The sequence below is a fragment of the Coregonus lavaretus genome (genome assembly GCF_964263955.1).
Source record: "Coregonus lavaretus genome assembly, chromosome: 23".
In the NCBI taxonomy this organism is placed as follows: Eukaryota; Metazoa; Chordata; class Actinopteri; order Salmoniformes; family Salmonidae; genus Coregonus; species Coregonus lavaretus.
Window position 1 is genome coordinate 13724751 of NC_140010.1, and position 72089 is coordinate 13796839.

The window sequence follows — 72089 nt, forward strand, 5'->3', positions numbered from 1 at the left end:
ACAATATGATCAACTTTGAAGCTTGTTGTGCCCTTTGAAAGACACACATTGTCATTTATTCCAGTTGGATGACCTATATTTTTGATAAATCCACACTATGACATTTTCCATAGTTTAATCTTTGTCTAAACAATAAGAGACAAAAAGGTTCCATTAGTCTGTATTCTACCTTTGATAAGGCATACATTTGATTTAATATTAACAGATTGTCTTATGGCCAAAGTACTTTTATTTTTTTATTTTTAACCTTTATTTAACCAGGTATAAGCCAGTTGAGAACAAGTTCTCATTTACAACTGCGACCAGGCCAAGATCAAGCAAAGCAGTGCGATAAAAACAACAACACAGAGTTACATATGTGGTAAACAAAACAAAGTCAAAAATACAACAGAAAATATAAATACAGTGTGTTCAAATGTAGCAAGTTATGGAGGTAAGGTAATAAATAGGCCAGTGCAAAATAGTTACAATTTCGTATAATACTGGAATGATAGATGTGCAAAAGATGATGTGCAAATAGAGATACTGGGGTGCAAATTAGCAAAATAAATAACAAAATGGGGATGAGGTAGTTGGGTGGGCTAATTTCAGAAAGGCTATGTACAGGTGCAGTGATCGGTAAGCTGCTCTGACAACTGACGCTTAAAGTTAGTGATGGAGATAAGAGTCTCCAGCTTCAGAGATTTTCGCAGTTCGTTCCAGTCATTGACAGCAGAGAACTGGAAGGAAAGGCGGCCAAAGGAGGTGTTGGCTTTGGGAATGACCAGTGAGATATACCTGCTGGAGCGCAGACTACGGGTGGGTGTTGCTATGGTGACCAGTGAGCTAAGATAAGACAGGGATTTGCCTAGCAGTGATTTATAGATGACCTGGAGCCAGTGGGTTTGGCGACGAATATGTAGTGAGGGCCAGCCAACAAGAGTGTACAGGTCACAATGGTGGGTAGTATATGGGGCTTTGGTGACAAAACGGATGGCACTGTGATAGACTACATCCAATTTGCTGAGTAGGGTGTTGGAGGCTATTTTGTAAATGACATCGCCGAAGTCAAGGATCGGTAGGATAGTTCGTTTTACGAGAGCATGTGTTGTTTATAAAGAATAATGCTAATCTTTGCTGTGAGACCAAGGAGTCCGCTTACACTGTACTTTGATTATAAAGGTTTATTTATATCACAAGATTTCAGCATAAGTTTACAGACATCTGCAGGCATCTGGAGAACAGCGACCCAAAATAATATGTTGTTCTGACCTCCTTTGTCTCAACCAAGTATTTATCATCTTTACCATGATATGGGTGTTTTCCCATACAGACCAATCCCATGACTCCACACAACAGACTTCCTCTGTTTTATGGGGTGCCCCTATAAAACTGCTCCCCAGATGCTTCCCTAAGCTGAATCAACATCCTCCAAGATACCATTTGAAAACGTTAGCAAAGTCATAAATTCCTGATACCACACATGTTTGGCAGCATGAGTGAAGGAGGCTTTGTTGCGAAATAGGAAGCCAATTCTAGATCTAACTTTTGATTGGAGATGCTTAATGTGAGTCTGGAAGGAGAGTTTACAGTCTAACCAGACACCTAGGTATTTGTAGTTGTCCACATACTCTAGGTCAGACCCGCCAAGAGTAGTGATTCTAGTCGGGTGGGCGGGTGCAAGCAGCGTTCGGTTGAAGAGCATGCATTTAGTTTTACTAGTGTTTAAGAGCAGTTGGAGGCTACGGAAGGAGTGTTGTATGGCATTGAAGCTCGTTTGGAGGTTGCATTATGCACTAGTGTTAAGTTTATCATGTACATTAATAATTATAGAAAATGTAGAAACTGTACATTGGAAAGAAAGAGGAAAATTACTGTTCATATAATTGAAATAGGACTTCTTCATTTGTATTTGACAATGGGTGTAAATTCACCTTTTATATTTCTCCACATTAATAAACATTAAGACATAATTTTACTGTACATATTTAGAGAAGCGTCAGTTGTCAGAGCAGCTTACCGATCACTGCACCTGTACACAGCCCATCTGAAATTAGCCCACCCAAATACCTCATCCCCATATTGTTATTTATTTTGCTAATTTGCACCCCAGTATCTCTATTTGCACATCATCTTTTGCACATCTATCATTCCAGTGTTAATACGAAATTGTAACTATTTTGCACTATGGCCTATTTATTGCCTTACCTCCATAACTTACTACATTCGCACACACTGTATATATATTTTCTGTTGTGTTATTGACTGTATGTTATGTTTATGTTTTGTTTACCCCATATGTAACTATGTGTTGTTGTTTTTATCGCACTGCTTTGCTTTATCTTGGCCAGGTCGCAGTTGTAAATGAGAACTTGTTCTCAACTGGCTTACCTGGTTTAATAAAGGTGGGAAGAAAAAAAAAAGAGAAAAATGTAGTGGTTTCTCTCTCCATCTGAGTTGCTGCTGTGAAACACACACATACACACACTGTTAGTTCAGTCACAAGGCTCTGTAGCTTTGGAGGTTCATAGCAGCATCAGTGAAAACTTTCTGGGTGAATGAATGGCTTTAACAGGACAGAAGTCATCCTGGATTAAATAAACAAATAGTATAACTACAGTAGTAGAGCAAGAGCGCCAGTCATGGAGGCGACCGACTGACCAAGCCAGGGAACAATGGGGCCATTGGCAGGAGTCCTGAGTGTCTTGCCTGTACTTGGTGGTGAGGGGTTTTGAAGAAAAATGAGCCATTGTCTCTCTCTCTCTCATCCTGCTTCCGAATCTCAGCAGAGCTGAGCAACGTCTCTGGAAGCCGTCCCAGGATGCTCCACCGTGAAGAATACTAGTCTGGTCAAACCTAGCTGGCCCCATGGAGAGGTAGGTGTGCCTTCTTTATTTGTTATCAATTTGTGATGCTCTTGTTTTACCTCAGGGCTCTTGTGATGTATTTTTATGTAATGCTATGTACTGTAGTTAGGTATGATATGTATTCTAATTATGAGGGCACAAGGCTGATCAGGCAGCTGCACTCTGGGCAGCGGTCACACCGGTTAATTTTTGCATGTGTGGAAAAACATGTTATTTCCAAAGAAGCTTTCTTGGATTCTTCTAGACCATATCATTTACAGTATTTACAATCGAAGGAGAAGAACAGCTGATTGTTGTTACTGTTTCTGTAGGTCAGTTACCTTCGAACTGCAGACTACAATCAATCAATGTAGCCCTGGAGGCTGCCTTGCAGAGTGGTCACTAGCTGGCACAGCCATAAAATCTATATTTAAACCTAACCCTAACTTTAACCTTAACCACAATGCTAACCCTAATGCCTAAGACCAAAAAACACATTTTTGTTTTCATGAATTTTTAACATATTGACAATTTTTACTTTGCAGCTGGCCCATCTAGCGGAAACCGCTAAAATCACATTTTATTTGTCACATGCTTTGTAAACAACAGGTGTAGACTAACAGTGAAATGCTTACTTACGGGCCCTTCCCAACAATGCATTAGGTAATAAGATTGTTATTTGTATACAGCACAGGGTGTATTCTCTCCCTTCCTGTGAGTACACCAGAATAAATTGGATTTTTGTACCCTATCAAATGTAATAACCAACAATTCAATATTAGTAATTGGATGTCAATGAATTTATACACCACATATCTTCCTTGAGTTATTGTATTATCATTATTGCATTGTGTTATCATGTCTTTTCTGGCCTCTTATCTGTATCAAAGTGATACTTTTTTAATGAAATCAGCATTATCTTTTTAGAACTGAGTATTATCTTATTATCAAACATACTCTACATAAAACCATAAATCAGCACTAACGAGCTGACGTAAACACCTTGATCTCGTTATTACAGTTTGTTCTGCCTCTAGGGCAAGGCTCTTGACAATAAACGTCAACCTGTGTTAAAGGGTGCCTTGGGTCATCAGCCTGTTAAAGGGTACCTCAGGTCATCCTCCAGTTATCTGTTGGCACACTACAAAAGTAGATTAGCAAAGCAACAAGGTAACTGACCTGACACCCTGAATCACACTTGAACCAGAAAGAAAGTTCAAATAAATGTTATTTTCATTGTAAAGACACTACTATCCAAATACTTTTCAGCCGGACAGTGCTGCTATACTGGGGCATTTCAATAATATTATGCTCATGTTCAATGACTTCATTGATAGTCGGTATGTAATACACATTCTCAGTTTGGCCAACCCCAGACATCAACCACCCAAGCCACTGCCTGTTCACCCCGCTATCATCCAGAAGGCGAGGTCAGTACAGGTGCATCAAAGCTGGGAAAGAAACTGAAAAACAGCTTCTATCTCAAGGTCATCGGACTGCTAAAAAGCCATCACTAGCACTTTAGAGGATGCTGCCTATAGATATAGACTAGAAATCACTGGCCACTTTAAGAAATGGAACACTAGTCACTTTAATAATGTTTACATATCTTGCATTACTCATCTCATATGTATATACTGTATTCTATAATATTCTACTGTATCTTAGTCCATGCCGCTCTGTCATTGCTCGTCCATATATGTATATATTCTTAATTCCATTCCTTACTTAGATTGTGTGTATTGGGTATATGCTGTGAAATTGTTAGATATTACTTGTTATATATTACTGCACTGTCGGAGCTAGAAGCACAAGCATTTCGCTACACCCACCATAACATCTGCTAAACACGTGTATGTGTCAAATAAAACTTGATTTGATTTGTGTTGACAGAGTAATATTTACTCAATGGCAACAAAACCTATTGAGATTCATATTTGTTATTCTGCTGGCATTCCTACAATGGCTATTGCATGTTACTCGGCCACCACCCTTGCTCACAGTATTGCATGCGGTGTCATACTGTACAGCCTGGGCTGAAGATGATCAGTGTAGGCTCACCTCAAGCCAAACACCTGATGCCTTCTGTAAGTCTTAACCAACAAGTCATAAAATACTGATCCCATTAAAAAGGAATGGACTGCTATACAGAGGGGTCATGCACCTACTTTCTTTTGGGGGGGCACTGATGGCCAAATTTGATATCTTTTAAATTAATTATGCATAAAATATACAATATATTTTATATGCTCAGCTTACAAATGGGAATAAGGTGGCTTCTGCTATGTAAGAACAAAGGAGTCTCTGACTGTATGATAGATGCACCATAGGCTAAGCTATCAGATTCAATACATTATTTAAGTATAGCTAATGTGTTGCCCTGTCTGTTTGCATCCACTTCTGATGTAACTGTGTAATTAGTGAACAGTTTTTTATTGTGTCCCATGAATCTCAACGACAAGTATGTGTGAAACCCTACAGTGTTGCTACAGTCCTAGCAGAACAAAAGCTTGTTAATTCTCTTACAAAGTAGGCTGGATCTGATCTGATTACCTAATTCTGACCACACGTTTACTGAAGCATTTGTTACAGGCTAGGCTAAGGGTTGTGTTGTGATACAATAGAGAGCCTTTTGTCATGTTGTTGCAGTGGCCTACTACCCTGAGATGGCATTTGCATGCATAACCATTCCAATACATGGATGCCACCTAGTGGTTCAAAACATCCATTGGCGAAACCAGATGTGATGGGGAAATTACATTCTGCTTACACACTTTTGTATAGAAATTACATACTGTATCAGTAACAATTAATATGACCTCTTTCATTAATAAATAAGATTATATTATTTGCATACAGAACAGGGCATATTCTCTCCCTTCCTGTGAATACACCAGAAAAAATAGGATTTTTGTACCCTATCAAATGTAATAACCAGCAATTCAATATTTGTAATTGGATGTCAATGTAATACACCACATATCTTCTTTGAGTTGTTGTATTACCATTATTTTGTTGCATTATCATGTCTTTTCTGGCCTTTTATCTGTGTCAAAGTGATATTTTTTTATGAAATCAGCATTATCTTTTTAGAAGTGAGTATTATCTTATTATCAAACATAAATCAGCACTAATGAGCTGACTTCAACACCTTGATCTCGTTATTACAGCATTAGTCATGAAATATCACTTAGACGGTGGCAGGAACAAGAGCCATAGATATACGGTTCTGGTGTCGGCTATTGTTGCATGAGACAACACTGCATGGCAAAGCTACAGCTAGGAAGTGTTGGCTGATATGATTTTAGGCCTGCAGCAGTGCTGCCAGTGGCTGAAGTTCACTGAGTTGCTGGTTCTGCCTCTTACGCTGCAGAAAGGGCTGTTAGAGTCCTAAGAGCTCTGGGGGTGGTGCTTTATTAAGCATTTCCCTGCTACTGAAATCCAAATGACCCTGAATAGGTCTGCTGCTCTTCGGGCCTGGCCTGGGTCCACCCCATGACATGGTCAGTTATGACAAGATAATGTCAAAGATTAAGGACCTCCAGCACTCCAAAGAAGCTTTGTTATTTGTTGCTTGGTTTGGTTTAAGGGGAAGTTGTGTAGAGTGATTCTTCTGTTGACCTGATAATCATGCATTCTATTTAAGAGTACATTGATGAAATATATCAGGGATTATTTAAAGTCTATACAATCTACTTTTTTTCCCACAAAATGTTTTCTTAATCTTTTTTTTATTTTGTATATACATTTCGATAGACCAAAGTATCAGCTAACACTTTTTTCTTTCTTCATAAAATGCTAATAAATTGATTTATGTCAACTCTGTCAGACACCATAAAAGGCTTTTCATTTTTACATTTATTGTCCAACAAGTGTTTGAAGGCCTTGATTGTTTAATTCTAACATTAGATTATTCAAATATGGAATACAAATCTCCAAACGTCTTTTTATTTTGTTTTATAGCACTTTTTTTCTCCAGAATATTAGCCATCAGTGATGGAGTTGACAAGCCACTGATGGAGTTGACAACAAATACTCAAAACAGACATATTTTTACATCTTAAAATAAAACAGTTTGTAAAATATAGAAAATGATTAATTAGAAAATCCCCAATGAAAACATAACCATTCTATAAGCTCTTTTCAGCACTCTGACAGAGTTGACATTAGACAAAACTCTGACATAGTTTATGTTTTACGGAGTTGACAAAAAGGGCATTTTTCAAAGTAGCAATTTAGTTTTTCCTCAGTTGCTTTGACTCTAAAAACCGCAAAGGTTGTGATGTGTACCATATGGCTCACATAAAGATGACTGATGGTCGGCTAGTAATGTTGCAAACGTCTCTAATCATCTAATCATATATTCTAAACAGATCACATCTTAATGGTGAGATTAAATATCAAGCTGAAGGGATAAAAACTTTTTTTCAAATGCAAAAATATTGCTTAATCAATTTAGATATTAGCAAAGCATTTCTCTTGCTGCCTCATTGAAACTATACTAGAATGTCTCAGAATAAATTGACTGGTGCTTTCATCTCAGAACCCTGGTGAATGGAAAATTGGGTGCTCTTCTGGCATTTTTCATGGATTTTTACATGAAGCGGCTTAGAACGTCTTTGATATGAGCCAGAGACATGGTCCATACCAAGCAGACAGTACTAAGCACTTGTTAGAACATATTTGGTTGAGGAATTAGGTAATAAATGCTTTCTAGATACTCCATACCAAACGTGCAGAAAAAAACTCCACCTAAGGATTGGTGTAGCTCAGGTAATACTGATTACATTTTTGGGCTCATCAATTTAATGAACAAACAAATCACTTTTAATCTGCATCAACTGGATTTAAGACCGAATCCTTAGTCTTACATCTAACTCATCCCAAGTGCAACATCTGCCTGAAAGACAGAGCACTGATACATCACTTCCTCCTGACCCCAGAATAGACACAGCAGCATATGCTTTTCATTAAATGTCCACTATTTCTCTCAACTTGCATAAACATTAATGGGACATGGATGTCTGCTCATCATGTCAGCCCTACAGGCAATGCCAGTCTTCAGCCGAGAGGTGCTGTCTCAATATACATTAGTACAGAATGTCTGCGTAGAGAAGACTTCATTCTTAGTGTGTTTATACTATCTGAACACAGTACAACCAAAACCTCCAGTTAGATAGTTAGCAGGCCCAATGTTCATTTTTGTCTGTAGCTGTAGAAATGTCATTTTTGTCCGTGTTTGTTCTAAGAAATTGTATGGAGTTACAGCGTATGCATAGTCCTTACGTAATGACAAGCAAGGGCTTCATTGGAGGAAGAGTACTTCAATCATTCCAATTCATTCTGAAATTGTTTGGGGCAGTCAAAGTTTACAGGCAATTTATGTTCTACATCAGATGTACATTATTATATGATATAAATGTATAGCAAAATGTCAGAGATCTTGTGCAGTATGTTACCACGTCCTACACAACTATACTGCAATGCCTTGTTGACTAAGAGTAGACATCCAAGCTCAGCTGAAGGAAGTTTGTCTGGGGTAATGTTGGCATCCACCTCTAGGCTCTTTATCCCCAGTCGCTTCAGTGGACTGGAGCCTCCGTCAAACTGGCACGGGACGCACAGAGCCAGGGGGTAGGATAGGATAGGCTTGGATGAAAAACTGAAAGAAAAGTGAACAAATGAGAGAGGACTGCCACCACTTTCAGGCAGCCTATAGGATATATCCCACTCTGCTCTGCACTGCCTGGTAAGAGCAGTTGGATGGTGTGGGGGAGAGGAGAAGGGGGCAAGCACCGGCAGAGTTGCATGCTTTTCTCTGGTGTCTTGTGTCACTCTTTTCTCTGGGGGGACCCGTCCAAGTCACATGGCTGTGCTTGATCTGTTACATAAACACAGACCTCCGTGGCCCCCAGTCGGCTCCCATTAACTTAGTTCTGCAGAGAGAAAAAACTCTCTGGGTCTGGGTGACATTGGCAAGGGGCTGAGGAGAGGAAAGCTGTCGAGATGTTCACTTCTTGTTGTCCTTGTTGTTGCATCATTTTATCTCCACTGCAGAGAGACGACAGAACTCTCAATGACCTCTTGAAGGTGATAACTGATTGACTTTGAGCAGTAGGGTCTCACAAATACATTGTATATTTGTGCGCTTATCAAATGCTTGTGTAAAGGGTTGTTTGAACAGGATGCACCATTTTGTGCAGCAAAAGATGACGCATTGAAATGAATCTGTTTGACAAACCAACAAATAATTTTGTACTTTTGTTTTGTGTAGATACAATTCTTGGATGGGATAGCCTACACACACTTCAATTTTCTGTCAGTTTACCGTCACACCCTTGTTAAATTGAGTGGCATTTTTTCAATTGGAGATTACATTAAGTACCAAGCTTGAACAGAAAGTTTGATACACCATCTTAGTTATTAACTGAGTGAGCACCACTTAATATATAATGACTAACTTATAATAACCAGAACATGTATATAAATAGAGTAGGCTAGTTATTGGACCATCTGTGTCTTTTGGATGGCAGCAAGATTTTGGAGCTGTGCATGTGATCCGACTTGGAGAAGAAGCCACGTGATGGTCTGACTGTGTTGCTTCCCCCTAGGGACAGCACATCACATGGCTGGCTAGATGAACACCTAATGCTCCAGTCGTTCCAGCAGCATCCCTTTTCCTCCTCCAGATCTCCTCAGTCAGATTGGGGGAGGGAGGGATGGGTGGAGGAGGGGATGTTTGGAAGCAAGCCCTCTGGAGGATGGGTCCTTCAGGCCCAGCTGGCTTGGTTTCAGAGCCAGCACCCACTCTGTCCATTCACTCACACAGCCTCACGTCTCAACCACTAAGAAGGCCAAGATTCTGTTCTTGCACACTCTCAAACAGCTCTCCACACTCTCAAACAGCTCTCCACACTCTCACACAGCTCTCCACACTCTCACAAAGTTCTCCACACTCTCACAAAGTTATCCACTCTCTCACCCAGCTCTCCACACTCACCCAGCTCTCCACACTCTCAAACAGCTCTCCACACTCTCAAACAGCTCTCCACACTCTCACACAGCTCTCCACACTATCACAAAGTTCTCCACACTCTCACCCAGCTCTCCACACTCTCACAAAGTTCTCCACACTCACCCAGCTCTCCACACTCACCCAGCTCTCCACACTCTCAAACAGCTCTCCACACTCTCAAACAGCTCTCCACACAACTCTCCACACTCTCACACAACTCTACACACTCTCACAAAGTTCTCAAACAGCTCTCCACACTCTCACAAAGCTCTCCACACTATCACAAAGTTATCCACACTCTCACACAGCTCTCCACACTCTCACACAGCTCTCCACACTCTCACACAGCTCTCCACACTCTCTCCCAGCTCTCCACACTCTCACAAAGTTCTCCACACTCTCACACAGCTCTCCACACTCACCCAGCTCTCCACAATCTCAAACAACTTTCCACACTCTCAAACAGCTCTCCACACTCTCAAACAGCTCTCCACACTCTCACACAGCTCTCCACACTATCACAAAGTTCTCCACACTCTTACACAGCTCTCCACACTCTCACACAGCTCTCCACACTCTCACACAGCTCTCCACACTCTCACACAGCTCTCCACACTGTCTCCCAGCTCTCTACACTCTCACAAAGTTCTCCACACTCTCACACAGCTCTCCACACTCACCCAGCTCGCCACACTCTCAAACAGCTCTCCACACTCTCAAACAGCTCTCCACACTCTCAAACAGCTCTCCACACTCTCACACAGCTCTCCACACTCTCACCCAGCTCTCCACACTCTCACAAAGTTCTCCACACTCTCACCCAGCTCTCCACACTCACCCAGCTCTCCACACTCTCAAACAGCTCTCCACACTCTCAAACAGCTCTCCACACTCTCACACAGCTCTCCACACTATCACAAAGTTCTCCACACTCTCACCCAGCTCTCCACACTCTCACAAAGTTCTCCACACTCTCACCCAGCTCTCCACACTCACCCAGCTCTCCACACTCTCAAACAGCTCTCCACACTCTCAAACAGTTCTCCACACTCTCAAACAGCTCTCCACACAACTCTCCACACAACTCTACACACTCTCACAAAGTTCTCCACACTCTCACACAGCTCTCCACACTCTCAAACAGCTCTCCACACTCTCAAACAGCTCTCCACACTCTCAAACAGCTCTCCACACTCTCACAAAGCTCTCCACACTATCACACAGTTCTCCACACTCTCACACAGCTCTCCACACTCTCACACAGCTCTCCACACTCTCACACAGCTCTCCACACTCTCTCCCAGCTCTCCACACTCTCACAAAGTTCTCCACACTCTCACACAGCTCTCCACACTCACCCAGCTCGCCACACTCTCAAACAGCTCCCCACACTCTCAAACAGCTCTCCACACTCTCAAACAGCTCTCCACACTCTCACACAACTCTACACACTCTCACACAGCTCTCCACACTCTCTTAAGTCAGATCACTTTTCACTGGACTCCCATATCATACTCCCATGCTTCATTTTTTGGGAAAATGTATATTTCAAGTGGGCCTCTTTTGTCTTTGTCTTGTCCAGGGGGAGGCTGATGACATCACATCAACTCCTTGAATAGCCTTCTCCTTGAAGTTTGCAGTTGTGTAAAACAAAACAAAAACTATTTAGCTTTAAACATATGTTGTTCCCCTTAAGTGTGTGTACATTACTGGGGATATTGTTTTTCAATAGGAAGTTCAAAAACAGAGTGCGTCTTTAAGAAAATCCTTGTCCTCAGATGAAAAATTATAAGTAAAATATGACCAGTAACCCTAATCCTGCGTCAGAGGTTTCCAGTGATGTCTGAGCAGAAATAAAACATTGATGTATTATCGAGTGAAACACCAAATTACAGGTGATACAAATGACAAATCTGGTACCCACACACCCCAGTTTACTAATGAAAGAGATGGATAAGGCTGGTATCTGCTTTGTATCCAGATATATTTCATTTCATTATGATTCTTGGCTTCATTGAGGTATCTTTCTGAGGAAGACTGTAAGTCACTGCACACCACAGCAATATGTTCATTGTAACACTAGCCAGATACATTTATTTTAACATTAGCCAGATACTGTTTTCTTTATACTGTTGTGCACCAAAGGTATTTGAGTTTAGCTCTAGGTCCCTTCCAGTATTAAATAGCATACAGTACAATGGCTGGCTCATTGGGGAATGATTTTTCCAATTACAAATTATGTATATGAACTATGATTTCTCCTTGGATACATATATTTCAGCATGGCCTCAAAGACTGGACGTAACAGTAAATGTAAATCTGTGACGCTCAAATTATACTTAAAAGTATGATATGTTACATTTGGCATGGTTACATAACACAGAAGGTTACTTAAGCCAAAAACGAAAGGAAGGAGGTTCGTTGGGGAGGATGGGTGGGCATATAACGAGAATGTCTAGCAAGCCCGTATAACGCAAATGTCTAGCAACCTAAAGGTTGCTTGTTCGAATCACATCACAGACAACTTTAACATTTTAGCTAATTATCAACTTTGCAACTACTTACTTATTTTTAGCTACTTTGCAACTACTTAGCATGTTAGCTAACCCTAACCCCTAACCTAAACCCCTAACCCTAACCCCTAGCCTAGCTAACGTTAGCCATCTAGCTAACGTTAGCCACAACAAATTGTAATTCGTAACACATCATACAAATTACAATTCATAACATATCGTACGAATTGTAATTCGTAACATATCATGTGAAATGGATGATGGACATCCACAAATTAATACATACCATATGAAACATAACATATCATAATAAATGGAGGGAGAGAGATTTAGGTTTATATATGATAGGTCTACCCCAGATTCCAGGTTGAATAGTTATGAAGTAGGGGTATAGAATATGGGCAGAGAACCATACGATATGAATAAGGCATGGTTTGCCTCCACTGTACACATAGATGCTATTTTAGTCATGTGAAAAAAGCTGGCACATGCACTAAGTAACATTCTGTGCTATTGCATTCCAGTTCTATGCCCTGACAAAAAGCCTTTAGTGTAAACACCATGTCGGAAAAGACGCGGAGCGTAGCGCAGATTGGGACCTGTCCACCAGTCCCATCTTTGGCCATGCGCCTGGATGGAACGTCTAAATATTTGAACATTTGATATGACTGAGCGTACCTGTTGGATACATTCAAGCGAATCTGGTTTAAGGCAATGTGGTTTTTATCTCTGTGTGGCACTTTGGAGAGTGGATATCCCAGCAGGCGCTCCCTCTCTCTCTCTTTCTCCATTGTTGATTGTTACAATCGAGGACACCTGTTATAATTATGACATTTAAGTAGAAGTGCAGTTGTTCCGTGTGTGTGTGTGTGTGAATGAGAGAGAGAGAGAGAGAGAGAGAGAGAGAGAGAGAGAGAGAGAGAGAGAGAGAGAGAGAGAGAGAGAGAGAGCACTCACATGCATGCCCATCCATATGCCAACTACTATGCCGATGCGTCTACTTTACACATTGTGCATTTTCAAGGCAAGCTATCACATACACAACTATAGCTGTATAGGTAGCCTAGGCACGGGGAGGTGAGGAGAGGAGAGGCAGTTGTGTGGAATTAACCATGTGTTGCTGATATCAGAGAAGTGGCAGAGAGAGGGAGAGCTGTCATGTTTGTTACTTACTGAGTGTTGAACTATAGGGGGTGGGTGTTGAGCAGTGTTGAGCTATAGGGGGTGGGTGTTGAGCAGTGTTGAGCTATAGGGGGTGGGTGTAGAGCAGTGTTGAGCTATAGGGGGTGGGTGGGGAAGGGAAGGGTGGGAGTGTTGCCACTAACAAGCCTCCCTCAGCTGGGTGGGTGTTAATTTCAAACTGCAGTCAGATGTCCTTAAGTTTGACCCCTCTGATGAGGGTCACTTGCCAGGGGAGGGAGGGAAATATTTTTTTCTTCTCTTTTTTATACTTCCTTCTTGGGCAGAAGGCTGGCGTAATAGAAACCAGACACAAGTCAGAATGTGAGGCATTCACAGGAGAAAGAGTTCAGTTCCGTCCTCACTGAGTGGATAAACAGAAAAGAGAGAGGATAGACAGAAAGTGCTGTAATAACGTGTAGTCTTATTATAAGATGTTTGTTGTTTTTACTATGTGGGGAAGATCATGTTGTTGTTAGCTAGTGGGGGTCACAGCATCAGATCAGGATCAGGATCAGGATGGACCCTCCATGCCATTGCTGTTGTGGAGACTTGGCACGGGAGCTCTAGAGACGGCCGTGGAAATATGGACAAAGTTATGTCTGAACAGAGTGTGCGGTGCAACTTCTTCTCCAGGTGGGTTTTGTCAGTTCTCTGTCAACATTTTCCGCAAACCCTAGGATGCCTATCTCTGCAGAGTTACTGTATTTTCTCCTGTCATACTGTAGGTGTTGTTTTTGGGAAATAGAAAGTTGACTTCAACCCATAAAGTACTTGTCTCTGATTGCCAATTATTGAATTTGAATGGTAGGATTTTTTATAGACTGAAAATGTAATATGAAATTCCAAGAAATGTGTCTGGGTAAAACTGCAAGATGCAGATGTAGAATGTAAAATGAAAATGTTATGCCAGGTGTAGCATGGTTTTAAATCCACAGGGTAACATTATAGTTTAGATAAGTGTCTATTAAAAATACTCAAGGATTTTGACCCATATGCTCAACTAGGGCTGGGAATTGCCAGGGACCTCACGATACGATATTATCATGATACTTAGGTGCCGACACGATATGTGTTGCGATTCTCACGATTCTATATGTATTGCAATTCGATACTGTGATTTTATTGCGATTCAATGTTCCAAACATATTGCTCATCATATGTCTGCTGCAGAGGGACAAGAGAGAGCTATGTCAATGTCAACAGCGAAGAGGCGACTCCGGGATGCTGACCTTCTAGGCAGAGTTGCAAAGAAAAAGCCATATCTCAGACTGGCCAATAAAAATAAAAGATTAAGATGGGCAGTCTGAGATATGGCTTTTTCTTTGCAACTCTGCCTAGAAGGTCAGCATCCCGGAGTCGCCTCTTCACTGTTGACGTTGAGATTGGTGTTTTGCGGGTACTATTTGATGAAGCTGCCAGTTGAGGACCTGTGAGGTGCCTGTTTCTCAAACTAGACACTCTAATGTATTTGTCCTCTTGCTCAGTTGTACACCGGGGCCTCCCACTCCTCTTTCTATTCTGGTTAGAGCCAGTTTGCGCTACTCTGTGAATGGAGTAGTACACAGCGTTGTACGAGATCTTCAGTTTCTTGGCAATTTCTCGCATGGAATAGCCTTCATTTCTCAGAACAAGAATAGACTGACGAGTTTCAGAAGAAAGTTCTTTGTTTCTGACCATTTTGAGCCAGTAATCGAACCCACAATTGCCGATGCTCCAGATATTCAACTAGTCTCAAGAAGGCCAGTTTTATTGTTTCTTTAATCAGCACAACAGTTTTCAGCTGTGCTAACATAATTGCAAAAGGGTTTGCTAATGATCAATTAGCCTTTTAAAATGATAAACTTGGATTAGCAAACACAACGTCCCATTGGAACACAGGACTGATGGTTGCTGATAATGGGCCTCTGTACGCCTATGTAGACATTCCATTAAAAATCAGCTGTTTCCAGCTACAATAGCCATTTACAACATTAACAATGTCTACACTGTATTTCGGATCAATTTGATGTTATTTTAATGGACCAAAAAATAGCCTTTCTTTCAAAAACAAGGACATTTCTAAGTGACCCCAAACTTTTGAACGGTAGTGTATATGTCCCCCCCACTTCTAAAACCAAAGTTGCGCCCCTGCCTCTGACACCAGGTCATTTGCAATTCTTTATCATGTATATTCTCTCAGGCAGCTAAAACCTCAACATTTGTTCATTTCTAATATTGGTGGTTCTCAGTTGGCGAGACAGATGGTGATGCAGCCTGTGCAACAACGGGGATAGAGATGAAATCCAGAGAAGAAATTCCACGCAATTACAGCAACATTGTGTTACTATGTTACTGCAACTTGTTTACACCAGACTTGTAAATGCTTGTTCTATTGTTGTAAGATATATATAGATATATATAGAGGTATAGTTCTCATTTTGTCATTATACAGATTTCTACCATTTGGGATATATTTGACATGTTCAAAATATTAGTTTAGATCGTGTTCAATGATGAATAAAAGTGATAGACTATAACTTTTCATTAGTTATTCATAATACAACACAGGTCAAAGGTCAAGGTCAAGATCCTGAGTGCAAGTCAAGTCAAATTGGGTGCACTCCTCATGTGGGATCACCTTCAATGGGAGAACAGGGCTGGGATCAATTCAAATTGAAGGCAGTCAGTTCAGGAAGTAAACTTAAATAACAATTCAGAATTTTCAATTACTTCTTAAACTGAGGAGTAGAAGCTATTTATTTAAAAGGTTTTTCCATTTTTTTAATGTGATATTAAAATCACTTCCTGAATTGAATGCCTTCAATTCGAAGACCAAAGCTTATGTTGTAATACAGAAATGGAAAGATAGCCTACATAGTAACAGTGCATATTTTTTGTCATATCACTCTGTTGTTTTTTCCTTCAGCTAAGTCCAGATACTGACATCAATATTTACAAGATTTATTTATATTATGAAAGGGAATAAAATAAGACATGCCTACAATGTGGTCCTCTGTAGCTCAGCTGGTAGAGCACGGCGCTTGTAACACCAAGGTAGTGGGTTTGATCCCCGGGACCACCCATACACAAAAAAATGTATGCACGCATGACTGTAAGTTGCTTTGGATAAAAGCGTCTGCTAAATGGCATATTATTATTAATTAAAACTCACACATGAAGATAGTAATTGTGTTGATTTTTCCAATATTATTGTTGAGACATGTTGTTTACAGAAATTAAATATCTTTATTCCCCAAAGGCACTGTTATCAGGCTTGTGAGCATGAAAACATGTTTATTGCTTTCTTGCATGGGTAACTTGCTCTTTCTGACATTAAGCATGGAATATACAGTACATGTTAGAGATCCCAAAATAAAACAGTACAATATCACACAGTGGAAGAGTAGTGTTAACAAGCTACACATAAACCTATTCCCTTTTCAAGTTCAACTGTATGAAATACCATCTGAATAAAATAATGTTGCAAACTACCCACAAACCACTGAATTGCTGTATACAGTACCACCTCCAAAGCATGCCCTCATTGGGGCACCCTTCATAATAAAGCCAAGACATAATCCTTGATTGGGCTTCAATTAAACAAACCTGCCTATCCTCAAGATCGGGGCAGTGATATACTTTAGTGAAGTGTAATTTTACAGATACGGTTTACTAACTTATTACACTAGGTAAGTGTTTCACATCAGGGTTCACCCACCTATTGTTTTACACCCCTGGTCCTGGGGCAAATGAAGAGTTACCCACAGTAGCTGCCATCTGCGGCCTGGCCATGTGGTGCTAGCTGATCCTCCCTCCCTCCTCAGTGTGAGACCGAAGCAGCAGCACTGGGTCTGGAGGGCAGGCCTCTTGGCAGCTAGACAGACGAACAAGACTCTCTTGTTCACTGTGTTCACTCAGATCGCAGCTAGGGGAGATCAGGGGAGATGGCACGTCCCACGCCACGGAACACAGTGCTGCTATACAGTCATGATGCTATCAACTCACGAAGCGGGCAGTCGGTCTGCTCTGTGTGTGAGGGGAGTAGTAACACTAGTGGGACAACATCCTGGCTATAGATGGTTTACTTTTGTTCTTCTAGAATTTGAATTTTTATTATGATCCCCATTAACTGACGCCGTAGCGTCAGCTAGTCTTCCTGGGGTCCACAGAACTTAAAAGACATTACTAACAATTACATTTACATTAAGACATTACAAACATTTAACAGGTAGACGTCTCTAGACTAAGATTAAACAGTCGATCTGAGAGACCCAGGTCAACTTTCAAGGGAACCTTTTAGGGATTCTCTCTCAGAATACAGAGTACAGCACACAGAGACACCTCCACATCTGTGTTCTCTCTCTCCTCCTCAATATGCCTCCTATCCTCATATCACCCAGCTGTGTCACTCAGTACACTCCTTTAATCTGGAGAGAATTGATCTAGTTATCCCTTCATTCAGTCATCGGAAGCTGCATTATTAAATAATATGAGAATAGTAGAAGCTTTTGAGTAATCTTTACAGTAGGTTATGTACAGATCCCTTCACTATGTATGTATATGTGTGACTAGTCTAAGGTATAGCCTATGCAATGGATTACAATTGGAGTGAGTTATATCATTGTCACACTGGTAGGAATTTGTGTGATGTGTCACAAAACATTTTTGTGGCTTTAGCTAAATTTAATTGATCATTACAATTATTTAAAAAATAATCCACTCCAATAGTTTTATGTACGTTTGATAATTATAGTGTATAAGAAAGGACATACAAGAAAGCTAAATTAGGACATCATTTTTTGCACATGGAAGTGAGTGGGAACAGTATGTTAATCATTTGATTAATTTCAAATGGGGCCCAGGGATTATCTTCATAGTTGTTGCTTTTAATTAACATTAGTCTGTTGTGTTGTGTCCCTCTGAGGTCTTGCATGTCCAAAGTCTTGGTTGAAAGTCTACTGTGAATTGAATTGGATTATCTTGACTGCTGACGGGCTGAGGATCATTAAATGCCTCAGCTTGCCTTACAAAACAAATTTGGCATCATGTACTATTTATTAGAGCAAAAGCATTATTTCAATGCATTTATTTTGTCTTCATGTTGGGATTATCTCAATATCAAATACTTTCTGGGTAACCATTAATTACCTTAGTATGATTGTTTTCAATTAAAATGCTTAAAAATAAACAACAATAGCCTCTTTGCAAAGAGCAATTTCTCAAGCAGAATTTAGCTAGGACTGTCGGAGTAGACTGAGTGGGGAGGGGGAAACTAAAAACTAGCTGTTATTGGCAGAGAGCTTTGGAACCCTTTTTCTTATTGGTCTGTTAACTAATTTACCGCCTGTGATTTAACAGTATTATTCCAACTTCAGTGTGAAAACATATATAAAACACAGGAAAATCAAGTTTTTGACTGCACTGGGCCTTTAAAAGAAAAGCAAAAGTTTTAATGAACCAAACCCCTAATTATACTTATTCTATGTTCCCAGATTCTAGTTGAAAAGCCTCTATGACCACCATGAGCTGGAGCTTTCTAACTCGTCTTCTGGAAGAGATCCACAACCATTCCACCTTTGTGGGGAAAGTGTGGCTCACAGTGCTCATCATCTTCCGCATCGTGCTGACTGCCGTGGGGGGCGAGTCCATCTACTCGGACGAGCAGACCAAGTTTACCTGTAACACCAAGCAGCCCGGCTGTGACAACGTGTGCTATGATGCCTTCGCCCCGCTTTCGCACGTCCGCTTCTGGGTCTTCCAGATCATCATGATCTCCACCCCTTCGGTCATGTACCTGGGCTACGCCATCCACAAGATAGCCCGCACCTCCGAGGTGGAGCGCCGGAAGTTCCACCACCGGAAGAAGCCCATTCAGGCCCACAGGTGGAGGGAGAGCCACCCGCTTGAGGAGGTGCTGGAGGATGAGGATGACGATGCAGAGCCCATGATCTACCAGGAGGAGGTGGTGGAAGTCCAGGAGGTCACGCCGGAGCCGGCCAAGCCTCAGAAACATGACGGCCGCCGGCGGATCATGCAAGAGGGCCTGATGAAGATCTACGTCCTGCAGCTCCTGTCCCGGGCTGTGTTTGAGATCGGCTTCCTGGCGGGCCAGTATCTTCTCTATGGCTTCCGTGTTAATCCGTCATATGTGTGCAATAAGGTGCCCTGTCCCCACAAGGTAGACTGCTTCATCTCTCGGCCCACGGAGAAGACCATCTTCTTGCTCATCATGTACGTGGTCAGCTGCCTCTGCCTGCTCCTTAACGTTTGCGAGATGTTCCACTTGGGCATCGGAAAGTTCCGGGACACTCTCCGCAAGAGGAAGAACCAGGGGGGGCGACGGCCCTCGTACAGCTACCCATACTCCCGTAACATCCCCACCTCTCCCCCTGGGTACAACCTGGTCATGAAGTCAGACAAGCCCAACAGGATCATCCCCAACAGTCTTATCACCCACCATGAGCAGAACATGACCAACGATGCCCAGGAACATCACCAAGAGTGCACCAGTCCAGACGAGAACATCCCCTCGGACCTGGCCAGCCTGCACCGCCACCTACGGGTGGCCCAAGAGCAGCTTGACATGGCTTTCCAGACCTACAACACCAACAAGAACCAGCCCACCTCCAGGACAAGTAGTCCAGTGTCTGGGGGCACCATGGCAGAGCAGAACAGGGTCAACACAGCCCAGGAGAACCAAGGAGCCAGGCCGAAATCAGCCACTACAGAGAAAGCTGGGACCATTGTAAAAAACGGAAAGACTTCTGTATGGATTTAGGAATTATTAACGTCACTAATCATACTGAAAAGCCATTTTGCAATCTCCAGGACCATATTCTGTGGATACTGGAAGATGTGTGAGATGAGACAAGATTGTGTGAATCGATTGCACTGCCTGAATACACTGTAAACAATATAATAATTTCATTCAACATACAATTGTAAGGCAACCAGCTGCAATAGGATTGTGAGTTTGCTCAACAACATTTTCACACACAAACGTTTTGTTGTGAGTTTGCTCAACAACATGTTTGTTGAGCAAACTCACAATCCTATTGTACGTTGAATCAACATATATCTATTTTTTTACAGTGTAGATGTAACTTTGTCACGAGCAGAAACCAGCAGTGTGACATGTAGGATCAGGAGCACACAAAATAGGCACATTGTGACATCAGAACAATAGTAAACTTTTTTTTTTTTAACAAACAAAGAAATACAGTAGTATGGATCCTATTATTAGTAAGTATTTTTGTGCTTTAAATGCCATAGCTTGAACATAATTAATATATGCATATGTTGCTTAGTCAAACTTTTCTAATTTTAGTGATTTATAGGTAGATATAAAATAATAAAATTTTACCCTAGCTATTGAACTGGATTAATTTGACAAAATATATTTATAATGGCTTTAACTATAACAATTGTGGACTAGTTAAAAGCAATGCAGTGTTAAGCACTGTTTAATGGTACTATGCTTGAATCATGATGTTCGAGAAATGGACAGTCAACCAAATGTGATGAAAAAAAATCTAGAAATTCAGAACTGTTCAGATTTGCACTTGAAACTTTGTAACTCATTTTGAGTTGTATTAAAACATTTCGAGAAATGATGCATGAATAATTTATTTGTTTAAGAAGTTTTGGAAGGAGTATGTATAGGTTTTGTTGAAAGAAGAGATGTGAAATGTTATACGACAAATGGTGTTCCATCAGCAGCAGAAGTTTGAGCTACACTGTTCTCCATAAAGTCCTATTTTAATTCACTCCACTTCTCAAAGCTTTGTCATGTTAGGCAGTGTCGGAATAAATGAGTTAAAGAAGAAGGCAAAGAAAAAGGTAAGTTCATGTATCATTTCTGCTGTTTTTGTGGGACATATAATGCATGCTTTTACTTTAAAAACATTGCTAAATTTTTACACACATGACATATACAATACAATGTACATAGTCGAAAATCTGTCCTCATAAAGTTGACTCCATATTTTCCTATATTTAGGAATCTGTCTTGAATCAAGTAGTTTTCTGCATTGTTTTCATAGTAGACACTTAATTCTGCCTTTAGCATTATGATACTCCAGTCCAAAGTGCCTCAAACAGTTAAGATTGTTCCTGTATTTTATTCAGAAATAAATAAACCTAGATTATAATGCTTGGTGTGTCTCTAATTATATGTCACTGTATATTGTATGTGAAAGGGGATCACCTAGTCAGTTGCACAACTGAATGCATTCAACCTAAATGTTTCTTCTGCATTTAACCCAACCCCTCTGAATCAGAGAGGTGCAGGGGACTGCCTTAATTAATTGACGTCCATGTCATCGGTGCCCGGGGAGCAGTTGTTGTTGGGGGTTAACTGTCTTGCTCAAGGGCACAACTGCAGATTCTTCCACCTTGCCGGCTCGGGGATTCAAACCAGCGACCTTTCGTTTACTGGCCCAACGCTCTTAACCGCTAGGCTACCTTCCGCCCCATGTAGTAATGTAACTGTAGAGGAATGTTGAAACACACACGCACACACTCACACTCACACACTCACACTCACACTCACACTCACACTCACACTCACACTCACACTCACACTCACACTCACACTCACACTCACAGTATGGAGCGCAGAATAACATGAGGACCAAACTGCAATCACAGTTGAGCAGTTTTAGAAGATATCCTTGGAGAAATGAACCGTTATGGTTACTGCCAATGAAAAGAAGGAACAAGTCAATAATTTTGGTGTGATCACATGTTCATGACCTTGCACTCAGGAGGATAACAAATGAAATTGAAAATAATGTGTAAATTATCCATAAAACTGTCATTCAGTATCTCATGATTCAGTATGTAACAAAGTTTGTAATGATGAATAAGAGTACTCAGGTTATGATTTCCTAATATAAATGTCTAAAGCATTTCTGTTTGCTAATGCTAGCCCAGAAACAATGTTTTTGTAGCTGGCAATATTTGCAAGTCAAGCTCATAAAGGAGTGCATACACAATAAGTAAGTATTACTTCCCATAAATCATTACTAAAATATCAATGCCAAAGGAACGTGTACCATAAGGCTGAAAATTAAACATGTTCAGTCATCAGACATGTATGCCAAAACAATTAGGCCTACTTCAGAAGCCTTTTAAAGGCACTGCATGGTCAATCCGTCTTATGCATTGGCCGTGCAGCATTTACGGTGATATGGCCTCTGCAGAAGTCAGGGCATTCACACTTCTTACTCTTCGCCGAGCAGCGCAGAGATGTGTCAATTGTATCCCCTGAACTATTATCTACAGTGTATCTTCAGCACCTAACTATGTTAGCTAGCTAACAGGCTAAAAAGTTGAATCACACAAATGACTGTGGTCATTTCTAGATACAGTAGCTGCAGTACAATATAACCAAAGCCAAAACCATTGTTTTCTAAACACATCAATCTATGCATATACAGTGGGGGAAAAAAGTATTTAGTCAGCCACCAATTGTGCAAGTTCTCCCACTTAAAAAGATGAGAGAGGCCTGTAATTTTCATCATAGGTACACGTCAACTATGACAGACAAAATGAGGGAAAAAAATCCAGAAAATCACATTGTAGGATTTTTAATGAATTTATTTGCAAATTATGGTGGAAAATAAGTATTTGGTCAATAACAAAAGTTTCTCAATACTGCTATATACCTTTTGTTGGCAATGACACAGGTCAAACGTTTTCTGTAAGTCTTCACAAGGTTTTTACACACTGTTGCTGGTATTTTGGCCCATTCCTCCATGCAGATCTCCTCTAGAGCAGTGATGTTTTGGGGCTGTCGCTGGGCAACACGGACTTTCAACTCCCTCCAAAGATTTTCTATGGGGTTGAGATCTGGAGACTGGCTAGGCCACTCCAGGACCTTGAAATGCTTCTTACGAAGCCACTCCTGGTAATCCTTCTGGCCTTAAGAATGTTAACCTGTTTAAAGGTCTTACTCACATCGGCTACGGAGAGCGTGATCACACAGTCATCCGGAACAGCTGGTGCTCTCATGCATGGTTCAGTGTTGCTTGCCTCGAAGCGAGCATATAAGGCGTTTAGCTCGTCTGGTAGGCTCGCATCACTGGGCAGCTCGCGGCTGGGTTTCCCTTTATAATCCGTGATAGTTTGCATGCCCTGACACATCTGACGAGCATCAGAGCTGGTCTAGTAGAATTCAGTTTTAGTCCTGTATTGATGCTTTTCCTGTTTGATGGTTCATCGGAGGGCATAGCGCGATTTCTCATAAGCATCCTGATTAGTGTCCCGCTCCTTGAAAGCGGCAGCTCTAACCATTAGCTCAGTGCGGATGTTTCTTGTAATCCATGGCTTCTGGTTGGGATATCTATGTATGGTCACTGTGGGGACGACGTCGTTGATGCACTTTTTAATGAAGCCTGTGACTGATGTGGTATACTCCTCAATGACATTGGATGAGCGCGTCACTGGTACTTCCTGTTTGAGTTTTTCCTTGTTAGCAGGAATCAGGAGGATAGAGTTATGGTCAGATTTGCTAAATTTGTGTGTGTGGTGATCTTGAGTTTTTCACCTCTAGTTGCACAGGTAAAAAGCATAAGATGGTAGCGCAGAGTAGGGTGCGCATCTTGCCAGTTCCTGCTCAACTTTGCTTTTTTATTGCTATTTTTGCGTTATTACTTTGTTAGCTCAGAATGTTCGTGCAATCATTTCCTACAACCGACAAACCCTTCTGGATTTGTTCCCCGCACAGCGGGCATACCTGTTGCTCCTGGCCGAGATGACCTAAGGCAACGCCGGCGACAAAGAAGAGGAAGGAAAGGGGGACTCCAAGCTAGGCTACATGGCCTCCTCTTCTTAGTATCCTGATGGCTAATGTCCAATCGCTGGAAAATAAACATTGTGAACTCAGAGCAAAGCTTCAATCGCAGAGGGACATTAGGGAATGATGTGTCTTTGTTTTTACTGAGACGTGGCTTACGGACAATACACTTGACTCTGCTATTCAACCAGACGGCTTCTCCCTATTCCGAATGGATCGATCGGCGGCTTCTGGTATGTTTCCTCATAAACAATTCCTGGTGTACTGAAGTTGAAAACATCGCAAGCTCCTGTTTACCTGACCTGGAGTTTCTGATGTTAAAATGCCGACCCCACTATATGCCGAGGGAATTGTGTTATTATCACAGCTTATACCGCTACAAGCAAACACCAAGGCGGCACTCAGCGAACTGTACAAGATCATTAGCCAGCAAGAATCCTCTCACCCGGAAGCAGTCTTTATTGTCGTGGGTGGCTTTAACCAAGCCTGTCTAAAACACATTTTCCCAAAATATCACCAACATGTATCCTTCCCCACAAGAGGATCTGCTGTGCTTGACCATGGATACACAAACATCCGTGACTCGTACAAAGCCATCCCCCGCCCCCACTTTGGCCAATCAGATTACGTCTCTCTGTTCCTACTCCCCGCCTACAAGGAGCAACTCAAGAGGGAGCCACCAACACAGAGAATAGTGAGGCGCTGGACAGAGGCTCAATGCTACAGGATCGTTTTGAGAATACTGATTGGAATATGTTCAAAGATTCATCCACCCTGGACTCATCCATCAACATTGAGGAATGAATTTCAAGCAATTGTTACATACCAAAAGACCAGTAGGCCTATGCTAGTAAATGTTGCCCCATTGCTGGTGAGCTTGCAAAGTAAACAGTTAATATTATTGATCACCAAACAATACAGTGCCTTCAGAAAGCATTCACACCCCTTGACTTATTCCACATTTTGTTGTGTTACAGCCTGAATTTAAAATGGATTGAATTGTGATTTTTGTCACTGGCCTACACACAATACCCCATAATGTCAAAGTGGAATTATGTTTATTTTTTATTTTTACAAATTCATGAAAAGCTGAAATGTTTTGAGTCAATAACTATTCAACCCCTTTTGTTATGGCAAGACTAAATAAGCTCAGGAGTAAAAATGTGCTTAACAAGTCACATAATAAGTTGCATGGACAACAATAGTGTTTAACATTATTTTTGAATGACTACTTCACAGAGTTGTGGACTCGAGTCACATGACTTGGACTCGAGTCTCAAATTTGATGACTTGAAACTCGACTTGAAAATAAAATAAACTTAAGACTCGGGACTCAACTTTGACTTGAAATTATCTGGCCAGGTTTTGTAATGTTTTGTCGCTCATTTTGTGGCACAGATTCTCAGTGGATTACTCTACACGCAGCCAAAGACAGTAGCCGCAGCATCGCCCTTGCAAAAAAGGGTGAGAGAGTGCTTTTTTTTTGATAGGCCTACGATACATTTTCATTTAGCCAACCATTTCTTACCCTGCTCTGAGTATGTTTATAGTGAACATGAACATTAGCAAAATTCACGAGGTAGAAGTTCTGTTTGTTTAATTCAATGTATGGTTTCCTTTGTTCATATTTCCCGGGTTATGTAAGAGTTCAGTGTGTCTGTGTCCTATGTCTCTGTCATTTTTGTTGTGCGTAATAGGAGCGCCCACGCCTCAGTGCGAATAGAAATAGGCTACGTGGCCTGCGCTCCACGCTTTGGAGTCAGAAAGTAGAATAAGAAAAATGGATTGTTCCATGTATGCATGGTGTTGAAATATCATTAATAATCATTAAATCTGATTAATACAAATGTACCAATGTAACAATGGATGTGGAAATTGCCTTTTATATTGTAGAACCAGTTTATTGGTTGTAATTGTATGGTCCTGGGGGCCAAGCGCCTACATTATGTAGGCCTACCTGTTTGAGCTCCTGTTAGACAGATTCGATTTGGTTTCTCAAGGGGAGGCTGTACAGTCTTGCCCTCTAACTGTGTCCGTTCAGATTGTATCAGGCTTAACCTGTCCTGAGGCAATTTCTTTTGGGCATTGCCTGTGTATATTTGGTATATCTACTTGTATATTTTGTATGACATGGAGCTTTCACCATTGGATCACCGACCTGTAAATAAATCTACACTGAGCATGTCAACCTGCCTTGCAATACACCCAGTCACTACAAAGATATAGGCGTCCTTCCTAACTCAGTTGCCGGAGAGGAAGGAAACCGCTCAGGGATTTTACTATGAGGCCAATGATTACTTTAAAACAGTTGCAGAGTTTAATGGCTGTGATAGGTGAAAACTGAGGATGGATGAACAACATTGTAGTTACTCCACAATACTAACCTAATTGACAGAGTGAAAAGAAGAAAGCTTGTACAGATTAAACATATTTAAAATCATGCATCCTGTTTGCAACAAGGCACTAAAGTAATACTGCATAAACAAAGTTGTGTTTGGGGCAAATCCAATACAACACATTATTGAGCACCACTCCATATTTTCAAGCATAGTGGTGGCTGCATCATGTTAAGTGTATGCTTGTAATCATTAAGGACTGGGGAGTTTTTCAGGATAAAAATAAACGGAATGGAGCTAAGCACTGGCAAAACCTAGAGGAAAACCTGTTTCAGTCTGCTTTCCACCAGATACTGGGAGATGAATTCACCTTTCAGCAGGACAAGAACCTAAAACACAAGGCCAAATCTACACTGGAGTTGCTTACCAAAAAGACAGTGAGTGGCCGAGTTACAGTTTTGACTTAAATTTACTTGAAAATCTATGACAAGACCTGAAAATGTTTGTCTAGCAATGATCAACAACAAATTGGACAGAGCTTGAAACATTTTGAAAAGAATAATGGGCAAATGTTGCACAATCCAGGTGTGAAAAGCTCTTAGAGACTTACCCAGAAAGAATCACAGCTGTAACCGCTGCCAAAGGTACTTCTACAACGTATTGACTCAGGAGTGTGAATAATTATGTAAATGAGATATTTCTGTATTTCATTTTCAATACATTTACAAACATTTCTAAAAACATGTTTTCACTTTGTCATTATGGGGTATTGTGTGTAGATGGGTGAGAATTTTTTTTGCCGCGGCATGGACTCTACAAGGTATCGAAAGCGTTCTACAGGGATGCTGGCCCATATTGACTCCAATGCTTCCCACAGCTGTGTCAAGCTGGCTGGATGTCCTTTGGGTGGTGGACCATTCTTGATACACACAGGAAACTATTGAGCGTGAACAATCCAGCAGAGTTGCAGTTCTTGACACAAACTGGTGCGCCTGGCACCTACTACAATACCCCGTTCAAAGGCACTTCGATCTTTTGTCTTGCCAATTCACCCTCTGAATGGCACACATACACAATCCATGTCTCTATTGTCTCAATGCATATCATTTAAACTGTCTCCTCCCCTTCATCTACACTGATTGAAGTGGATTTAACAAGTGACATCAATAAGGGATTATAGCTTTCACCTGGTCAGTCTGTCATGGAAAGAGCAGGTGTTCTTAATGTTTTGTACACTCAGTGTACATCATCAGTCACAGGCTTCTTTTGGAAATGTGTTGATAACGTTGTACCCACAATAACAATCCGGACATACCGCAATCAAAAACCCTGGATAAACTGAGATATCTGCACAATGCTGAGAGCCCGTACTGCAGCATTCAATGTCAGCAGAATGAACCCCAATGACTCAGTGGCACGTGACGTGTACAAGGCAAGCAGGTACGAGCTCCGCAAAACCATTAGGGACGCAAGAAGACAATACAGACTCAAACTTGAATTGATGTTTGACAACTCAGACATGCATATGATAAGGACTACATACTATCACAGACTACAAAGGAAAATCCAGCTGTGTGGTGCCCACCGAAGCCTCCCTCCTAGACAAGCGCAACACATTCTATGATCGCTTCAAGGCAGATAATACTGAGCCATCCAGGAACACTGTCACTGCTCCAGACGACCTTGTGCTTTCGCTCTCCGAGGCTGACGTGAGAAAAACTCAAAAGCATGAATACTCCCAAAGCCGCTGGCACAGATGGCATCCCTGGCGCGTCCTCAGAGTGTGTGCTGACCAGCTGGCAGGCGTCTTCGCAGACATTTTCAACCTGTCCCTGTCCCAGGCTGTAGCCCCCACCTGCTTTAAGGAGAACACCATCGTCCCAGTGCCCAAGAAAAACAAGGTGACATGCCCAAATGATTATTGCCCCGTCGCACTTACCTCGGTCATCATGAAGTGCTTCGAGAGGCTGGTTTTAGCTCACATCAAGGCCAGCATGCCAGGCACACTAGGCCCATTCCAATTTGCCTAAAGCTCCAACAGATCCACGGAAGATGCCATTTCCATCGCTATCCACACGACCGTAACACATCTGGACAAGAGGAACACCTATGTGAGAATGTTGTTCGTTGACTACAATTCAGCATTCAACACTATTGTTCCCTCCAAACTCGACACTAAGCTCAGGGCCCTGGGTCTGGACACCACCCTCTGCAACTGGATCCTGGACTTCCTGAAGGGCAGACCACAGGCTGTGAGGATTGGCAACAACACCTCATCCACACTGACTCTTAACACAGGGCCCCCCCAGAGGTGTTTCCTCAGGCCTCTGCTGTACTCCCTGTTCACCAATGACTGCGTGGCTTTGCTTGACACCAACTCCTTCATCAAGTTTGCTGATGACACTACGGTTGTAGGCCTGATAACATATAGGGAGGAGGTAAGTGAACTGGCATTGTGGTATCACAATAACAACCTCTCCCTAAACGTCAGCAAAACAGTTGATTGTTCACTTCAGGAAGCAGAGGAGGGAACATGCCCCGACCCACATCAATGGGACTGTAGAAGACAGATTCACAAGTTTTAAGTTCCTCTGCATCCACATCACTGAGGACTTGTCATGGACCACTCGTCAAAAGGGCGCAACAGCGTCTCTACTTCCTAAGGCGGCTGAAGAAATTTGGCATGCGGCCCTGGGTCCTCTTCAAATACTACCACTGCACCATTGAGAGCGTCCTGACCGGTTGCATCACAGCCTGGTATGGGAATTGCTCTGTCCACGACCGCAAGGCCCTCCAGCGGGTGGTGAAGACAGCCCAGTACATCACTGGGGCCGTGTTAACACCCATCCAGGACATCTACTCAAAACGGTACCTGAGGAAGGCACGCAGCAACATCAAGGACCCCACACACCCCAGTCACGGGCTGTTGTCTCCCTTACCGTCGGGGCAGACGGTATCGGAGCATGAGCTCTGATACCAACAGGCTCAAAGACAGTTTCTAGCTACAAGCCATCAGACTGCTGAACACTTGAACTGGATTGACCATCTGCTCTGATTCTCCACACCTTAGCACACATCACAACTGCTGCTATCAGACTCTTATTATACTGCTCAATTTATACACTTGCCACCAACCCCCCTTCCCAAATACAAGTGTAAATATTGTACTATAAATTGTGCCTTCCTGCATTATACTTATGCTAAAATGTTTATTCTACTCTACTGCCATTTACTTTATGTTCTTTTTTTATTTAATTTTTTACTATTTCTTATTGTTGTTGCATTGTCGAGACGGAACCTGCAAGTAAGCATTTTGTTGGACGATGTATACCATGCGTATCCTGTACATACGACTAATAAGACTTGAAACTTGAAGGCGACATACTGGTAGAAATGAGCTAAGATGGATTTCAGTTTCCCTGCATTAAAATCACTGGCCACTAGGAGTGTTGCCTCTGGATGAGCATTTTCTTGTTTGCTTATGGCCCTATACAGTTGAATGCGGTCTTAGTGCCAGCATTGGTTTGTTGTGGTAAAAAGACAGCTACGAAAAATATAGATGAAAATTATCTTGGTAAATAGTATGGTCTACAGCTTATCAGTAGGTATTCTAATTCAGGCGAGCAGAACCTAGACTTCCTTAATATTAGAGATTACGCACCAGCTGTTAAAAAAGAGACACACACCTACTCCCTATAGCTTACCTGACGCTGCCGTTCTGTCCTGCCGATGCATATAAAAACCAGCCAGATGTGTCAAATCGGAGGGCCTGTTGTCTGGACCTATGGCAGTCTCTATGGGGGTGCCACAGGGTTCAATTCTTGGGCCGACTCTTTTCTCCGTGTATATCAATGATGTCGCTCTTGCTGCTGGTGACTCTCAGATCCACCTCTACGCAGATGACACCATTTTGTATACATCTGGCCCTTCATTGGACACTGTGTTAACAAACCTCCAAACGAGCTTCAATGCCATAAAACACTCCTTCAGTAGCCTCCAACTGCTCTTAAACACTAGTAAAACTAAATGCATGCTCTTCAATCGAACGCTGCTGGCACCCGCCCACCCGACTAGAATCACTACTCTCGACGGGTCTGACCTAGAGTATGTGGACAACTACAAATACCTAGGTGTCTGGTTAGACTGTAAACTCTCCTTCCAGACTCACATTAAGAATCTCCAATCCAAAGTTAAATCTCAAATCGGCTTCCTATTTCGCAACAAAGCCTCCTTCACTCATGCTGGCAAACATGCCCTCGTAAAACTGACTATCCTACCGATCCTTGACTTCGGCGATGTCATTTACAAAATAGCCTCCAACACTCTACTCAGCAAATTGGATGTAGTCTATCACAGTGCCATCCGTTTTGTCTCCAAAGCCCCATACACTACCCACCACTGTGACCTGTACGCTCTTGTTGGCTGGTCCTCACTACATGTTCGTCGTCAAACCCACTGGCTCCAGGCCATCTATAAATCACTGCTAGGCAAATCCCCGCCTTATCTTAGCTCATTGGTCACCATAGCAGCACCCACCCGTAGTCTGCGCTCCAGCAGGTATATCTCACTGGTCATCCCCAAAGCCAACACCTCCTTTGGCCGCCATTCCTTCCAGTTCTCTGCTGCCAATGACTGGAATGAATTGCAAAAATATCTGAAGCTGGAGACTCTTATCTCCCTCACTAACTTTAAGCATCAGTTGTCAGAGCACCTTACCGATCACTGCACCTGTACACAGCCCATCTGAAATTAGCCCACCCAACTACCTCATCCCTATATTGTTATTTATTTTGCTCTTTTGCACCCCAGTATCTCTATTTGCACATAATCTCTTGCACATCTAGCATTCCAGTGTTAATACTAATTGTAATTATTTTGCACTATAGCCTATTTATTGCCTTACCTCCATAACTTGCTACATTTGCACACACTGTATATATATTTTCTGTTGTATTTTTTGACTTTATGTTTTTTTACCCCATATGTAACTCTGTGTTGTTGTTTTTATCGCACTGCTTTGCTTTATCTTGGCCAGGTTGCAGTTGTAAATGAGAACTTGTTCTCAACTGGCTTACCTGGTTAAATAAAGGTGAAAAAAAAAAAATAATAATAATCCATGTCCCTTGTTTAGCCACGACTCCGAGAAACATAGGATATTACAGTTCTTCAGGTCCCGTTGATAGGGTAGTCTTGAACGGAGCTCGTCCAGTTTGTTCTCCAGTGATTGTACGTTCGCCAATAGAACGGAAGGTAGAGGTGGTTTATGTACTCGCCGACGTAGTTTCATCAGGGGGCTCACACGTCGACCTCTCTTACACCACCTTTTTCTTTTCCGAGTCTCTGGGATTAGGGCCTGGTCCAGGGTGAGCAGTAAATCCTGTGTCTCCGACTCGTTGAAGTAGAAATCTTCATCCAAATTGAGGTTAGTGATCGCTGTTCTGATGTTCAGAAGCTCTTTTCGGTCATAGGAAATGATGGCCGAAACATTATGTACAAAGAAAGTTAAGATCAGCGTGAAAAAAACACAAAATAGTAGAATTGGTCAGGAGCCTGTAAAACGGCTGCTATCCATTGCAGCGCCATTCTTCATTCTAGTACCAGTAGTGCCCTTGTTCTTGAATAGCCACATACCGCTAGAGTAACTTCAGAGTAACTGTGATAGAAATTATATAACCATGTTAGTTAGCTAGCTAGCTAATTGTTTTAATGCAAGAAATTATGTTGTAAAGCTCATTTCTTATAATTCTACATATTTTCACACTGCTTAGGCCCTTGACCAGGGTGGAATATATATACATATAACACAGGTCGGGTGTATTCAGGATTATTTTAAAGTTGAATACAGAGTCAAAATTTGACGACTTGGTTTGAAGTTACTTTGAGATTATTTGGGTATGAAATGTAGAGTATTCAAACTGGGGAACAATGACATACATTGGTTTGGGCTAGAAAATGCTAATATTAACAGTTGGTGGTAGTGGCTAACCATATGATGGATTGCAGTCTCTCCTTTTCCATAAGAAACAAACATGTAAATATGTAATTCATTTGGGTGAACTAGGCTATCCCCGTAAAATAGGCCCATAGAAAATCGTGCCTAGAGGGAGCTTTGCAAGAGGGTTGGCCACCCCTGATATATGTTTACAAATACTGAGGGTTTCTACAAATTACTCGACATTCATGATAAGTCTAATGAATATCAATCTTCAGGTGGTTGAGGCTGATTTGTAAAACAATTACATCATCTTACTCTAGGCACTGGGCTATATTGTCATTTGCTGTCAAAAGGAAGCATTAATTTGTTGACAATTATGTGTACAAAACAGAGCTACAAGTTGCCTTACTGCTCTTTTGACAGTTGAGTTCATAAACTTAGTTCAGCAGATAACAAACACGCCTGTCCAGTCTGCCTGTGGCTGTCTGCTCCACTCTAATCATGAGGGGTGTTTCTTTACAAACGCGCACCAATCTGCCGCTATTCACAGTACTTTTTTCAATGCCTGAGAAATAATAGGGGTGGGTGTGTGAAGCGCGTCAAATGCGTGAGCGTTGACAGCACTGAAAAGCAATGTCTCAGTTGTCTCAAGGCTTACAAATCCTTCTTTACCTGTCTCCTCCCCTTCATCTACATTGATTGAAGTGGAAGTAACAGGTGACTTCAAAAGGGATCATAGCTTTCACCTGGATTCACCTGGTTAGTCTGTCATGGAAAGAGCAGGTGTTCCTAATGGTTTGTACACTGTCTAGAAGACAGTCCATGAATCGGCGTATGAGAACGTGAGTTGATTACCTTGAAAACAACGGGCGGGCAGACATCCAGTTCTTACTACCTCAGTGCTCTGAACACACGAATCTTCTGGAACGCACCCATCGTCATGACGTAAAAGGCACGCAGTGAATTGTGGGATTCAAAATGGAGATTGTTATCAAGCTGTCAACTGAAACGTCTTGTCTCGGACTTATTTAACGCATTTTATTTAAATGTCCAGTTGCTGTTCTTCGCACACTTACCAAACAATGCACAGTCTGGGATTGGGTTTTTTCGCTAGGGCCGCGGTTGGTCCAAACGCTTTACTTCGACTCTACTCACGCAATTTCAATGCTAGAAAATGTTCCGAACGCCGGTACCAGTGGACAGGTGCTTGGGGCCCAGCAGGATGGATCAAGAACTACAGTCAGGAAGCACGTAAGAATGAATTGGGACAGTATGTTTGCTATCATCTTCCACACAGGACCTTACTAAAAGTTCAAGGGCAAGATACAAGATCGTTTCTTCAAGGTATTGTAACCAATGACATGGAGCTCTTTGTAGAAGAGGAACAGAACGTGTTGTATGCGCACATGCTGAACGTTCAAGGAAGGACACTATATGACATTATCATATACAGGTAAGGTTACATGGCTAAAATGCACTCAACTAATGCCTTATTGTAACAGCTACATCTTGTTTACAGTCAGGCTAGCCATAACCTCAATTGTGGGCGTGGCTTGCTTATCTAACTACTAAGTTTCACATGAAAGTTACTGTGCAGCAGTTAGACTGTTTCAATTAGTTACTAGAAACTCAGGCATTATATACATTTGAAGTACCCCCAACCTGACATTCTTTCTTTTATTGTTATTTAGGTTGAAAGAAGCCGAAGCGGGTTGTGGTGTTCTGGTCGAGTGTGACACCACCATAAAGGACTTCATTTTGAAACATTTGAAGGTGTACAAAATCCGCCGGCAGGTGAAGATCAGCCTCTGTCCAGAGCTTTCTCTATGGGCTGTGTTGCCTCAGGGAACAGCCCCAGGCCAGGAGAGGCCCAAGCCAGGTCTCACTGCCCCAGAAAAAGCTCTGATGTGGGAGGAAGATCCGAGAACTGAAGCCATGGGCTGGAGGTTGGTGGTGGACAACAAAGTCGATCCTCTGGAAATTATTCCATCGTGTCAGCAAGGCGACTCAGAAGAGTACCACAGGCACCGCTATGCAATAGGTAGGACCAGCCAACAAGAGGTTTAAGTGGTGGAAATGGTTTGCTTGCCTCATGTAATACTATGTGCTGTAGCCAACTCTGGCTGTATAGGGTCAACTACTGGGTTGTTGTCATGCCATATACGATAGAACAGTTGGCTGCAGCATACGGTATGGAATATGGCTAGCAGGGCTGTTGGATTCAAGTTATTCCTGTAAGCACACTATGTTTCTATCTACCCGTTTCTCCTAGGACTTCCTGAGGGGGTGAAGGACCTTCCTCCTGGGGTGGCTCTTCCTCTGGAGTCCAACCTGGTCTACATGCAGGGCATCAGCTTCAGTAAGGGCTGTTACATCGGCCAGGAGCTGACCGCCAGGACTCATCACACTGGGGTGGTGCGAAAGCGTCTGATGCCTGTACGCATGTCAGCACCAGCTGAAGGCCTGGAGGAAGGAGTATCGCTACAGACCCAGTCTGGCAAGCCAGCCGGGAAGCACAGGGCCGGGGTTGGAGAGCTGGGCCTGAGCCTGATCCGCCTGGCTCACGCTAAAGAGCCACTGACACTCAAGGCATCTGAGGACACCACAGTGACTCTGGAGGCCTCCGTGCCAGACTGGTGGCCCAAAGACTCTAAAGCCAAATGAGGATAGAGGTATTTATTGACCCCAACAATATGAAACGCACATATGTTCAAAAGAGCCATATAATTTCTACATGGATAGGGTCCACCTAGTACAGTATTTCACTGGTACCACTAGCAACCATGTCTGACATACATTTTACTTTGTTTGCAGTATTGAAATTGCTTTAGTTCCTGAAATTATAATTTGCCTGTTTTCCTTGAGACTATGCTGTTTGCCAGTTGTGCACCACCATTTACTAGCCATTGTCAGAATATTACTTTATGTATCTCTGGTGTAATAAACATACAAGGACACAAAGTATGGATGTTTGTCATTTTATCATCTCATTCACACAAAACATCCATAAACTTATGTATTTCAAGACATCAGGCAAGTCATTTGGGCTACCTACCTCTGAAACCAAAGGCTTATCAACCAAATGAATTGATAAATGCTCAGAAAGGGATTCTGAGTGTCCTACTCCTGGTAAAGGGAGTGCTGCCCTCTAGTGGAGTATATGGTTTATTTTTAATCTGCTGCAGTAAACTTTCAGGTTGTGAGCTCAGAGTTGAATGGTCCAGTCTCTTAAAGTCTTTGTTGCAGAGCATGCATTCTAGAATGTGAGCCACCATCTGCAGGTCAAAGGCAGCGTGGTGAGGTCCTAACGTGGTCAAGGTCTCTGAAAGATGCTGGGGGTAATTTGAGGAGGTGTTTCCAGAGCAAGAGCTCAAGAAAGACATGCGGTTGTCAGCGATGACCTTTAGGAAAGAGGCAAACTCCCTGTAGTCAATCCCAGAGCAAGACTTCATGATGACCTGGGGGGGGGGGGTGTAGGTACTACAGACAACACAGCTTTTAAAAATACATATTTTGTCATACAGTATCTCCAAGTGTTCAATATACCTGGCAAGTCTCCCTCTGGACAGCAGACAGCTCGTTTTGAAGAAACTGCCACAATGTCCACATTGCAGCCATTCAGCCAGCTATGGTTGATAGATGGTGTCTTCCTGCAGGATTATGAGATTAAAGTGGGGTTACTTACAGTTCAAAATTAGCCAGATGAATCAGATAAGCTTATACAGTCACTTGCGAAATTATTCACACCCCTTGGCATTTTTCCTATTTTGTTGCCTTACAACCTTGAATTACAATTGATTTTTGGGGGGTTTGTATCATTTGAGTTACACAACATGCCTAACACTTTGAAGATGCAAAATATTTGTTATTGTGAAACAAACAAGAAATAAGACACAAAACCAGAACTTGAGCGTGCATAACAATTCACCCCCCCCCAAAGTCAATACTTTGTAGAGCCTCCTTTTGCAGCAATTACAGCTGCAAGTCTCTTGGGGTATGTCTCTATAAGCTTGGCACATCTAGCCACTGTGATTTTTGCCCATTCTTCAAGGCAAAACTGCTCCAGCTCCTTCGAGTTGGATGGGTTCCGCTGGTGTACAGCAATCTTTAAGTCATACCACATATTCTCAATTGGATTGAGGTCTGGGCTTTGACTAGGCCATTCCAAGACATTTAAATGTTTCCCCTTAAACCACTCGAGTGTTGCTTTTAGCAGTATGCTTAGGGTCAGTGTCCTGCTGGAAGGTGAACCTCTGTCCCAGTCTCAAATCTCTGGAAGACTGTAACAGGTTTCCCTCAAGAATTTCCCAGGATTTAGCGCCATCCATCATTCCTTCAATTCTGACCAGTTTCCCAGTCCCTACCGATGGAAAAACATCCCCACAGCATGATGCTGCCACCACCATGCTTCACTGTGGGGATGGTGTTCTCGGGGTGATGAGAGGTGTTGTGTTTGCGCCAGACATACCGTTTTCCTTGATGGCCAAAAAGCTCAATTTTAGTCTCATCTGACCAGAGTCACTTCTTTCATATGTTTGGGGAGTCTCCCATATGCCTTTTGGCGAACACCAAACGTGTTTGCTTATTTTTTTCTTTAAGTAATGGCTTTTTTTCTAGCCACTCTTCTGTAAAGCCCAGCTCTGTTTTACAAACTAAAACACTTTCAAATCATTGGCCTGCTGCTCTTCAGAGGCAACATACCAGTGAATTCAATACCTTGACATGTGCCAATCCTTCAGATAGACATCCTTTTGGATGTATTCTTTCCAGTAGTGAATAAATTCCTTGAATGGAATAATTTGCTTTGGGTTTGCGTTGTATTCTTTCACATTACTGTTTGCAACAGGAACCGGAGTGTCATCTGCAAGGGGAAAAATATATACATTATGTGAAAACAACTTTAAAATGGGTTCATAACTGCAGCACAAATTATATCAGATAATTTCACAGACAATTATTTTGGGATTTGCAGTACAAAGATAAGTCGAAAATGTGGAGGGGCTGGTTCGTTCATTCGAGCCTAAAAATAGCTTTCTATTTCACAGACTATGATTTTCAGTTTGGATTGCAGGGGAACACATTTATCGATGCACACGCCCAATATTAATTGCGTAGCTACATTTTGTTTAATTTTTTTTGACATTGTACGGAAACATCTTGGGCATTGTCTGCTAATTCAACGTCGTCTTAAAAATACAATTTATGTAGTACATGTAAGCAACGAAATTAGACATGTTAATTTACACATTTACGTAGCAGGATCATTGTTTCTAGACGGACTGTAAACATGTCTGTACTGAGAACCTGACGTTGCTCCACTTCCTAAACAAATCAGTCGCCTGCGAACAGCTGTCTATTTAATTTTACGAATTATTAAACTGACACATTAATAAATAAATATATATATATATATATATATTCACAGTTTCCATACAGAGCAACTACTCGAATAATGACTGCTAGCTTTTGCACAATCGATAATATTCTCCCCTTACCCAACATTACAGAACTGTTGCTACTGATTTCCTGGAAAAGGAATAACCCTGCAGGAGCGCACGTGCCAGGTATGTAAAAAGTAAACAAAAACATGTTGACTGGTCGCTAGCTATTTTGTTTGGTTGCAGCTACTCTTTAGTTTGAACACGAATGTAATTCAATGCAAAAATACATTTCATTTTATTTTAGAGGTAAGCTTATGAAGAGGGCTTCTAGCTGGATAGCTAGCTAACGTTAGATAGCTTCCTGGCTTATTATGATTATGTATGTTTTTCTAGCCAGCTAGCAAGCTTAGCGTATACATAGTGGCACTAACAAAGTAACGTTAGCTAGTACACGGTAACATGTTTCTAGCTGTAACGTTACTGCCCTACAGTAATAGCTAATAGCTAGTCCAAAATACCTTGATTACAATGACATCTAGCTAGCTACTTGAAATACCTAGCAAAATACCTAGCTACAGTCAGGGAAAAAAGTATTTGATCCCCTGCTGACTTTGTACGTTTGCCCACTGACAAAGAAATGATCAGTCTATAATTTTAATGGTAGGTTTATTTGAACAGTGAGAGACAGAATAACAAAATAATCCAGAAAAACGCATGTCAAAAATGTTATAAATTGATTTGCATTTTAATGAGTGAAATAAGTATTTGACCCCTCTGCAAAACATGACTTAGTACTTGGTGGCAAAACCCTTGTTGGCAATCAGAGGTCAGACGTTTCTTGTAGTTGGCCACCAGGTTTGCACACATCTCAGGAGGGATTTTGTTCCACTCCTCTTTGCAGATCTTCTCCAAATCATTAAGGTTTCGAGCCAGATTTGACGGTACATGGCCCCGTCCATCGCCCCTTTGATGCGGAGAAGTTATCCTGTCCCCTTAGCAGAAAAACACCCCCAAAGCATAATGTTTCCACCTCCATGTTTGACGGTGGGGATGGTGTTCTTGGGGTCATAGGCAGCATTCCTCCTCCTTCAAACATGGCGAGTTGAGTTGATGCCAAAGAGCTCGATTTTGGTCTCATCTGACCACAACACTTTCACCCAGTTCTCCTCTGAATCATTCAGATGTTCATTGGCAAACTTCAGACGGCCCTGTATATGTGCTTTCTTGAGCAGGGGGACCTTGCAGGCGCTGCAGGATTTCAGTCCTTCACGGCGTAGTGTGTTACCAATTGTTTTCTTGGTGACTATGGTCCCAGCTGCCTTGAGATCATTGACAAGATCCTCCGGTGTAGTTCTGGGCTGATTCCTCACGGTTCTCATGATCATTGCAACTCCACGAGGTGAGATCTTGCATGGAGCCCCAGGCCGAGGGAGATTGACAGTTATTTTGTGTTTCTTCCATTTGCGAATAATCACACCAACTGTTGTCACCTTCTCACCAAGCTGCTTGGCGATGGTCTTGTAGCCCATTCCAGCCCTGTGTAGGTCTACAATCTTGTCCCTGACATCCTTGGAGAGCTCTTTGTTCTTGGCCATGGTGGAGAGTTTGGAATCTGATTGATTGATTGCTTCTGTGGACAGGTGTCTTTTATTCAGGTAACAAGCTGAGATTAGGAGCACTCCCTTTAAGAGTGTGCTCCTAATCTCAGCTCGTTACCTGTATAAAAGACACCTGGGAGCCAGAAATCTTTCTGATTGAGAGGGGGTCAAATACTTATTTACCTCATTAAAATGCAAATCAATTTATAACATTTTTGACATTTTAGTTTTTCTGGATTTTTTTGTTGTTATTCTGTCTCTCACTGTTCAAATAAACCTACCATTAAAATTATAGACTGATCATTTCTTTGTCAGTGGGCAAACGTACAAAATCAGCAGGGGATCAAATACTTTTTTCCCTCACTGTAGTAGTTCCAAAGCTTTAGGGTCTAATCTTTAATCTCGATTAACATCTTGACCTTGATTCAAATATTCTATGTTATTTATAATATGACATCTGAATTTATGTTCACCCCTCTTTACCTAAGTGAGCATCTGAAGCCAAGCCAAGATGACAAGCCCAAACCGAGACATCCCCATCCACAGCTGGCCAGGCTCCTACTACATCAACAGCGAGAAGCGCTGGGAGGCCGGGACCCTGTCCCTGACCCGCACCATGCTGCGCTTCACCTCAGACCCGAGCAAAGAGAACCTGGTCGGTTTCCGCCTCACCAGGATCATCGAGATCAAGATGGAGTCGTCCAGCTTCATCTTCAGCACTCTGACTGTGTTGGAGCAGGGGAATCTCAAGCACTGGTTTGGCTCGCTGAGGCCCAACCGGGTGGTGGTCTACAATGTCCTGGAGCATTTCTGGAGGGAGAGGTTGTTGTCCCCCTCTACTGAGGTCCAGGGGGTTGAGGCACAGCCCACCAAGAGGAGGGAGCTGATTAACCTGGTGGTAGGGGCTCAGAGACGGCTAGAGGACACAGGAAATGTCCTCCACCACCAGGGAGAGCAGTTTGATAACGTTATGCAGGGCCTGGACAAGATCGACTCTAATCTGGGCGTGGCAGACAAGTAAGGAGGATCTTGTTATTGTATTCTATATCTGGACCTTGTCATTCAACTGTTTTTATGTTTTCAAATATTGTACCTAGCCATGGATATTGTCGGAGGTTTTGATGCCTTTCTATTTACATGTCATTGGTTAATCTATAGTAGTAGTTAAAGAATTGAGATTGGATAGCGATAATCCAACTTCTGTCACCATTCTCTCCGTAGGCTACTGGCTGAACTGGAGTCTCCCCCTTGGTGGCCTTTTGGCAAATTACCCTGGAAGAGTCAGCAGGATGCCAAGGCTGAGCATGCTGCCAGAGAGTCCGCTTGTAAGGGAACAGCAACAGGCAAGCACAGAGTGATCACCAGCATACCAGCCATCGTTTCCAGAGGTGGGGACTCGGACCTGAAGCCTGGCTGCTTGATGGTGATGGTCTCCTCATTAGAAGTCCGAGACACAAACTATGTGCTCCTCCACCGCTTTGAGAGGGACGAGGTGGATGACATCCGGGTTCACAACCCTTATGAGATCAGTGTGAGGCAGAGGTTCATAGGGAAGCCAGACATATGCTTCCGACTCCTGTCGGCTAAAATGCCGGAGGCCATGTCTGTGCTAGAGATGCAGTATAAGAGGAAGGTGGAGTACACGAGTGAGTACTCTGCCTTTAAGACGACCCCAGCCACGACCCCAGTTGACCAGGATCAAGGTTCAATATGGAATGCAGGTAAGAAGTGTGGATTTTACCTCTAAAGTCACAGGCAGGTGTTCTTCTTTGTTTATTTTGCACTGTTTGTGCATTGGTTTGTTTGACCACCAAGTGGCAGTAAAGGTCTATGTATTTTAGCAATAGCTCAGTATACATCTTTGAAATTGCTTTAGGCTCTCTTGAGGCTCAAATCTCATTATACACTCTAGATCAGGGTTCCCGAATAGGCGGCCTGCGGGCCAAATTCGGTCTGCGGGTGATTTTATTTGGCGCCCCCAGTTTTCTGATAAGAAATTATGTACTTTTTGTTGTTTGACATAAGACTGTAAAATCCCCACGATATCAGCTCAAAGTGTATTTTAATTTAGGAAATATGTTCCCAAGTATTCCCACGCATAACTAGAGGCATATGTGGTCGTATCCCAATGGAATCAAGGTTTTAAATGATTCCGTGTTTGTCAAATACTTTATTTTTATTTTTATGCCATTTAGCAGACGCTTTTATCCAAAGCGACTTACAGTCATGCGTGCATACATTTTTACATATGGGTGGTCCCGGTGATCGAACCCACTACCCTGGTGTTACAAGCGCCATGCTCTACCAATTGAGCTACAGAGGACCACCTTTATCTGTTTGGGATTCTTGCGGGCAATTAGCTGTTCACAAATTATTTATAACTATGTTGACCCCTGCTCTAGATTATAGATTTATTACACAATTTTGCAGTTTTTATGTTATGAGCTTTCCCCTTTACATTATCATGGGAATACTGTTATGCTCATAAGATGATCATTTGTTTGTTTGAGTTGCCTTCTCACTGTATCTCTGTCCCCCTCCTGTGGCAGCAGGCTTGCAGCAGTACCAGGAGACGGAGGTCCCCAGGACGGTCCCAGCAGGAGAGCTTTCCCAGGTGCATTTGCATGTCCTTAAGCCAGAGGTAACTCAGGCTGAGGTTCAGGAGCTCCGACAGGTGAGAGATCTGAATCTGGCTTCTAATTTCTCTCCTTCTGTATACTAAAGCATGTGATCCTACAGAAACCTAATCCTATAACAGTCTAAAGTTACAGTGGGGAAAAAAAGTATTTAGTCAGCCACCAATTGTGCAAGTTCTCCCACTTAAAAAGATGGGAGAGGCCTGTAATTTTAATCATAGGTACATGCCAATTATGACAGACAAAATGAGAAAAAAAAATCCAGAAAATCACATTGTAGGATTTTTTATGAATTTATTTGCAAATTATGGTGGAAAATAAGTATTTGGTCACCTACAAACAAGCAAGATTTCTGGCTCTCACAGACCTGTAACTTCTTCTTTAAGAGGCTCCTCTGTCCTCCACTCGTTACCTGTATTAATGGCACCTGTTTGAACTTGTTATCAGTATAAAAGACACCTGTCCACAACCTCAAACAGTCACATTCCAAACTACACTATGGCCAAGACCAAAGAGCTGTCAAAGGACACCAGAAACAAAATTGTAGACCTGCACCAGGCTGGGAAGACTGAATCTGCAATAGGTAAGCAGCTTGGTTTGAAGAAATCAACTGTAGGAGCAATTATTAGGAAATGGAAGACATACAAGACCACTGATAATCTCCCTCGATCTGGGGCTCCACGCAAGATCTCACCCTGTGGGGTCAAAATGATCACAAGAACAGTGAGCAAAAATCCCAGAACCACACGGGGGGACCTAGTGAATGACCTGCAGAGAGCTGGGACCAAAGTAACAAAGCCTACCATCAGTAACACACTACGCCGCCAGGGACTAAAATCCTGCAGTGCCAGACGTGTCCCCCTGCTTAAGCCAGTATATGTCCAGGCCCGTCTGAAGTTTGCTTGAGTGCATTTGGATGATCCAGAAGAGGATTGGGAGAATGTCATATGGTCAGATGAAACTAAAATAGAACTTTTTGGTAAAAACTCAACTCGTCGTGTTTGGAGGACAAAGAATGCTGAGTTGCATCCAAAGAACACCATACCTACTGTGAAGCATGGGGGTGGAAACATCATGCTTTGGGGCTGTTTTTCTGCAAAGGGACCAGGACGACTGATCCGTGTAAAGGAAAGAATGAATGGGGCCATGTATCGTGAGATTTTGAGTGAAAACCAGCAAGGGCATTGAAGATGAAACTTAGCTGGGTCTTTCAGCATGACAATGATCCCAAACACACCGCCCGGGCAACGAAGGAGTGGCTTCGTAAGAAGCATTTCAAGGTCCTGGAGTGGCCTAGCCAGTCTCCAGATCTCAACCCCATAGAAAATCTTTGGAGGGAGTTGAAAGTCCGTGTTGCCCAGCGACAGCCCCAAAAACATCACTGCTCTAGAGGAGATCTGCATGGAGCAATGGGCCAAAATACCAGCAACAGTGTGTGAAAACCTTGTGAAGACTTACAGAAAACGTTTGACCTGTGTCATTGCCAACAAAGGGTATATAACAAAGTATTGAGAAACTTTTGTTATTGACCAAATACTTATTTTCCACCATAATTTGCAAATAAATTCATTAAAAATCCTACAATGTGATTTTCTGGATTTTCTTTTCTCATTTTGTCTGTCATAGTTGACGTGTACCTATGATGAAAATTACAGGCCTCTCTCATCTTTTTAAGTGGGAGAACTTGCACAATTGGTGGCTGACTAAATACTTTTTTTCCCCACTGTATACTGCCTTTACATTGTCTCTTTCTGCTTAATACCTGTCCTGTAGACACCTGTTTTGTATGTAGAGGAAATGCGTGATTGAATAACCATGTTATGTTTCAGTAAATGTATGCCATTTCAATAGCAGGTTTTAAAGAACAAGCATAACTTTGCCTATGGAAATCATGGGAAGATAAATGCTATATTTCCATTCCAAACCAGAGATTCACTAATGACTTAGATTTTTCAAATTATATTTTATATGTAAGTCGGTGAGACCACAATCCAAACTCCAATGGGTTTAAGAGAGAGAGGGAAAGATACATGGCCAGTTATTTGGTCAGACGTCTCTGGTCAGACAGTGTATAAAGTATTTCCATTCAAAGCCTCATAATGTTGAACAGGGTGAGCTCCATGCATGGTCTATGGTCGCAAGACATAAACAGTGACGCAAATGCAGTCAATTATTTTTCATTTAACACATTATTATAAGTTGCTCAGAATGGTGTATTCCATGTTAAACCTCTTCGAAACACAACATTTTGTGTATATCTAAGACCACATGTAATTGGTTGGTGAACCGTTACAAGTATGTTGTCATTTTCATAATCCTCCTGAAACATAGGCTACAGTCTCTCCAGACTTGGATGTTTTTTACTGTCCCATAAGCAATTCTATAAAGCTGAATGAAGCTGAGATTGAATGAGCCTTTTGTGGAAACTGCGTTTACAACAGAATAGTTAGTTACGTATTACAAGTTAAGTATTGACCACTTCAGAATGGTCTCAATACGATTGTATCTCAATATAGTTTTATATATAATCATTTTACAAACAAATCGATCATGTAAGTGACGTTTTTCTCAATTAGTCTGTGTACAATTCAGGGTTGTGTATTCTTTCTCTATCAGTGGATTACTATGTAGTGCTGATAAGTCTTAATGGTAAGTCTTAACTACAAAGCCTACCACTTTCTCAAGTGGTACAATAGTACACTTTTTGACACACCCAACCCTGATGATTAGAACCTATAGTGAGAGCCCCTCGTTGAGAGCCACTTTCAACCTTATTTCCTACCCAAGTGTATAGCAAATAGCCCCTTTTGTCAAAAGATATTTGATACAGATTATCAGTTGGTTTATTGTTCAAATCAGTTAAATATTTACAGTTCTTTATGTCCTAAACAAATTCCTACGAGTCACCACACCTCACCTTTCGTCAGTTTACTGAGGTTATTAGCCTACTTTTTTTTTTAAACTTGTGTGTATTTTACTAACAAATCTGACTGTTTATGTTAATACACCCAAACAAACCTAATTTTCAAGCAGTGGTGTGATGATATTGAACTTAAGCAGTAGGATTGAGTTAAAGGTCCTGTGCACATTGTTGCTGTGTGTCAACACTTACTGGCAGTTGAAAACTGACATGTCAATGGGTGTGTGTGATAATGTGTAGGATAATATTAGTTTAGAAACCACGGTGGTGGGGTTTGGAGGGAATGTTTATAAGGTTTTGCTTGGCACAACGCAGTTTATTTTAGTTGTTCCATTGACCATTATGTACACAGTTGTTGGAGCTTGGAGATGGAGTTGCAGAATTCCCTGAACACACAGAAAGTTTAAATAACATTTAATTGACTTGTTTGTTATCGATGACCAGAGGAGATCTCTGTAAAACCACCATGTGCTTGAGTATCGTATACTAGTCACATTGATATTGTTTCACATGGAGATTGTGTCTTGAACTAGCGACGTAAATACAGTTATGATAGATAGTTTTCATTCATTCTGTCTTCTTGGCCCCAGCAGGCAGTGGAAGAAGAATTATGACTGAGAAAAAAGTGTTATTCCTCCTCTCTGCTCATCTCCCCCGTCTTTTCCACTGACTGACTCACTCCCTCTCCTCTCAGGACATAACGCCTAGAGAAGACACTTTTTCCCCCACAACAAGAAACAAGATTACTCCCACAGACCTAGGTCAAATACATATGTCAAATACTTGAGCTGCGCTTGATTTACTTTGCCCTGTAAAATGGAACAAAATGGATCCAGAAGTGCGAACCACAAGCTAAATCAAATGTATGTATGTGTGTGTGCCTATATGTCTCTCTCCCTACTCTCTCAGATGCTGATGCAGCTGAAAAACCTGGCTCTGGAGGCTGAGACAGAGCTGGAGAGGCAAGACGAGGCCCTGGATGTTCTGACCACCTCTACAGACCGGGCCACCATGCACATAGACAAACACACCTGCCGCATGAAGAGACTGCTGTAACTCACACACCAGTCAGCCAGCCAACCGGCTCACTTACAATGCAATGCAGAAATGCACTGTGAGTTGCCATTGCCTTACGACAAATGTATTCTCTAAGATAGTTGTTGTACTGTACCTCCTATATTTGAGGTTCCATAACCATTGAAACCAGATTTTACCGTCTGCTTGGTTGTAACACGTGAAGTTATGTCTTAGCCTCAGGTGTAGTCATACACCCTTACCTCATTGTAACGTGTAAAATATAGAAATCGATGTTCCTCTCAATGTGGTAATTACCGACCAGTCCACTAGATGGCATTTACATCAAGGTGAGGAAGTGTTCACTCCCATCAGCACTTTGTGGAGATATCGTCCTTTTAGCACTGACAAACCAGGAATAGATCCAAACCTGGTTGTTGTTGACGGGAGATGGAATCCCTGGGTTGGACAGACAGAATGGTCTCTGTCACACATGTATACCATGGTTTCTGATGTACTTAAATCACGGTGAGGAACGATTGTCATGTGTTTTTTCCTTCTTATTTTTCAGGTGTAGGTGTCAGTGAAGCCATCCCCTCCCTCCATGCACATGGTTTCCCTCCAGCTCCACCTGTTGCATGTCCCCATGTTGCTGCTGAGTAAGCGATGCATCGAGTGGGATCACTGCATTATAATCCAGGTTTGCAGTGGGTATGTAACATGTAGCAAAGTCCCTTGGAACTGTGTCGCTTGAAACACACAGAATACTGTACAGAGCTCCTACTCGAAGTCAATTCCTATTCCATAATGTACCGTACTAGAAAAAGCAGGCAGCAACTCACAATAGGTTATTTCTCTAACATTGTCACTGGATTTAGGAATATCTGTATAATCTTATGTGTCTATTAATGACTCGCATATTTTGATGCTGTAGTGTACTCTATGTTGTACTGGAATTTATTTATTGTCTCGTTTCATATGTGAACTTGCGATAAACTGTTATTTAAACTCAATATCTGGTAAATAATGCTTTTCTCCGTACATTTCATGCTAATGTACTGTAGAGAGCAGAGGAAGTATTTGAGTGGCGCGTAATTATCCAATAAAATATGTTTACATAGAAGACAGACGATTGGCTTTAAGTAGTACAATACAACCTGCCCAGTTTATAAAAGCCAATATACACTGAACAAAAATCTAAATGCAACATGTTAACCGTTGGTCCCATGTTTCATAAGCTGAAATAAAAGATCCTAGAAATTTTCCATGCGCACAAAAAGCTTATTTCTCTCAAATTTTGTGCGCAAATTTGTTTACATCCCTGTTAGTGAGCATTTCTCCTTTGCCAAGATAATCCATCCACCTGACAGGTGTGGCATATCAAGAAGCTGATTAAACAGTTTGATCATTACACAGGTGCACCTTGTGCTGGGGACAAGAAAAGGCTGCTCTAAAATGTGCAGTTTTGTCACAACACAATACCACAAATGTCTCAAGTTTTGAGGGAGCGTGCAATTGGCATGCTGACTGCAGGAATGTCCACCAGAGCTGTTACCAGAGAATACAATGTTATTTTCTCTACCATAAGCCGCCTCCAACATCGTTTTAGAGAACAACTGCAGACCACGTGTAACCACGCCAGCCCAGGACGTCCACATCCGTCTTTTTCACCTGCGGTATCGTCTGAGACCAGCCACCGGGACAGCTGATGAAACTGTGGGTTTGCACAACCGAAGAATATCTGCACAGACTGCAGTTCGGCGTTGTAACTGACTTCATTGGGCAAATGCTCACCTTCGATGGCCACTGGCAATGCTGGAAAAGAGTGCTCTTCACAGATGAATCCCGGTTTCAACTGTACCGGGCAGGTGGCGTGTATGACGTCGTGTGGGCGAGCGGTTTGCTGATGTCAACGTTGTGAACAGAGTGCCCCATGGTGGGGTTATGGTATGGGCAGGCAAAAGCTACAGACAATGAACACAATTGCATTTTATCAATGGCAATTTGAATACACAGAGATACCGTGACAAGATCCTGAGGCCCATTATCATGCCATTCATCCGCCGCCATCACCCCATGTTTCAGCATGATAATGCACGGCCCCATGTCGCAAGGATCTGTACATAATCTCTGGAAGTTGAAAATGTCCCTGGTCTGCATACTCACCAGACATGTCACCCATTGAGCGTGTTTGGGATGCTCTGAATCGGCTTGTACGACAGCGTGTTCCAGTTCCTGCCAATATCCAGCAACTTCACACAGCCATTGAAGAGGAGTGGGACAATGTTCCACAGGCCACAATTAATAGCCTGATCAACTCTATGCGAAAGAGATGTCACACTGCACGAGGAAATGGTGGTCACACCACATACTGACTGGCTTTCTTATCCACGCCCCTACTTTTAAATTTTTTTAAGGTATCTGTGACCAACAGTTGCATATCTGTATTCCCAGTCATGTGAAATCCATAGATTAGAGCCTAATGAATATATTAAAATTGACTGATTTCCTCATATAAACTATAACTCAGTAACATCTTTGAAATTGTTGCATGTTGCGTTTATATTTTTGTTCAGTGTAGTTCCCTTTTATTAATTTAAGAATGATAATGAATAGAAAACAAAACAGGCAATAAAACAACACTCAGAGAAAGGCAAAGCAAGGTAACACCCAATAATAACAAGGTTCACATGTGACAAGTTGGCACGGAAAATGGCAAAACAATGGCAAACGAGATGGAAGTGGAAGCTATTTACTATTGAAAGTGCTCCTTGCGAGTCGGTCCCTGGCCTTTTGAATGAAAGTGAGTGCAGAGTAAACAGGCCTGTTGTTATAACATCCTGTTGGCACCAGGAGTTAGTTTGTCATCTGCTCACCACCCCTGTTGTGGCCGGGGCTCTCTCTCACACACACATACGCACACCACCCTTGTCGTGGCTGCGGGCAGGGGCCGCTAGCTTTCACGAGATAGGGGACCACCAGGAGCCAAGAGCCCAGATTAATCCGATTTGGCAGCAGGCGATGGGGTGGCGGTGCTTTCAATAATGACTCAGGAAGAAGCTGAACTGCTAAACTGGTTTGTAAAGAAGACTGACGACCTCTCAAATGTCTCAGCCCGGGTCCATCACTGGGATGTGATCCTACACTAAAGATGTCATAAATTGAGAATGAACACTTGTCATAAGAGTTACATGACAAGAAAAGTGTTGCCAGAGAAAAGGGGGTTATACCAAACACTTCTTTTAGTCTGATCAAAGATGGTGATGGTAAACTGGAGACTGTTTCTTTCTTTGTTGATTTGAGCAATAAACAGTTCCATTCATTTGGGAGTCCCGATGTCCCAAACTCCAGAAGCATACCACATGGTTATGTGAATTCCTAGCCTCTATAAAAAGGCGAGGAAGGGAGAGAGTGAACACGTACTGGCGTGTTTTCGGAGTAGCCTTCCTATAGAAGGAAGTGGTGTCGGTCTGGTCTGACCACAGATGCATGAGATCCGGCGTTGCCTTCCTAGCAGATGGTATGGAGACACCATGCAGGCCTAGACTTCCAAGTCTGTTTACTAGATAGTCCCTGTGGTGAGGTTGTTCTCTCCAACAAGGAGCGTGTCTCAATTGAAGGCCAATCAATCAAGTTCTTGGAAAGAGCTTCACAAAGGCTGTGGGATTCTGTCAGGGCACATGTGGGTTGCTCTCTGCTCTCCAAAATAAGGAGCCATGTGATTGTTATACCAAGTCAGAGTTGTCATTTCCCCTCCGGCTTTGAGGTGGATTGTTTTTGCTTTCTGTAAAAAGTGCTCAAGACATCTCTCATGACATCCTTAGTTATTTACCATGGTTTTGTCTTTAGGTTACCTTGGCAATATTGCTACAGATTGCATCAGTAATATAATAACTGTTTTCAGTGTTGGTAAATGTAAAATAATGAAAATATTCACTGACAGTTTTTCGGTTTATCATGCAAAATAAACTATCAATGTGGGTAAGGATTTTGATGTTTATATTCATCAATGTGATTCATTTTGAGAATGGAGTCTAAGGTCTCTAATTGGAAATGAGAGAAATACACTATATTATTTTATTCCTGTGTAGCACTACACTATTAGAGTATGTCTGTGTGTCTGTAATGGTTAGACTCTTGACTCACGTCCTGGCTGGTCTCCTACTGGTGCAGGTGTCGCTGCTGATGCGTTCGTTTCCCCACGCAGAGGGACGCTCCAGTTTCAGGAAATCAGGCCTGTTGGTTAATGTTAGAACTGGGAGGAAAAGTTCCTGGAGGGTGGTTGAGTACAACTTGGGGGGGCGGAATGGATTCCCTTTCTATTAGAAAGGCTTTGGTTGAAAGTCGATTGTGGTGTACAAGTTTTACAAAACATTTGCTGTACACTTACAGTATGTTAATTGCATTTTATGTGTTTTCAATCCATTTTTATAATATTCCTCCATAGCCAAGTTGGCTTCAATGATTGATGTGATAAAAGTAGGTACAAGAGTTTGAGTTCTGTTTGTGTACCTGTTGTTGTTGCTGAGGATTTGACTTCAAATTAATTTGACTTCCCATTGCAATCCCATCAGAAGATGCCCTCTGTTTGACTATTAATGTGGTACTTTCCCAGACGCTGAGAGACAGAATGATATCATATGCCTCTTGCACTTGTTATTGTTATCTTTTCTTTGGTCTTCAGACGGAGGTGCACTTTGTTGGATTTCCGTTTCTCTTTATTCAGAGTGACTCCTCTCATCTCTGCTAGAGGGAGTTAACTGCGAGTCGCCCTGGCCAAAGTCAACTCCAACCATGGTCTGGTCTTTCTGAAGCAACTCCAATGAAGGTCTACTGCTTCATAAGCATGGGTGTGTGGACAGCACAGGCCTACTGTATTGAACAGCTGAAATAATTGTGTCCTCTGTCTTGCATATAGATCACAATTTTTTAGATAATTAACTAACTTCAATTGACTTGCACTATGTAGTGACAGGTAGGTTTTAGCTGAGTAGGATGTAGCTCAGTTGGTAGAGCATGGCGTTTGCAACGCCAGGGTTATGGGTTCAATTCCCACGGGGGGCCAGTATGAAAAATAAAAAAAATATGTATGCACTCACTAACTGTAAGTCGCTCTGGATAAGAGCGTCTGCTAAATGACTATAATGTATAATGTAAAATGTAAACCAATGTGGGATTGGTAACCATTATTTAATATTTACTCAGTAAACATCTTACAACATACAATATTCTAATTGTTCTCAAGGAACTGTGCCACTGTTCATGATTGAATATAGGGAAAGTTAATCATTGTTTTTGAAGGACTGATAATGGGTAGATTTCCTTTGAAATAGTATCCTAATGAGTGGCGTCTCAGTTATGTATGATCATGACACTTGTTGGCTGTAGATTCAGAAGAGGGCAGCAGTGAGTTGCTTATACAAGGGAATGTTGGGCTGCAGTTGTTAATTGATAGACAATTGTTAGACCTCCTGAAGTTTCAGTACTTGGGCCTGGTGTCCTATTTATATTGAAGCTGTATGTAAAGTCTTCACTATTTTGTTGTGATCGATTTGTGAAACTTTACAGAGTAGATATGTTAAAACCGATGCTTCACTCTGAACTAGATTTGTCAATGTGCTTCTTATTGAGTAACCCTCATATTGTAAGCAAAGAAATCAACCCCCAATTTGACACTGTTCTTTCTCTTTATTTTTAATTTTTTTAATTTACCCCCTTTTTCTCTCCAATTTTGTGTGCCGGAGGGAACACCGTTCAACTGACGACCGAAGTCAGCCTGCAGGCGGCCGAAGTCAGCCACAATGAGTCGCTAGTGCGCGATGAGCCAAGTAAAGCATCCCCAGTCCAAACCCTCCCCTAACCCAGACGACACATGGCCACTTGTGCGCTGCCTCCTGAGTGACACAGCCTGGGATTGAACCCAGGTCTGTAGTGACACCTCAAGCACTGCGATGCAGTGCCTTAGACCACTGCGCCACTCGGGAGGCCCATTCTTTCTCTATTTCATTCCAATTTTGGGTTCCTTATTTGATATAAAATATCTGCCCCATCCTCATTTCTACTCTTTCAGATTATGCAAGAGTTACAGTGAATTGGAAACCATTTCCCAAATAAATATCTTCTTGTTTTCTTTCTGAAACCTACCCTAAAAACGCCTCACACTTCTCTTGTGTCTGCTGAATGAAAACACAATGGTCAGGAGTGTAGCCTGCCTTTGGCAAAGAGTTAGGAGCTAGGGACGGGGTCTTTTTGTGATGACTGGATTATGTATTCATTAAAATCACATCTATACTGCTCCCCAAACAGGTTGTCAGGCTGGGAGCCAGCTCACACCGCATCAGTACTTTTACGAGTGGGCCCCCCAGAAACCTTCAGTGAGACTGTTTTTAGTGGCTCTTGCTGCAAATGGAAACACTTAGCTCCCACAATAAATTACCCTGCAGCCAGTGATGGTGATGCCACACTGCACAGACCCCCAGCCCTGCCACTCAGCCCGGTCAGAGAGACACTTGCACACGTAGCAGCAGCAGTGTTTGCATTGAGCAAAAGTAGCAGTTATGGATAGTGGAATGATGATGGCAGACAGTGAACGGACATAAACAAGAAAATGAATGGGGTTGTTATACTAGGGTGTAGTGTCCTCTGGTGACGAGTGATAAAGGCAGGAGATATCATAGTGTGCCCCCCCCCCCCGGGTTGAGATTGGGTTTGTGTCAGGATAGAGTCGAGTGTCTGGCTCTTCATTTTTTGGAGGGAAATAGATAAACAACCATTAGTGTTGTTGGAGTTCAGTGCTCTGCAGGGTAATACCCCCATCTCACCAAAGTACTACTATTCAATATAGCTACTATTATTCTGAATATGCTTTGTATGATTAAAATATACATTATAAAAGCTCTATAGGCTATTGTCAAATCGAGTAGCCCTTTCTTGACCAACCAATGACATACTCTCTTTCTACCAGACTCCGATGTGGTCACGTTCAAACATTACAACAACACAGTTAAAGGTACTTTACTTAAACTGCTGTATTAGATGTCCAGGTGCGTAAGGAAATAATAGTTGCAAAATGGTGTGTTGCCTTTGCCTAAGAACACCTACCCAAATAAATAATCCTAATTATCATGCCTGCTGGTTCTAACTTGTTTGACCGCCTAATGATGTAATTACAGCTGACCAAACAGATTGTTGTTGAAATATTGCCCCGCTGTTTTAGCTACGTTGTGACAACGTTGTGTGTTCACCGAGAGGGCCGACGGCACAACCATAACAAACACAGCTGAATGTGGGGTTTCCATTTCAGTTGGATGACGGGGCACGCAGCGTCTGGGTGGGACTTGGGAAAAGGGAACTCGGTCATCCGCTGGGCTCTATCCGCTGGGCTCTGCTCTGTCTGGCTGCTGGCCAGCATGGTAAGCAGAGCCCTGACTGTACAACTGACCTGTGAAGTCATTGTCCAGATGCACTTAAACATTTCCAAATGCAAATGATACATAAAGAGACGGACAAAATCAGTTACAGGTTGTGCACAGCAGAATGAATGCAGGGACTGCAGGAGCATGTTTGACAAAGTAAAGCTGTGCCAGACAAAAGGGTTTCGCCTTTAATGAGGGTGTGGACCAAGAAGGTCAGGTCAGAGACTATGACGTAGGCCTTTAAGCCTGGGTTGAAATTGTATTAGTTTTCATTCAAATACTCCCAGTGTTTGATCGACCCTGCCTGGAGCGCCTGATGGCCAGGTTTTTGCACTTATGAGACTATTCCATTGACTCCATTGCGCCAGGTAAACCCAATTAAGCGCAGCTAAAGTATAAACAACTATATACTCTACCGGTCAAAAGTTTTAGAACACCTACTCATTCAAGGGTTTTTCTTTTCTTTTTACTATTTTCTAAATTGTAGAATAATAGTGAAGACATCAAAACTATGAAATAACACATATGGAATCATGTAGTAACCAAAAAAGTGTTAAACAAATCAAAATATATTTGAGATTCTTCAAATAGCCACCCTTTGCCTTGACAGCTTTGCACACTCTTGGCATTCTCTCAACCAGCTTCATGAGGTAGTCACCTGGAATGCATTTCAATTAACAGGTGTGCCTTCTTAAAAGTTAATTTGTGGAATGTATTTCCATCTTAATGTGTTTGAGCCAATCCGGTTGTGTTGTGACAAGGTACAGAAGATAGCCCTATTTGGTAAAAGACCAAGTCCTTATTATGGCAAGAACAGCTCAAATAAGCAAAGAGAAATGACAGTCCATAATTACTTTAAGACATGAAGGTCAGTCACTACGGAACATTTCAAGAACTTTGAAAGTATCTTCAAGTGCAGTCGCAAAAACCATCAAGCGCTATGATGAAACTGGCTCTCATGAGGACCCCCACAGGAATGGAAGACCCAGAGTTACCTCTGCTGCAGATAAGTTCATTAGAGTTACCAGCCTCAGAAATTGCAGCCCAAATAAATGCTTCACAGAGTTCAAGTAACAGACACATCTCAACATCAACTGTTCAGAGGGGACTGTGTGAATCAGGCCTTCATGGTCGAATTGTTGCAAAGAAACCTCTACTAAAGGACACCAATAAGAAGAAAATACCTGCTTGGGCCAAGAAATATGAGCAATGGACATTAGACCGGTGGACATTTGTCCTTGTGAGATGCGGTTTGGGTGAACGGATGATCTCCGCATGTGTATTTCCCACCGTAAAGCATGGAGGAGGAGGTGTTATGTTGTGGGGGTGCTTTGCTGGTGACACTGTCTGTGATTTATTTAGAATTCAAGGCACACTTAACCAGTATGGCTACCACAGCATTCTGCAGCGATACGCCATCCTATCTGGTTTGGGCTTAGTGTGACTATCATTTGTTTTTCAACAGGACAATGACCCAACACACCTCCAGGCTGTGTAAGGGCTATTTTACCAAGAAGGAGAGTGATGGAGTACTGCATCAGATGACCTGGCCTCCATAATCCCCCGACCTCAAACCAATTGAGATGGTTTGGGATGAGTTGGACCGCAGAGTGAAGGAATAGCAGCCACCAAGTGCTCAGCATATGTGGGAACTCCTTCAAGACTGTTGGAAAAGCATTCCAGCTGAAGCTGGTTAAGAGAATGCCATGAGTATGCAAAGCTGTCATCAAGGCAAAGGGTGGCTATTTGAAGAACCTCAAATATAACATTTTGATTTGTTTAACACTTTCTTTGGTTACTACATGATTCCATATGTGTTATTTCATAGTTTTGATGTCTTCACTGTTATTCTACAATGTAAAGAAATAGCAGGTGTGTCCAAACATTTGACTGGTACTGTATATATATATATATACTATTTGATCCCAGGTGTGGTGAGATGTCAACTGTTGCGTAGAGTCAGCCTTGACCTTGAACAAGAGGCTAAGGATAAACACCAATCATTTTGTTTACCAACTACAGGTTTAATTGAAGAAATGTTGTGAAACTCCTGCTATTAAGTTTATTATTTATTTATAAATTTTTGGTGCTTTCATTACTTTCATGTTTGTGAAAGTTTTTTTGTGTTGGCTCAGAATCTGTTGGCACTCTCAGAGCCTGTCCTTGCCGTTCTGCCGCCGTAGTCAAGACCGTTGAAGGTTCAATTTAGGCTCTGAATTTAAGGTGAAAAGGTATTTTCCGTATGTTTAAAATACATATTTTCCAGAACATTGAAAAGGCATCTTTTCCGGACGTAAAAAAATACTTATTCTCCGGTTCTGAATGAAAGTTGAAAATACTTATTTTCCGGATGTTGAAAACAGGCTCATTTTTGGTTCTGAATGAAGGTTGAAAATTAGTAATTTATAGACGTCCATGTTTGGACCAAATAAAGACTGGTCCAGACCGGACAAAATCTGAACCAAACCTAGACGTCTATGATTGGTTCAGATTTGGTCCAGACCAAAAACCAATGTCCGTGGATGTGGAAATCAAGGCCGGTCCGGAACTGCAGCAAAAAAAGACATCCAAAAGGCGTCGCCGTCGGTCCGTGCTTACTGACGTGTAGCCTACAGTGTTGCATGAAATTGAATTTTATGAATGCCCATCTATGTGGTAAGCCTACCATTTTGTAAAACACCAAAAAAAGGACGTCCGGACAGGACCAAAATAAGACGTCCAAAAGACGTCGGCTCGTGCTTACTGGGGTGTAGCCTACCATGTCGGCCAGCAATGGAATTTTATGAATGCCCATCCATGTGGAAGGCCCACCGTTTGTAAAACAGGCCATTGCATTGGCTTTATTAGTCTTGATTCCTGACTAATCAATTCGGCTATTTAAGCGCTGAATATCAGCTACCCAACTTTATCTGGAGTTATCACGAGCCTATTTGCAATGTGTTTACACAGCGGGAAATGCAGAAGTATTTTCTTTTTCACTATGATCAACTTGTCAAAAATTGACGGATACAAACTTGAAACCACTTATCATAACAATGTGGTGAAATTCCTGGACAACAGTTATGATTGTCCATTCCTATATTGTCCATTTTACTTTGACCTCTCCTGTTTTTAGGATATGTTGTTTGTTAATATGACAGCGCATTCTTTATTTAAATGATTGACATTTAGATTAGGGTATTTGAGTTAGGCTATTTGATCGGAGAAACCTGCATGATCATTACATTGTCATACATTTTATATTCAGCCTGTGGGCCACAGAATAGGCCACAAACTCTTTCTACCATATCCTATATCTGCTACATGATTTATATTAGATTATTTTTTTGAAGGAACGTTGATACGTCTCTCCAACAGCACCCTGGAGAGGCGCGATGGGAATTGACAAAAAAATGTTGCGCCTCTAACAAAGTGGGCACTGCTTATCAAAGGGCAGCATCAGCGCTCACCTAAAAAGCCCATATGCCACTAGTTGAGGGAAATTGTCATTGCGTTTGGCCAGAATTGTGAGGTTTTAGCTCAAAAAATGCAGCTTTCGTCAATCTGCCGCCTAATCCTGCCTAATGAGCGGGCCGGCTGTGGGCACTCTCAGTTTCGTTTGTACGATTTTTACAAATGCACTTATTTCTCTCTCCCTGAGTGTTTCTTGCCATGATTTTCACAGTTTTCTTAGAAGCTCAGATGATTAAAATATTCCCATTACTGTAACTTGGCATTTATTTGTGAACATCTTTCAAGCTTTAACACATTGTGACAGAGGACACAGTAGGGTGAAGGAGATAGCAGAACACATGGTAGACAGATTTTCTTATTTTTATAAATTTTTATTTATCCAAAATACAAACTTATACATACGAACAACAACTTACAGACGCACACAAACAACGACTAGATCTCATCTGCCCCGCATGCTCACACCCCCATCCCTAGTGTCTGCATTATTACAATTAATCAGAAAACTTCCAAGATTTACTATACATGTAACATGCAGGTCTCTCACCCCCCCCCCCCCCCCCCCCCATTATATTCTCTTTCTGTGTGTATTATTATTATTTAAAAAAAAAAAAAGTTTGTTTTTGGGTATTTTACCACCTTTTTCTCCCCAAAATTGCTGCATTTTCCGTACGGACACGGGAGAGGCGAAGGTCGAGAGTCGTGCGTCCTCCGAAACACAACCCAACCGAGCCGCACTGCTTCTTCACACAGTGCCCGCTTAACCGGGAAGCCAGCCGCACCAATGTGTCGGAGGAAACACCGTACACCTGGTGACCGAGTCAGCGTGCACTGCGCCCGGCCCGCCACAGGAGTCGCTAGTGCGCGATGGGACAAGAACATCCCTGCCGGCGAAACCCTCCCCTACCCTGGACGACGCTGGGCCAATTGTGTTTTGCCCCATGGGTCTCCCGGTCGCGGCCGGCTGCGACAGAGCCTGGACTCGAACCAGGATCTCTAGTGGCACAGTTAGCACTGCGATGCAGTGCCTTAGACCACTGCGCCACTCTTTCTGTGTGTTTATTTCCATAACTGCAAGGAATTTTTGGACAACACCTATTTTGTGGAAACCCCTTCCACAATCCCAAACGGTTTGTCCACGTAACCTCAGAGGAGCAGCCAGCAACTATGTAACTGGAGATGATTGAGTACACACACACACTAGACCGTAGCCTGGTGAGCCTATTGAGAAGCTAAAACAAAGATTACCAGATGCTTACCCAGTCCAGTCCTACCATATGTGAGTGAGGTGGAGGATACTGTGCAAATGTGGTAGAGGTAGAGTGAGTGAGAGAGAGAGAAGAGGGGTGTGAACCTTTTTGACCTGCAGTGTTCCTTACAGATAAAAAAAATAAAAATAAAATACCTGAATGTCTATTGACCATAGAGCTAATGAAAAACAATGACGTGCTACGTCGTCTGTCAGTTGGTTGGTTTTCCTCCTGAGGAAATGTAGTGTTCCTCTCAGGATATCAGTCAGGAATCCCCTCCTTCACTGATGAAAACCATGGAACATTCAAAACAGTTGCTCTGTAATTCTGCATGTGCCTGGTTTCAATTAAAGCTTTGAATATCAAAGACAATCACTCCCATTTTAATGTGCCTTTTTTATGTGTACCCAGTATATTTTGATGGAACATTTGTGGGTGGAGCACTTGCTAATTGGTATGGAAAACTTGCACCTGTGGTAGACCAATGTTTTGAGAGTCAGAAAAATGTAATATTTGCATTCTTCTGGTTTCATTTGAGGAGGAGTTCGAGTTTATCCCAAAACATTTTCAGACCACAATCGCATCTGACCATATTAGGCAGTCAGACAGTGAACAATATACATATTTGGTGCTTCTGATCCAGCTCAGTTATAACTGTGAAATAACCTACCAAAAAACCCAGCTGGCCCTAATGATATACAGTGCATTCGGAAAGTATTCAGACCCCTAGACTTTTTCCACATTTTGTTACGTTACAGCCTTATTCTAAAATTTATTAAATTGTTTATTTTCCTCTTCAATCTACACAATACCCTACAATGTCAAAGCAAAAACAGGTTTTTAGAAATTTAGAAACAACTGAAATATCACATTTACAGAAGTATTCAGACCCTTTACTCAGAACATTGTTCAAGCACCTTTGGCAGCGATTACAGCCTTGAGTCTTCTTGGGTATGACGCTACAAGCTTGGCACACCTGTATTTGGGGAGTTTCTCCCAATTCTCTCTGCAGATCCTCAAGCGCTGTCAGGTTGGATGGGGAGCGTCGCTGCACAGCTATTTTCAGGTCTCTCCAGAGATGTTCGATCAGGTTCAAGTCCGGGCTCTGGCTGGGCCACTCAAGGACATTCAGAGACTTGTCCCAAAGCCACTCCTGTGTTGTCTTGGCTGTGTGCTTAGTGTCATTGTCCTGTTGGAAGGTGAACCTTCGCCGTTCATCTTTCCCTCGATCCTGACTAGTCTCCCAGTCGCTGCTACTGAATAACATCCCCACAGCATGATGCTGCCACCACCATGCTTCACCATATTTTTATTTTATTTTATTTAACCTTTATTTAACCAGGTAAGCCAGTTGAGAACAAGTTCTCATTTACAACTGCGGCCTGGCCAAGATAAAGCAAAGCAGTGCGATAAAAACAACAACAACACAGAGTTACATATGGGGTAAACAAAACGTACAGTCAATAACACAATAGAAAATATATATACAGTGTGTGCAAATGTAGTAAGTTATGGAGGTATGGCAATAAATAGGCTATAGTGCAAAATAATTAAAATGTAGTATTAACACTGGAGTGATAGATGTGCAGAAGAAGATGTGCAAATAGAGATGTTGGGGTGCAAATGAGCAAAATAAATAACAATATGGGGATGAGGTAGTTGGGTGGGCTAATTACAGATGGGCTGTGTACAGGTGCAGTGATCGGTAAGCTGCTCTGACAACTGATGCTTAAAGTTAGTGAGGGAGATAAGAGTCTCCAGCTTCAGAGATTTTTGCAGTTCGTTACAGTCATTACCAGCAGAGAACTGGAAGGAATGGCGGCCAAAGGAGTTGTTGGCTTTGGGGATGACCATTGAGATATACCTGCTGGCGCGCATACTATGAGTGGGTGTTGCTATGGTGACCAATGAGCTAAGATAAGGCAGGGATTTGCCTAGCAGTGATTTATAGATGACCTGGAGCCAGTGGGTTTGGTGACGAATATGTAGTGAGGGCCAGCCAACGAGAGTGTACAGGTCACAATGGTGGGTAGTATATGGGGCTTTGGTGACAAAACGGATGGCACTGTGATAGACTACATCCAATTTGCTGAGTAGAGTGTTGGAGGCTATTTTGTAAATGACATCGCCGAAGTCAAGGATCGGTTGGATAGTCAGTTTTACGAGGGCATGTTTGGCAGCATGAGTGAAGGAGGCTTTGTTGCGAAATAGGAAGCCGATTCTAGATTTAACTTTGGATTGGAGATAATGAATGTGAGTCTGGAAGGAGAGTTTACGGTCTAACCAGACACCTAGGTATTTGTAGTTGTCCACATATTCTAAGTCAGACCCGCCGAGAGTAGTGATTCTAGTCGGGCAGGCGGGTGCAAGCAGCGTTCGATTGAAGAGCATGCATTTAGTTTTACTAGCGTTTAAGAGCAGTTGGAGGCTACGGAAGGAGTGTTGTATGGCATTGAAGCTCGTTTGGAGGTTTGTTAACATAGTGTCCAATGAAGGGCCAGATGTATACAAAATGGTGTCGTCTGCATAGAGGTGGATCTGAGAGTCACCAGCAGCAAGAGCGACATCATTGATATACACAGAGAATAGAGTCGGCCCGAGAATTGAACCCTGTGGCACCCCCATAGAGACTGCCAGAGGTCCAGACAACAGGCCCTCCGATTTGACACATTGAACTCTATCTGAGAAGTAGTTGGTGAACCAGGCGAGGCAGTCATTTGAGAAAGCAAGGCAATTTTTTCTGCCAATAAGAATGTGGTGATTGACAGAGTTGAAAGCCTTGGCCAGGTCGAGGAAGACGGCTGCACAGTACTGTCTTTTATCGATCGCGCTTATAATATCGTTTAGGACCTTTAGCGTGGCTGAGATGCACCCATGACCAGCTCGGAAACCAGATTGCATAGCGGAGAAGGTACGGTGGGATTCGAAATGGACGGTGATATGTTTGTTAACTTGGCCTTCAAATACTTTCGAAAGGCAGGGCAGGATGGATATAGGTCTGTAACAGTTTGGATCTAGAGTGTCACCCCCTTTGATGAGGGGGATGACCGTGGCAGCTTTCCAATCTCTGGGGATCTCAGATGATACGAAAGAGAGGTTGAACAGGCTAGTAATAGGGGTTGCTACAATTTCGGCAGCTAATTTTAGAAATAAAGGGTCCAGATTGTCTAGCCCAGCTGATTTGTAGGGGTCCAGATTTTGCAGCTCTTTCAGAACATCAGCTATCTGTATTCGGGTGAAGGAGAAGCAGGGGGGGCATGGGCAAGTTGCAGCGGCGGGGGCAGAGCTTGTGGCCGGGGTAGGGGTAGCCCGGTGGAAAGCATGGCCAGCGGTAGCAAAATGCTTATTGAAATTCTCGATTATCGTAGATTTATCGGTGGTGACAGTGTTTCCTAGCCTCAGTGCAGTGGGCAGCTGGGAGGAAGTGCTCTTATTCTCCATGGACTTGTGTCCCAAAACTTTTTGGAGTTAGGTTGCTACAGGATGCAAATTTCTGTTTGAAAAAGCTAGCCTTTGCTTTCCTAACTGATTGTGTATATTGGTTCCTGACTTCCATGAAAACTTGCATATCGCGGGGGCTGTTCGATGTTAATGCAGTACGCCACAGGATGTTTTTGTGCTGGTCAAGGGCAATCAAGTCTGGGGTGAACCAGGGGCTATATCTGTTCTTAGTTAGGAATTTTTTGAATAGGGCATGCTTATTTAAGATGGAGAGGAAAGCACTTTTAAAGAACAACAAGGCATCCTCTACTGACGGAATGAGGTCAATATCCATCCAGGATACCCGGGCCAGGTCAATTAGAAAGGCCTGCTCGCTGAAGTGTTTTAGGGAGCGTTTGACAGTGATGAGGGGTGGTCATTTGACCGCGGACCCATTACGGACACAGGCAATGAGGCAGTGATCGCTGAGATCCTGGTTGAAGACAGCGGAGGTGTATTTAGAGGGTAAATTAGTCAGGATGATATCTATGAGGGTGCCCATGTTTATGGATTTAGGGTTGTACCTGGTAGGTTCCTTGATAATTTTTGTGAGATTGAGGGCATCTAGTTTAGATTATAGGACGGCCGGGGTGTTAAGCATATCCCAGTTTAGGTCACCAAGCAGTACGAACTCTGAGGATAGATGGGGGGGCAATCAATTCAGATATGGTGTCCAGGGCACAGCTGGGGGCTGAGGGGGGTCTGTAGCAAGATGCAACAATGATAGACTTATTTCTGGAGAGCTGGATTTTTAGAAGTAGAAGCTCAAACTGTTTGGGCACAGACCTGGATAGTATGATAGAGCTCTGCAGTAGATTGCATCTCTGCCCCCTTTGGCAGTTCTATCTAGACGGAAAATGTTGTAGTTGGGGATGGACATTTCAGAGTTTTTGGTGGTCTTCCTAAACCAGGATTCAGACACTGCTAGAACATCAGGGTTGGCGGAGTGTGCTAACGCAGTGAGTAACTCAAACTTAGGGAGGAGGCTTCTGATGTTAACATGCAAAAAAACAAGTATTTTACGGTTCCTGGGGAGTAGGAGTGATACTGGGGGCTACAGGGCCTGGGTTAACCTCTACATCACCAGAGGAGGAGTAGAATAAGGATACGGCTGAAGGCTTTAAGATTTGGTCTTCTAGTGCGTTGGGTACAGAGAATAAAAGGGGCAGATTTCCGGGCGTTGTAGAATAGATTCAGGGCATTATGTACAGACAAGGATATGGAAGGATATGAGTACAGTGGAGGTAAACCTAAGCGTTGGGTAACAATGAAAGAGAGAGCATCACTGGAGGCACCGATTGAGCCTGTCTCTGCGTGTATGGGGGTGGGACAAAGGAGCTCTCTGAGGCTGATTGAGCAGGACTGGGGGCTCTACAGTGAAATTGTATAATAAGAACCAACCGGAACAGCAATAGGCAAGGCATATTGACATGGGAGAGAGGCATAAAGCAATCACAGGTGTTATTCGAGAGAGCTAAGACAACAACTGGTAATGGCGATGAAAGTTTGGGCTGAGGCTAAACAGATAAACAGGACAGATAAACAGGATGAGGGTACCTTGTAAAGGAACAGTCCAGCAGGCATCAGCTGTGCAGCTGAGTGATCATAAGGTCCCGTGAACAGCAATAGGTGAGACCGGGAGCAGCTCGAATGGCTGCTACAGCACAGGCGAGCAGGAAGCACGGCTGTTGATTGCGTGAGCTAGCGGGCCGGGGCTAGCAGATGGATCTTCGTGGTCGTCGCAATGGGAAGCCTGTTGAAACCACATTATGTCGGCAGATCAGTCGTGATGGATCGGCGGGGCTCCGTGTCGACACTAGGAGGTCCCATCCGGTTGACAGAGGGGGAGATGGGCCTGGCTCGAGGCTAACTGGTGCTTGCTTCGGGGGCAGTGGTGATTAGCCAACAACATCCATTCGGTTGCAGCTAGCTAGTTGCGATTATCCGGTGTTAAGGTTCAGTGATTCCGGCAGAAAATCCGATATGTTCTTGGTTGATAGTGCGCTGTGCAGACAGTGCAGACTGGCCGATAATAGTCCAGGCTAGAGCTGGCTGGTAGGTAGTGCAGGCCACGGACAATGGTGAAAACCGCTAACGGTGGCTAATAGCAAGTAGCTAGTTTGCTAGTTAGCTGGCTAGTTTCAACTGGAGGTTCTGGATAAAAAGGTAAAATAAATAATAGAACCGTAGTGATGGTGCCTGGTTTCCTCCAGACGTGACGCTTGGCATTCAGGCCAAAGAGTTTAATCTTGGTTTCATCAGACCAGATAATCTTGTTTCTCATGGTCTGATAGTCTTTAGGTGCCTTTAGGCAAACTCCAAGCGGGCTGTCATGTGCCTTTTACCGAGGAGTGGCTTCCGTCTGGCCACTATCATAAGGGCCTGATTGGTGGAGTGCTGCAGAGATGAATGTCCCTCTGGAAGGTTCTCCCATCTCCACAGAGGAACTCTAGAGCTCTGTCAAAGTGACCATCGGGTTCTTGGTCACCTTCCTGACCAAGGCCCTTCTCCCCCGTTTGCTCAGTTTGGCTGGGTGGCCAGCTCTATGAATTTCTTCCATTTAAGAATGATGGAGGCTACTGTGTTCTTGGGGACCTTCACTGCTGCAGAAATTTTTTGGGACCTTTCCCCAGATCTGTGCCTCAACACAATTCTGTCTCGAACCTCTACGGACAATTCCTTTGACCTCATGGCTTGGTTTTTGTTCTGACATGCACTGTCAACTGTGGGACCTTATAAAGATACGTGTGCACCTTTTTCAAATCGTGTCCTATCAATTGAATTTACCACAGGTGGACTCCAATCAAATTGTAGGAACATCTCAAAGATGATAGGACACGAGTGGCACAGTGGTCTAAGGCACTGCATCGCAGTGCTAGCTGTGCCACTAGAGATCCTGGTTCGAGTCCAGGCTCTGTCGCAGCCGGCTGCAACCGGGAGACCCATGGGCGGCGCACAATTGGTCCATCGTCTTCCATGGTAGGGGAGGGTTTGGCCGGCAGGGATGTGGGTTCGTTTCCCACGGGGGGCCAGTATGAAAAAAAAAACACACAAAAAAAAAATATATGCATTCACTAACTGTAAGTCGCCCTGGATAAGAGCGTCTGCTAAATGACTAAAATGTAATGATCAATGGAAACAGGATGCTCAATTTCGAGTCTCATAGCAAAGGGTCTGAATACTTATGTAAATAAGGTATTTCTGTTTTTTATTTTTAATACATAGGCAAAATGTTCTAAAAACCTGTTTTCGCTTCGTCATTATGGGGTATTGTGTGTAGATTGCTGAGGAAATGTTTTTATTTAATCAATTTTAGAATAAGGCTGTAACGTAACAATGTGGAAAAAGTCAAGAGGTCTGAATACTTTCAGAAGGCACTGTACATTTGCCTTGCACCAAGTTCGGGTACAAAACATGAAAATAAACAGAAAACTGTGGGAATCAGGGCAGGGACGAGGGCCACCTGCCATTAAGAGACAACTGTGCTGCCATACTGCCAGCACTGCCCCTGGTACTAAGTCCTGTGCCACCACCTCATTAGTGGTAATCATGAATGAACGAAAATGCCAAGTTCCTTTTGATCAGATCATCTTGTGTCAGAGTTGACTACTAGCAGGTTGAGGGAGGATATTATGTCACTGTTTTCACAGCTCAAAACACAACCTTCTGGGATGTTTATTTTGACGCTTTCTGTATTATGTCATTATATGACCCACTCTTACACAGCATTGTCACAGATGACAGAGATGTTGAATGAATACTACTCTATGGGTTTATACATCTTGTCTAGTATGTTAATTTTTGAACAATAACCAACTGTACCTACCCATTAGAATAGTCTAATATTGGGACACTGTGTTGCGCAATATTCATTGACAATAGGCCTACTTGTATTTTGACCAGCACATAAAATGAAACCAAAATCGCCTATTCTACCGTTTTCTGCTGAGGTTGTCACAGTGAGTGAGTTGTTTTTGTTTTCTTCCTCTGCATCCGTTCGACGGGAGGATCCATCAAGACATTCTTTCCGTTCTGGAGGAAGGAGAGGTGGAATCACTCCGTCTATATATATATATATATATATATATATATATATATATATATATATATATATATATATATATATATATATATATATATATATATATATATGAATATGACGACGTGCGTCACTCTCTTCCCTCCTCTCCTGCCCTGTGGTTTTCTGGACCAGGGATATCTATTTTCTATGATGTTAAAGTTACTGTGGTGTTCTCTCATTTGTGGTGGAGCCCTAATCCCCAAATTAGAGGGGAAATATCATCAAATATTCCTTACATCTGCAAACCAAATGAGAGAGAGGTTTCCCTAGATAGAAGGCTGGTAGAGGGTTCATATGGCCCACTGGGTAAGGTACACTGTAGAGCACATATATACTGTACATAATGGCTGCAGTGGTGAAGCCTTTGTATTGTATGAGTTATGATGCAGGGGGCGAACATCTCTTGAGAGTAACCATAAGGATTTACAGTGCAGATGCAGAAAACATATTCTCTTTAGGTAAGAGTTGTACTGAAATGAACCTCTGAAGGTATCATCCTTATTGTATGCCATCAACTGTTCCTTTAAGAAGGTCACACCAAGGATCATTTAGCTATTTGATTTGGAATTTTAAGACCCCTTGAAGTATAAAAATAGAAAAATAAATGTTGGGATGAAAATTTATTTTTGTCCTTACTGCTATTAGCGCATATAAATGCATTGAATAACAGATTCACTACATGGAACAACAGATAGTCCCAAAAAATATCAAAAGGAAGTTTGTTCTTTAGTGTCTCTCCTATATCTGCGAGATACACTATATATCCAAAAGTATGTGGACACCCCTTCAATTTAGTGGTTTTGGCTATTTCAGCCACACCTGTTGCTGACAGGTGAATAAAATTTGAGCACCCAGCCATGCAATCTCCATAGACAATCATTGGCAGTAGAATGGTCTTACTGAAGAGCTCAGTGACTTTCAATGTGGCACCGTCATAGGATGCCACCTTTCCAACAAGTCAGTTCATCAAATGTCTGCCCTGCTAAAGCTGCCACGGTCAACTAAGTCCTGTTACTGTGAAGTGGTAACATCTAGGAGCAACAAAATTGTCTATCCTCGGTTGCAACACTTACTACCGAGTTCCAAACTGCCTCTGGAAGCAACGTCAGCACAAGAACTGTTCGTCGGGAGCTTCATGAAATGGGTTTCCATGGCCGAGCAGCCGCACACAAGCCTAACATCACCATGCGCAAGGGCAAGTGTCGGCTCGAGTGGTGTAAAGCTCGCCGTAAAGCTTCACCATCTGGCAGTCCGACGGACGTATCTGGGTTTGGTGGATGCCAGGAGAACTCTACCTACCCCAATGCATAGTGCCAACTGTAAAGTTTGGTGGAGGAGGCATACAGATTAATTTTTTTGGGGGGTCTTACTGCTATTAGCCCATACAAACGCATTGAATAACAGATTCACTACATGGAACAACGGATAGTCCCAAAACAATATCAAAAGTAAGTTTGTTTTGAAGTGTCTCTTAAATCTGAGAGATTTTGTATCTGAAACATTTTTTATTTTACATGTACAGTTGAAGTCGGAAGTTTACATACACTTAGGTTGGAGTTATTAAAACTTGTTTTTCAACCACTCCACAAATGTATTGTTTATAAACTATAGTTTTGGCAAGTCGGTTAGGACATCTACTTTGTGCATGACACAAGTAATTTTTCCAACAATTGTTTACAGACAGATTATTTCACTTATAATTCACTGTATCACAATTCCAGTGGGTCAGAAGTTTACATACACTAAATTGACTGTGCCTTTTTAAATAGCTTGGAAAATTCCAGAAAATTATGTCATGGCTTTAGAAGCTTCTGATAGGCTAATTGACATCATTTGAGTCAATTGGAGGTGTACCTGTGGATGTATTTCAAGGCCTACCTTCAAACTCAGTGCCTCTTTGCTTGACATCATGGGAAAATCAAAACAAATCAGCCAAAAAAAATTGTAGACCTCCACAAGTCTGGTTCATCCTTGGGAGCAATTTCCAAATGCCTGAAGGTACCACGTTCATCTGTACAAACAATAGTATGCAAGTATAAACACCATGGGACCACGCAGCCGCCATACCGCTCAGGAAGGAGACACGTTCTGTCTCCTAGAGATGAACGTACTTTGGTGCGAAAAGTGCAAATCAATCCCAGAACAACAGCAAAGGACCTTGTAAAGATGCTGGAGGAAACAGGTACAAAAGTATCTATATCCACAGTAAAACAAGTCCTATATCGACATAACCTGAAAGGCAGCTCAGCAAGGAAGAAGCCACTGCTCCAAAACCGCCATAAAAAAGCCAGACTACGGTTTGCAACTGCACATGGGGACAAAGATCGTACTTTTTGGAGAAATGTCCTCTGGTCTGATGAAACAAAAATAGAACTGTTTGGCCATAATGACCATCGTTATGTTTGGAGGAAAAAGGGGGTTGCTTGCAAGCCGAAGAACACCATCCCAACCGTGAAGAACAGGGGTGGCAGCATCATGCTGTGGGGGTGCTTTGCTGCAGGAGGGACTGGTGCACTTCACAAAATAGATGGCATCATGAGGAAGGAAAATTATGTGGATATATTGAAGCAACATCTCAATACATCAGTCAGGAAGTTAAAGCTTGGTCGCGAATGGGTCTTCCAAATGGACAATGTTGAGGCAAAATGGCTTAAGGACATCAAAGTCAAGGTATTGGAGTGGCCATCACAAAGCCCTGACCTCAATCCTATAGAAAATTAAATCCTACTGAAAAGGCGTGTGCGAGCAAGGAGGCCTACAAACCTTACTCAGTTACACCAGCTCTGTCAGGAGGAATGGGCCAAAATTCACCCAACTTATTGTGGGAAGCTTGTGGAAGGCTACCTGAAACGTTTGACCCAAGTTAAACAATTTAAAGGCAATGCTACCAAATACTAATTGAGTGTATGTAATCTTCTGACCCACTGGGAATGTGATGAAAGAAATAAAAGCTGAAATAAATCATTCTCTCTACTATTATTCTGACATTTCACATTCTTAAAATAAAGTGGTGATCCTAACTGACCTAAAACAGGGAATTTTTACTAGGATTAAATGTCAGGAATTGTGAAAAACAGAGTTTAAATGTATTTGGCTAAGGTGTATGTAAACTTCCGACTTCAACTGTTATTAACCCCATATTTTTGGCATTAAACAGTCATCAGATGAGTGTTGTGAGGCCTGTGGGTGTCTTAGAGCAAAACAACCGACATGTACATGTTTGTGAGAGTATCACCTTTGCACAGAGGGATATTAATGTGCAGACCAAACGGTTCGGACGCTACAGACAGAAGTTGGAAGATCGGCTGTACCAACTTCAGACGACACTTGTGGAGGTCGAAGAACTTTCCATAGTGGGGTCATAATAGTTTCTAGGCCAAACCGTTCAGATGCTACAGACACTTTTGTGAGAAGATAGATTTTTGGGATGTCTCATGGTTTCACTGCAGAAGTACAACATGACATAGGTGGATATGGTGGATTGAGACGCATCAGTTGCAAAAAAAAAGAGATATCTTGCTTAAACTGACAGACGTTTATGGGGATTGTTTTATTATACTAGGTAGATTTCCGCGGGGGCAAGGACATCGACCTTAGGGGGTTTTAACTCTTCCAACTATTTCGTTTTTTCACAACTGCCACCAGTTTGGTGCCCAAACATTTACAACAAAGACATATATTGACATATTAAAATAAATAAGTGTGTACATTTTTTATATATATATTTTTATTATAAAGGATATTTCATGCTGAATCCCTCATATTAAACTCCAATGGTATTCACTAAGTTGATGGTTTATATTTCGGTTAATGTTTTACAGCTTATCATTCATATTATTTTTTAAATCATATTTTATTATTTTATATGTTTTACATGTGATAAGGCCACACAGAGGGCCAGAGATAATTACAGACACCTGTGATCATCTGAAGTAATACAATTCCCCCCAAAAATGGAAAGTTGCCAAAATTCTGGTAGTTTACTGGTAAACTTCGAAAGTTACCAGTAATATACCCTCCCTTTGCAACCCTAACAATTAGCAATAGGACGAATTATCTCAATCCTCATTCAAATGGCAAGAGTGGTGTACACTGATGCATTTCTTGAGTATAAGATAAAGAACTGCCTCAATTTTGCCACACAAATGAGTCAGTTCATTCACGTGAATCGGAGGGCTTGAACCTGCAGCTGGGTGATGTCATAGAATGACATACTTTGTGTATATCAGTCATCAGAGGAATAGGTTATGACACAACGTTGTAATATTCCATCTGGAACAGAGATCTGAGTTAAAAAATATATATTTCTTATTGTGAAAAAACGTAATAACCTTTTTTTGAGCACATTACCTGGTATCTAAAACACGGTGCTTCAATTTACTCCAACAGAACTCCAATAAGTGAAACCGCAGTCTTTCGTGGGTCACACCGCTCGCTCACATCCATTGTCCCAAGTCTCTTAACGTGATTTATAGGGGTCTAGCATTTCACGATATAAAAACTAGAATTTATTAGTTTGGTCCTCATCAATTTGTTTTCCGCCAGAGATGCAGCTGACCTTTTGTGAGAATATGAAAAAAAAATGTTGAGCTCGTTAAGATCAGTTACAGAACCATTAAGCCGCTTCCTCCCATAGGTTCCACAAAGTCCTAAGAGCACACAAACACGTTGCTCAATGATCACATGAGAACATTACTATATACTGAGGTGATATCAAAACCCAATCCACCACCTAGTCATAATTAGGCCTAGGTCTACATCATGTCTCGGGTACAACTGGGCCAAGAGATATGTCGTAAGCAATTTTGCGTCAGCATGCTCTTGATTATCATGTAGAAAATGTCTCCCTTGGTTCTCTAGACTAGATATCTAAAGCAGCCTGAACCTGTTGGAGTTCCTTTCCATAATATTTCTCTTACACTCTCCTTGGGTAATTTTTTTGTTTCATATACCCACTGTGCTGTATTAATATAATTTATTGTGTTCCAGGTGTTGAATAAAGTTATTTAATCTCCTCCGTTTTTCTGCGAAGTCATATTGCTGGGATTTAGGAATGGTTTTCATAATGTGTGCAAACCTGCTCCAGATGCATCGTCTGACTCGAGGTCTTTGGGGAGGCAATAACGACTGTTGATATTATGGGAAGGACACATACAGATGTAGAATCTGAGCCAGTTCGCAACAGCAAGGGAAGAATCCTGCAGCAACAGGAAATGTGAATTATTATGTGGATTATAATTAATTGAAATTTTTGTAGGGGTTGATACATTTTTCGTAAGAGAAAATCAAGAATGAAATTTCAAAGTGAAAATTACAAACTTCAGAAGCCTTTTTAAACGTCAAATACACTAGAAGTTTTTAATTTCCTTAATTGCAGGAAAGTTCTCCTGCAACAAGGTGACTCTCTTACTTTGGTTTTTACAGTAGATTACCTGGTGGAATATGAATTGGCTTGTGACATCTGACCCCACCCAATGTAATTTCTTGCCTATTTTGAAAGGAGAGAAACCATCATTCATATATCTCTGATCAGTACCAGGCGTTTAATTCAGTGTCTTTCTCTTAATACGAGCCAGGAACCTCCATTAATTCCAATAAAAGACCTTCACCACAGTACCATTAGTTCCCCTGAGAACTGGGGGGATTTTTGTGGAGTAACTTCCTTCTCATTGACTCTTCAAACTAAAGGCACATCTGGGGCTGTTTCTCTGCAGTGAGCATCAACCCAGGCCTGGGATTTAAGACTTGTGACTGACTGTTGGGGATGGTGACCTCCTGTGTGTGTGAGTAAGCCTGTGCAGGCTGCTAGCGCGAGGCGGGCCAGGGCCAGAGAGGGGGACAGGACAGGGGTTTTACTAGGCCCACCCGCTGGGAGAATGCAACTATTTCCTCTTCATAAATCAAAATGGACACAGTCTGTCTGGGGGCCTTCAATAGAAACAGACTAGAGAATGTCCAGTTTCCTTTATAGGGTCTGAAATTAACTTCCTTGTTTGGAGGATCGCCAGCCATTTAAGAAGTTTTTTCACTTTGGACCAAAATGTACACATCTCCCACTCAGTCAGATAAATAGTCCTAAAACCTACCCAATCTTCCCCTTAATCTTCAACCCTTTTCAATAACCTACAAAATCCTGAGCAAACCCTTATCGTAAAAGGAATGTGCTCTAGCAGAGCAGACTAGGGCATCAAAGCAGCATCACGAACTAAACCGAGTCATTTAAAACTATTAGATTAATCTCACTGTTATTGATGACGCTTGATTTTGTAAAGTTGCAA

The 72089-nt window shown here is 42.3% G+C and overlaps 3 protein-coding genes across 5 annotated transcripts; all 3 read left to right on the forward strand.

Annotated features, from left to right (window-relative positions):
* Window positions 1–19026: 19026 nt before the first annotated feature.
* gjc2 (gap junction protein gamma 2) lies at window positions 19027–20292 on the forward strand (the record flags this gene model as incomplete). Its single annotated transcript, XM_084139873.1, has 1 exon — window positions 19027–20292. One exon carries the CDS (start codon window positions 19027–19029, stop codon window positions 20290–20292), a length of 1266 nt encoding a protein of 421 aa, XP_083995999.1.
* A 12979-nt stretch (window positions 20293–33271) lies between these two features.
* iba57 (iron-sulfur cluster assembly factor IBA57) lies at window positions 33272–35541 on the forward strand. Its single transcript, XM_084188069.1, has 3 exons — window positions 33272–34036; window positions 34275–34624; window positions 34856–35541. Exons 1-3 carry the CDS (start codon window positions 33630–33632, stop codon window positions 35245–35247), a joined length of 1149 nt encoding a protein of 382 aa, XP_084044195.1. The 5' UTR covers window positions 33272–33629; the 3' UTR covers window positions 35248–35541.
* Window positions 35542–38026: 2485 nt separating this feature from the next.
* LOC311099121 (synaptosomal-associated protein 47-like) lies at window positions 38027–47389 on the forward strand. 3 transcript variants are annotated; one of them, XM_084139773.1, is made up of 6 exons: window positions 38027–38147; window positions 40051–40579; window positions 40784–41283; window positions 42115–42236; window positions 46028–46232; window positions 46704–47389. In XM_084139773.1, the coding sequence occupies exons 2-5, from the start codon at window positions 40074–40076 to the stop codon at window positions 46172–46174; spliced, it is 1275 nt and encodes a 424-aa protein (XP_083995899.1). In that variant the 5' UTR covers window positions 38027–38147; window positions 40051–40073; the 3' UTR covers window positions 46175–46232; window positions 46704–47389. The 3 variants fall into 3 exon arrangements, with proteins under 3 accessions (XP_083995899.1, XP_083995897.1, XP_083995898.1); XM_084139771.1 differs by having other exon boundaries at window positions 38068–38147; window positions 42112–42236; window positions 46704–47143; XM_084139772.1 differs by lacking the exon at window positions 38027–38147 and adding an exon at window positions 38181–38270 and having other exon boundaries at window positions 42112–42236; window positions 46704–47143.
* Window positions 47390–72089: the final 24700 nt, after the last annotated feature.

Coding starts and splice junctions, on each gene's coding strand:
- LOC311099121 (XM_084139771.1), top strand. CDS start 40,074: ATGACAAGCCCAAACCGAGACATCCCCATCCACAGCTGGCCAGGCTCC. Junction 40,580..40,783: donor AATCTGGGCGTGGCAGACAA/GTAAGGAGGATC, acceptor TTCTCTCCGTAG/GCTACTGGCTGAACTGGAGT. Junction 42,237..46,027: donor AGGTTCAGGAGCTCCGACAG/GTGAGAGATCTG, acceptor CTACTCTCTCAG/ATGCTGATGCAGCTGAAAAA.
- iba57 (XM_084188069.1), top strand. CDS start 33,630: ATGTCCAGTTGCTGTTCTTCGCACACTTACCAAACAATGCACAGTCTG. Junction 34,037..34,274: donor TATGACATTATCATATACAG/GTAAGGTTACAT, acceptor ATTGTTATTTAG/GTTGAAAGAAGCCGAAGCGG. Junction 34,625..34,855: donor CAGGCACCGCTATGCAATAG/GTAGGACCAGCC, acceptor CGTTTCTCCTAG/GACTTCCTGAGGGGGTGAAG.